This window comes from Aotus nancymaae, unplaced genomic scaffold (assembly GCF_030222135.1).
Source record: "Aotus nancymaae isolate 86718 unplaced genomic scaffold, 86718_ANA_hifiasm-v0.15.2.pri h1tg000041l, whole genome shotgun sequence".
Lineage (NCBI taxonomy): Eukaryota > Metazoa > Chordata > Mammalia > Primates > Aotidae > Aotus > Aotus nancymaae.
The window spans coordinates 22,506,071-22,578,159 of NW_026988455.1; the positions used below are offsets into that span (position 1 = coordinate 22,506,071).

Sequence of the window (72,089 nt, forward strand, 5' to 3'; positions counted from 1 at the left end):
GTTGCTAATTCTCTCTGCAGAAGCAGCTTAACTCTTTAGCTGCCATGGCTCTTCAAAATAGGAGGGCCCTGGATCTGCTTACAGCAGAGAAAGGAGGAACCTGTCTCTTTTTAGAAGAATGCTGCTACTTTGTAAACCAGTCAGGTACTGTCTTCAACAAAGTTAAAGAACTCAGGGACCAATCGAATGCACAGCTAGAAACCTTCAAGAAACAGGATCCCGGAGCTTGTTTAACAACTGGCCGTCCTGGCTCTACCCTCTTCTAGGCCCGTTTATAGCCATTCTATTATTGCTGGCCTTCAGGCCTCTCATCTTTAACCTTCTTGTCAAATTCGTTTCTTCTGGAATTAAGGCCATGAGGCTACAAACGGTCCTGCAAATGGGACCCCGAATGTCCCTGGCTCATGAGTTCTAACGTGGACCTCTGGATTGGCCTGCACCCCTGGAAGACTCCCCTATGGAGGAAACCTCAACTGCAGGGCCCCTTCCATGCCCCGATTCAGCAGGAAGTAGCTAAAGAGCAAACGATGCCCGTGTCCCAAGAGCAGCTGGACTTTCCTGTTCAGAGGGGGTACTGAGGGACTGTGTTATAGAAGCTTCTCTTCCTGGGTCCATGAAGAACATAGTTTCAAATGCAGGGATTTCCTTTGAGCACCTCCTCCACACCTCCATCTGGGAACCAGAGGGGTTTCAAATGTTGAAGTTCTTTGTCTGACTTTCACAGGCCTGACGGCCAGGTAGGGAAAGCCAGGTGAGATTCCTTTGTCCCAAAATCCCGTGTAAGCTCCCGGAGGAGGGGGCTCTGTAACTCAAGAGTTGTGGACCAAGTAGCCAATCTGATATCAGAGTCAAAGATCAATCACTCCAGAGAACGTCTGAAAGAACTCCCCTCATTGGAAGAGAACATGAATGGGGAGGGAATAACTCAAGGGTTAAAACTCCAGCTGCTTTTACCTATACTGATTTCCCACTGTGGGATCCCCTCCTACAGCAGCATGGGAGCTGTCTCTCTCCTCTCTCTCTCTTTCTGTCCAATAAATCACTCTTCCACGAAACTGTTTGGGTCCACAATATTTATTTGAATGGTAAGCTCACCGTGCCTCTGGGGCCCCTTTCCCTGTTCTTCGGGGTCTGTGAGGCCAAGAACCTCTTCAGAACCGGGAGCTGGATACGCTCCTCTGGTTACAATTTCATCTGCCCTCCCAGTTATCTTTCTTCAGAAAAGGGAATTTCAGACCCAGATTGGAAGGAACATGTCTCCACTGGGCATGTATTTCTGATGGGCCCCCAATCCATTCCGCTTGCCACTGGTGTGGTCCTGCCTATGGTTGTCTGGTAGAGTCTTCATCCACTGGCCTGCAGAGATGGACTCTGCTATCCATGGGGGTTGGGAAATGTCAGGCCCAGAGGACCTTCTTCTTTTAGAAGATGCTTATCCTGTTGGGCCAGTCCTGGAGCCACCAACCAGTCTCCTTTCCTGTTTCTCCCTTTCGGAGTCCTTTGCTTGCCTGGTGCCATTTCCAGGGTCTACAGTTGTGCATTGCAAGGAGCAGGAGGAAAAATCAGTCTATACCATCTTGTCTGGACCAGAAGTCTCTGATTTTTTAAAAAATATGTTGTCTGGATTACTAGTTGTTTTCAAAAAATCAGAGACAAATAAAACTAGAAAGTTAAACACAGAAGAAAACCTGAAAAATCCACAAGTATATAAAAATTAAAAAGCATGCTTTTGAACAACAAATGAGTCAAAGGAGAAATCATAAGAGAAATTAGAAAATATCTTGAGACAAATAAAAATGAAAAGACAGCATAACAAAACTCATGGAATATGGTAAAAGCAGTACTAAGGGGTAATTTATAACCATAAATACTTACATTTTAAAAATGGCATAAAATCAACATTATAATGTAAGGAATTAGAACAAGAAGGACTAATTAGGGGCTGACCAGTGGTGGCTCACACCTATAATCCTACCATTTTGGGAGTCCGAGGTGGGAGGATTGTAAGTTCTGTTCTCGCCAAGGATAAAAGGAAGAAACTGAGGCCAGCACAAGAAGATCTGACACGAAGGGTTTTATTTAGGCTCCCGGACGAGGTTCTGCGGTCTGACAGGAGGGGCCGGAGAAGTCGCACAGACTTCTCTTAGACGTGGGGTTTTACGGGGAGTGGAGGCGTTTGTGGGGCAAAATGGCGAGGAGTGGGGCACCGGATGGAATAAAATGGCAGGGAGTGGGGCCCAGATAGGACAAAATGGTAGGTAGGGAGTGGGGCCCAGATAGGACAAAATGGTAGGCAGGGAGTGGGGCCCAGATAGGACAAAATGGTAGGTAGGGAGTGGGGCCCAGATAGGACAAAATGGTAGGCAGGGAGTGGGGCCCAGATAGGACAAAATGGTAGGCAGGGAGTGGGGCCCAGATAGGACAAAATGGTAGGGAGTGGGGCCTGGATGGGACAAAAATGCTATCAGGTAGGTCCTGGCGCGGGTTTTTTTCCCGGGCTCCTGGGGAGGGAGGGGTGTGTCTGAGCTCTCGGCAAGGGAAGGAGGTGTGTCCGAGCTCTCCGCAAGGGAAGGGGGAGAGTTCGAGCTCTCCATGAGGGAAAGGGGTGTGTCTGAGCTCTCCGCGAGAGAGTGGGGAGAGTTCGAGCTCCCGGCGAGCGGGGTGGGCGGGGCAGTGTGCACGAGCTCCCAGCTGACGCAACCAGCCTTACAAGGATCACTTGAGGATGGGAATTCGAGACCAGCCCAGCCAATATGGTGAAACACCATCTCTACTAAAAATACAAAAAAAGTTAACTGGACATGGTGGCGCTTGCCTATTATCCCAGCTACTCATGGGGCTGAGGCAGGAGACTCACTTGAACAACAGGCAGAGGTTGCAGTGAGCTGATACCACTGCTACTGCACTCTAGCCACAGCGAGATTCCGTCTCAAAAAAGAAAAAAAAAATTGTAGCGTGAAGACAAGCAAAACAAAGAAGAGAAAAAAATAAAATCAATGAAACCAAGTTCGGCTCTTTGAAAAGAGCAACAAAATTGACAAGTTTTTAACTTAAGAAAAAGAAGAAAGAAGAGTAAATTATAAAAGGCAAGACTACTTTTTTTTTTTCCGACTTCTTCCTGGTTTAGGCTTGGGAGGATGCAAGTGTCTAAAAGGCAAGACTATTATGGCTTAAGATGCTCCACAGAATCACTGTTGATCCATCCCATGTTAACCTTTCCTGTATTCTCTCTCTTCTCTGCAGTCCCTGTTTATGCCTCCTTTTCTGCAGAGCCTCGCATCAGTCTGTCCCGCAGCTTACCGGAAGGCTTTCTCAGCACGAGCACTCTCAGTACCCAACTCTGCATCATTCAAACATACTTCAGGGAAAAAAATACATTGTATCTAAAACCACAGTCTGAAGCTATGAAGGCAAATGAAACCATGGAGGATCTTTAAAAGGATCTGGAAGTAGGAGCCTACGCCACAGTAAGAGTCGTTTTCTGCTGAGCTGCCTGAAGCCCAGGCCTCTGCAGAAAGATGCCTCCAAGGTTCTGCTGCTCCTTAGACTTGGTAAATTTCATCAGTATAAAACACTCTCGGAGAGAGAGATCCAAGATGGCTGATCACTAGCAGCTCGGGCTCCTAGCTCCCAGTGAAAGCGCAGAGAACGAGAGGACGCCACAACTTTCAGACGAATATTTGTTGCTCACGGACCAGGAGATTCCCAGCAGAGAAGACCCACGTGTCGCCGGGGCGACTCTTGTGGCCGGCGCAGCGGTTTTGCTGGTGCCTTAGCGTGCCAGTTTTTGGTGCAGAGTCCGGATATTCCCGGGCAGAAAAGCACCATCAACCTTAACACCGCGGTTTTGGCTGGGGCAGTGGACTGCTCAGATTTCGGCGCTGGGAATTAACAAGTTGGACGTCTGCTCAGAGACCTAGTTAGAAAGTCGGTAATTACAAAGACAACAGACGGATAAATATATAATGAAGGGAAGAAATCAGCGTAAAAAGGCAGAGAATACTCAAAATCAGAATGCCTCTCCTTCTACAGGGGATCGCAATTCCTCATCAGTAACGGAACAAGGCTTAATAGATTACGAGTGTGTTCCAATAACAGAAGCAGGCTTCAAAACGTGGGTGATAAGAAACTTCTGTGAATTAAAAGAAGTTGTTCTAACCCAATGCAAAGAAACTAAGAACCTTGAAAAAAGGTTTGACGAAATGTTAACGAGAATGGACAATTTAGAGAAGAATATAAGTGAATTGATGGAGCTGAAAAACACAACACGAGAACTTCGCGAAGCATGCACAAGTTTAAACAGTCGAATTGATCAAGTAGAAGAAAGGACATCAGAAGTCGAGAACCAGCTCAGTGAAATGAAACGAGAAGACAAGATTGGAGAAAAAAGGATGAAAAGGAATGAGCAAAGTCTCCAGGAAATATGGGACTATGTGAAAAGACCTAATTTACGTTTGATAGGTGTACCTGAATGTGATGAAGAGAATGAATCCAAGTTGGAAAATACTCTTCAGGATATCATTCAGGAAAATTTTCCCAACCTGGCAAGGCAGGGTAATATTCAACTCCAGGTAATACAGAGGACACCACAAAGATATTCTTCAAGAAGACCAACCCCAAGGCACATAATTGCCAGATTTATTAGGGTTGAAATGAAGGCGAAAATACTAAGGGCAGCCAGAGAGAAAGGTCAGGTTACCCATAAAGGGAAACCTATCAGACTTACAGCAGATCTCTCAGCAGAAACCCTACAAGCCAGAAAAGAGTGGGGACCAATATTTAACATCCTTAAAGAAAAGAACTTTCAACCCAGAATTTCCTATCCAGCCAAACTAAGCTTTATAATCGAAGGAAAAATTAAATCCTTTGCGAACAAACAAGTACTTAGAGAGTTCACCACCACCAGGCCTGCTTTACAAGAGCTTCTGAAAGAAGCACTATACATATAAAGGAACAACCAATATCAGCCTTTCCAAAAATATATCAAAAAGAAAAGAACATTAACACAATGAAAAATTTACACTAACTAATGGGCAAAACAGCCAGCTAGCATCAAATGCTAGTATTAAAGTTATATATATTCTAATTGGATAAAAAGCCAAAACCCATTGCTATGCTGCATCCAGACCCATCTCACATGCAACGATACACAAAGACTCAAAACAAAGAGAAGGAGGAAGATTTATCAACCAATCAGAGAGTAAAAATAAACAAATAAAAAGCAGGAGATGCAATTCTCTCCTCTGATAAAGTAGACTTTAAAGTAACAAAGAACAAAATTGGCAAAGAAGGACATTACATAATGGCAAAAGGATCAATGTAACAAGAAGAGCTAACGATTTTATAGATCAACGAGACAGAAAATTAACAAGGACATCCAGGACTTGAACTCAGACCCGGAACAAGTAAACTTAATAAACATTTATAGAACTCTCCACTTCAAATACATAAAACATACATTACCACCTCACACCTATTCCATAAGTGACTACATAATTGGAAGTAAATCACTACTCAGTAATCGCATAGCATTTCATAGGTTTAAATGAAATATTGTTTGGCTGCTCGTTTGTTATTTTCTTCCCTTATTCCTTCCTGTTTACATCAAGTATAATTATTGGTATAAAAGAGGTTTTTAATACCCATTACTAAACTGCATTCTAGCCTGGGCAAGAAAGCAATACTCCCATTCTCTCTCTCTCTTTCTCTTCCTTTTTCTTCCTCTTCTTTATTCTTTTTCTTTCTTTCTTTCTAAAAAAAAAAAAAAAAAGACTTGGTAAATTTCAGACAGCTGAGCGAAAACAACCGGAGACGCCCCAGGCCACATTTTACCTTTGTATTTTTATTTTTACTTGGGGGAAGGCTTGTTTTAAAAACACTGTTAAATTTCTTTAGTCCTTTCCCTGTAGTATTGACCTATTATTAAAATATCCCCAAATCTTGATAATTTTTTTTAAATGTAAGATGAAGAGCTTTTTTTTTTTTTTTTTTTAGATTTCACCAATAATGATTCTATAAAATTGAATGGCAATGCAAACTGATTTTGAACCTCCCACACTTGATGAACATGTTAATGTTTGGCTAACTCAGCATTTCCCGAGATCCCACCAGAATTGAGGAGCTGCTGCTGACCGACTTTGCTGCTGCTCACCACATCCCTGTGCTCCATTAACAATGGCCTGGGGGAGCCGGGGGGCTTCTGAAGCAAAGGGTTGCAATTGAGTCAGACCGGGGTCCTTCAGTTCATGCAATTGCTTTACCCTTTGGTGGTTGATTTTAAATTTTATACAAATAGTGAATAGTAGCCCTGAATTCCCTCAAATGGCATTTTTTGAGTACTATTCTAAGCACATCTCTTACATGTAAATAATGCTAAAGGTCTCAGCCTTTGATCCTATTAATAAGGGATATACTTGCGGACAATAATGAATGTGCAGTTTGTTTCAAGCAGGTGGAGGCAGTGAAAGGGAGGGTTTGAGCAGTTAAAAATGGCACGGAAGGCCAGATGTGGTGGCTCACACCTGCAATTACTGCACTTAGGGAGGCCAAGGTGAGTGGGTCATTTGAGGTCAGGAGTCCGAGACCAACCTGGCCAACATGGTGAAACCCCGTCTCTACTGAAGAGACAAAAATTAGCCAGGTGTGGTGGTGGGCGCCTGTAATCCCAGCTACTCAGGAGGCTGAGGCAGAAGAATCAGTCGAACTGGGGAGGCAGAGGTTAGGGTGAGCTGAGATGGTGCTATTGCACTCCAGCCTGGAAGACAGATTGAGAGCCTATCAAAAAAAAAAAAGCCAGGAAGTAAGTTTTTCGAAAAGTCCCTCACTTCCTTTCGAAACTTACTCTTGTAACTTTTGTAGAAAAAAGTTCCATCTCATATAAACTAGGTGTTTTTTTCTTTAAACCTACCATTAGTCCTCTTAACTTTTAATATTACAGCAGCTGGCAGAGCTCTAAAGTACTTTTCATTATTTAATGCAAATTTTTGCAAGGAACCCCAGGAGGCTCTCCATTTTAGTGGAACACAATTGTTTCAAATTACTGCTGAAGCTGCTCACATTTAAACTAAATGTGCATAAAATTTAAGCAAATGCCACATTAAAGAGTAACTGCACAATGCCCATCAGGGCAGGATAATCCACGCACTGCTTGAGGAAGGGTGATGGGGTGGGCCTTGGGGAGAGACTAGTCACAGGCCCTGGGAGGATTAATTGCTGAAAGTACTCAGCAGGTATGGGCTGGGAAGAAGTCCAGTTGTTGGAACTCAACATGAGCCCCAGACTGCATAGTAGGGGAGGAGTGTGTCCTCATTGGTCACAGGTCTCCTTTGGGGACCAAAACAGGCTGCACGTGCCCTACCCTTGTCCTCTGGGCATTCACTTCTCAGCACCTGGGGATCCTAGTGGCTTTGTTCTGCTGACTGATCCCCCTCCAACCCATCCACAGCAAGCCACAAATGCCCTCAAACGCTACAGAGCAGGAACCCAATCATGCTTGCTCCTGACTGGGATCAGGCTTACAGGTGCTCCACAGCCCCCAGAATCCTACAATGTAACTTGTTCATTAACACACCCTGTCTGGGCTTCCTCTCTCGGGCCTTTCTGGGATCATCTCTCGGGCCTTTCTGGGATCGTCTCTCAAATACGGTCATTAAAAATAATTATTCCCAATCCTTGTTAGAGATGGTAAGACAGACTTGATATGTAAGTGGGCCTCGGCCATAGGGAACACTGCAACAGGGTCGTGAAGTAGGGGAGAGATTGGACTCAACTCCATTTCCAACAAAGACAAGTGAGGGTTTTAGGCAAGCAGCAGGGTAGGGTCAGGGGGTGGGAATTGACATAGAGAAAACACCAAGAATAAGAAGTTTCTGGCTAAATTGACTCAATGGGATTCTTGCTGAAGGCAGGCCAGGGTGATTAGATACCAACAGTGGTGAGATACTAAGGGTGAGCTGTCTTCACTGAACTGACTTAGCACGATTCTTGGTCAAACTGTATTCAACAAGACAGAAAGGGACGCCCAAGGTCAGGCCTCTTGGAAAGAACTCATGTGGTTGACTCAAGTTCTGGTCAAAGGAGAGAGTCTTTGCCAGGTCACCTGTGCTTGCCATGAAAGTGCAAATCTGTGCCAGCGGGATTGATGTACAGTCATGCATCACTTGTCAATGCAGGCACGATCTGAAACATGTGTCGTTAGGTGATTTCATCATTATGCCACCATTGTAGGGTGCACGTACACAAACCTAGATGGTGTAGCCTCCTACACACGCAGGCTACATGGTACAGCCTATTGCTTCTAGGTTACAAACCTGCACAGCGTGTTGCCATACTAAATACTGTGGGCAACTGTAACTGTAATACAATCTAGAAAGCTGTTGGGGAGAAATAAGTAGAACTGAGCTAACCCTGGCTGGAAATAAGTATTTGTGTATTTTTTTTTTTTTTTTTTTTTTTTTTTAAATTGAGACGGAGTTTCGCTCTTGTTACCCAGGCTGGAGTGCAATGGTGCAATCTCGGCTCACTGCAACCTCGGCCTCCTGGGTTCAGGCAATTCTCCTGCCTCAGCCTTCCAAGTAGCTGTGATTATAGGCATATGCCACCACGCCCAGCTAATTTTTGTATTTTTAGTAGAGACAGGTTTTCATCATGTTGACCAGGATGGTCTCGATCTCCTGACTTCATGATCTGCCTACCTCAGCCTCCCAAATGTCTGAGATTACAGGAGTGAGCCACTGTGCCAGGCCCAAGTGCTTCATATTTATGCTCAGTCCTTAGGTAGTCAGTGTTAACCCCAGAAAAACAAGAGATTATACATGATTTGCTTTATACATGTTAATGCTTCTTTTATCATTTTAGTAAAGTTCATTTACAAGTTCTCATTTAAAAAGATAGGTTCAGTTCATTCATTCTCTTTCTTTTTGATGTTTTTTACAAAATAGTACTTTAAAATATTGTTAATGATTCCTGAGATTCTGGTGTTCAAAATGAGCATAATTTATGATTCTGCCTTAACATATTTATTTTAAGGGGACATCTCCTTGATAGATATATGCATATGTATATTTGTATATATATATGTGCATGTGTTTATTTGCTCATGTATCTACCCCACACACACATATGTATTTGGTTTTTAGGCATAAATTGTTGTATAAGAAGTCTGTTTTGTTTGTTTTGTTATTCTTATTTGGTTTTTTTGTTCTTAATGAGGGACTCTGAACACAACATGGTACAACAGAATGCCTTAGGGAATCTGAGTTCCATCAATGTGCATCAGACCTTGCCAGTCATTCCAAATAAATCATGAAGAGGAAACGGTGCAGCTGCTATGCAAATATGATGTCAAGAGAAGAATTCTCCTCGTTCCCACACCCAATCTGCTACCGCCCCAAGCCTTTGTTAGACAGAAATCCCTGAGCCATTGATTGCATCTGCAAACTATGTAATGATATTATTTCCAAATAACATTTGAAGAGTACTTTATATTTTACAAATTGTATTCATGCATCACCTTTCTGAATTTTTACAACAGTCTTGTGAATTAGATAATATTAATGCCAATTTACAATAGACTCCATCAGTGTGTTCGTGCTTTGATGAAAACGACACGTTTGCAGGCAGATGTCGTTTTCATCACCAATCCTACTTATTTTAGGATGAATTTAGAATTCAAAGATTTGAATAATGCTTGTCCGAGAAGGAGATCTTTCTCAAGATCCATTTGCTAAAGAGACATGAATGCTGGTTATTTTGAGGGTGGAAAACAGGGATGAACTATTACTTGTTGCACAGGCTTAGAAATTTTATGTTTATCAGAATCCTGTTAGCCTCTGATAATGGGGATGCTATTCATTTTTTCAATTTGCAAATGTATAGGAGTTTCCAGTCTATAAATGAAGTGAGAGTGGCTGTGCCACTCCTGGGCTCAGCTGTGTTGCTGCTGTCAGGTTGCAGCAGCTGCTAATGTTTAAATGTCTTCTCATAAAACCATTAGCAGCGTGAAGTTGGCCATAGTGGGAAAAATTATGTCATGAAAATTGGCAAATTCTCAAACTCAGTGCTTTTTATTTTTATTTATTGCAGAGAGCTGGCTTACCTGAGCACCAGTGGACCTGGGCACCTGAGACCAATTCTTGGGATCCCACCCTTTCAAGGTCTGTCCTCTGGCCTTCTGGTTCTGTGACTCCTCACAGTGCTGGGAGTTAGTGATGCCAACAAGACATACCCTCCCAGAGCCTACATCTCCCAGATCACCTTAAAAGGCACCCAGGACCCCAGAATTCTCATCCTTAAAGGCATGGAGCTCAGTTCTTGGCCCTCAAGAAATCTCTTCCCCATAGAGATTTTTTTTGAGAGCTTAGGATGCCCCTTGCATGGTTTTGGCTGCAGATTGTGGTGGTGGAGGGAATGGTAAAATGTAATCTATTACCATTAATCGGATGCCCTGTTAGCAGATTGGGGAGCGAAAATGCCATGAGACATGACATGGGAGCAGCGTGCTGCATCTGTGCTAGCTCAGGCAAGTCAGCACACAGCGCCTGCAGCCTCCTCCCACCTCTTCCCTGAGCAGCACCTTTCCACCTGAACATGCCCACCCCCTCGTACTTCACCTTGACAGTGACTTAGCATGCCCTGGGCAACTTCTTAAAATAAATGACTGTGATATTAACTATCAATCTAGATAAAGCCACTTGTTCTTTAGTCGTAATCCTTGTCTAACTGCAGAAGAAATTCACACCTTTGTAAAACAAATAAAAATGTGAAAAGTGAAAATTGTTTGTAACCATAGTATTCTGAAATAGAACATTTTTGTTAGATCATTTTCAAGAGGATTCTCCATACTTCCCTACAAAAATATCAATGTATATGCACTTGTATAAATTAATGGCTAAAATATTTATAGGGGATGTGTGTGTAAATATAGAATCGTATCCTATTGTACAGTTCTAGTAAGTAGCTTTTTTTTTCTTTTTTCTTTTAACTTAGAAAATATTTTTATACCAATACAAGTGCTTGACCTTAATGGCAGCACAGTGTGCCATCATATGGCTGTATAATAATCATTAAACCAATTATATGCCAACTTCCTTGGAGTCTTACCAGCACTGGGTGTTATTATCCAAATGGAATACAGTGTATTACACTGTTTTTATTTAGACGGATTTTTCTTACTATAACTAGAGCCTGCATTGCCCAAATTAATGGTGGGTGTGAGGTGGATCCTCTGGAGGCAGGTGCCATGCGCCAGTGAGAAGCCTCTGCTTAGCGAGGGACAAGGACCCTAGGAGAGGAGACCTCCCTGCTGCCTGGCTTCCAGCATATTGCTGTTGCTATTACCAGGATCTCGAGATTTCTGGATATTCCTACATTGCTATATCCACATCTTGTCAAATTTCAGTGACTTCTGTTCTTAACAAAGAGGGAGGCTTGCCAGTGGGTGGCTCTCTCCTGCTTTGCACACCTTTCAGAGAATGGACCAAAGTCTCGACACACCCACCCATAAAGCTTGCCACTCACAGCTGATATTCCTCACTTGGGATTTTACTTCCAGAAAGTTCTGCATGCCATTAAAATGTGGAATCTGTGAGTATGCCCATACTGTTTCTCAAAATACACAGCTTAGAGATGCCTCCTTACACAAGGCTCCTGAGAACTCCACGTGCCCTCTGATTTATCCATCACTTCATATTTTTCTTACATCGGGCAGCATTTGATTTTGGTTGGTGCTTTAGACAGACACCTACTCTCAAATCTCCTCTCCCTCTTCCTCCTTTTGAACACAGCAAACTTGTTACAGTTGTCTTTGTCATGTGGACCTGTGTTCTTCAGTACTTAAGTTAAAGCATTATTTCCATACAGTTACCAGCTACTCAAGGTTGTTGACATTCATGCAACATATTGTATATTCAAGTTCTTTATTTGCAAAGGACATATAAATTTTATTTCAAAAGCAATACAACAATGTGTGCCATTTGACAAAAACAGGTAACTAAACTTTTCCAGGATAAATGATTCATGCTTTTATTAATGTTTGCATTATAGCCCTTGACCACATGCTCCTTTGTAATATTTTTTATGTGATTGACGTGCACTTTTACTTGACTTATTTCCATTGCTTATCCAATCAGATTGTAAGTGTCATGAGGTCAAGAAACTTGTATTATCTTATTCTATTACCTATGAAGCTTAAAACTCTACTATGTGATAGTAGTTTTATTGGATAGGAAACACGTGAGGATAGGGAACAGAATAAGCACTTAAAATTTTCCAAATAAATAAATGATGAGCACTCTGTAAATGAACACCAGATATGAGCTGCCATCGCAGGCTGTCTCAAATCCGGAGGTTAGTTCAAAGCACAAATAGACCCAGTGCCTTTAGAGATCTCAGTATGACCGAGGGGTGTAAGAAAAAGGAATCTCTGTTTGGATAAGTGTTTTTGGATTGTTCTCATTTACCTGTTATTTTATTTTATTATTTTTTTAATCTTATTGAGATCAATGAGCAGAGACTATCATAGAGAGTTAGACCTGAAAGGGACTTCAGGGATCCCTCAACATTTCCCAATTTGGTGAATAGTAAAAATGTCCACCTTGAATTCTTCATCCCTTCCCTGGAGAGTCTGACGTAGTAAGTCCAGGGTGGGCCTGGGTCCATCTACTTAAATAAGGACTCTGAATGCTCTGTTTATGGGCATTTGAGGCATGTGAGGGAGCACGTCCCCAGGGGCACTGGTGGAGCAGGCAGAAGGCACGCAGGGTACCTCCCAGAGAGGCTGTGCACCTCCAAGCGCTCCTGCACCTCAGGACTCCGGGACGAAAAGGTTGTTCGCTCTGGCGTTTGCCAAGGTTTGTTGTGTCACTGTAATTACAGGTTGAGCACAGCTACTTTCCTCAGCACAATAAAGTTGTCAGAGCCCACTCCAAGGCAATTGTTTCCCATTAGGGAAATGTTGGGTTTCTTTTAATGATGAAAGACAGTAACACAACATGTATTTCCCGTAGCTGTGATATCATGTGTCCAAAACCAAAACACAACTCTCCCAGGAGCCACAGCTACAGAGTGCCCAGAAAAGGGAAGTGTTCTCTCAGATTGAGAGGTGACCTCTTTATCTTTTGCTGATGTAAACTGACTTCTCTACTCCCCAGAAGGCTGAAATGTGACAGAGTCTTTGCACCTCACCTTCTCCCTAACGGTAATTAAAGCAACACATACATGCTGAGATTCACAAGCTTCAGGCTTAGTTATGCCAAAAGAAAAAGATGTTTTTTCACTGAATTATTATTATTTTTTTTTGCTGAAATCTCTCTAAGTATTATAGATAACTCTAGTCCTGGAGGTTTTGTAGAAGTGATGTGAAATTTCTCCTTCTGAAGCTTTCGGTATTATAGATAATTATAGCTCTGCAGTGATGTGTACAGCTGATTGCTGACACACAGCATTTTCCCTGCCTGTCTCCTCTTTCCTGCCTACTCTTTCTTTGGGATTTTTAGCCTCACCCAAAAAGACACAGGCCTGTTATCTTCTCATAGACTCTTACAAAAAAATAATGACTCAACAAGTGGAGATAAATTAATAGTAAGCTAAGCCAGCTTAAATGTAGAGAGGTGCAAACTTTTATGACAGAATCCTGGTATATCTTTGTTTTATGGTTGTGGGCAAACACGTGGTAATAAGAGGGTAACAGGGGAAATTATTGAAGGGGGAAGGGAGAAGATAGTAGGTCTTCAAGCCTGTGTTAGTGCCACCTCTAGACAGCTGCACACACTGAAGATGTTTGCATGAACTGATTTCTGATCCACATGTGCCTCACAGGCTAGTTTTAGAAACCTATCTCTAACTGAAACCAGTTTCACAATTTCATATTGTGTTCATAGACAAGAGACAAAATGGGGGTTGTTTGCCTTGCCTTAGATTTATGGGGAAAATTGTTTTGGAAAGATCTTTGTTAACTATTTAAAAAATTGATTTCCAAGAAAATTATACTGTGATTTGACCTGGCAAGTGAGGGTCAGAAAGTGTCCTTTGGAGAGTCTATAAAAAAATCTTTGGCTTAAATTGCTTCCAGTTCAATCAATCCAACCCAAATGTGATTGAAAACAAAATATCTCTTTATGAAAACCTCCACAGAATACGTAGAGCAGAAGGCCACAGCAAGACTGGCGCCTGCAGCCTTGAAGGGTTGTACGTAGCAGCGGGGAAAAGGAGGCAGGGACTGTGCTGCCCACTTCAGCAAGCCACCCTCGCTGTGGGGTCTCTGTTAGTCACCAGCAGGTGGCCACAGGGACTCGTGACAGTACACAGGAAATGACCCTTGGACTCTGTAGCTAAATGGGCAATCACCACTTCAGACCAGCTGGGGGCAGAGCCAGGGAAAAACTGTGGACATCCAGGTCTGTTCTGAACGCCATATTGCTGTGTCATGCAAACTTAAAATTTTGAGAAAATTAGATTTTCTATTTTGCAATAAATACCAAAAATAATTTCTGCAGGAAATACAACTTTTTTTTCCCAAAATATTTACCAAGGGCTTTCTTACGTGTGTCTCATATGTTTTGAGCTTAAATAATAATTTTTTAAAAAGACCCTCTTTGTTAAATACTACCTTACCTAATTTTTATTCACTTCTATTTCAGAGTTCTCCTGAGATTATTTAATATGGCTTATCACTTTTGCAGAAATGTACACTCTGCTAGGACAATGTAATAACAGAACCTAAGAAATAGAAATAAAAAACAAAGCAAAGGCCAGGAGCAGTGGCTCACGCCTGTAATCCCAGTACTTTGGGAGGCTGAGGTGGGTGGATTGTGAGGTCAAGCGATTGAGACCATCCTAGCCAATATGGTAAAACCTGTCTCTACTAAAAATACAAAAATTAGCTTGGAATGGTGGCATGCGCCTGCAGTCCCAGCTATTCTGGAGGCTAAGGCAGGAGAATTGCTTGAACTCACAAGGTGGAGGTTGCAGTGAGCCGAGATGGCACTACCGCACTCCAGCCTGGCGACAGAGCAAGACTCCATTTCAAGAAAAAAAAGCAAAAACAACAACAACAATAACCCAATCCATCTTCTACTAGCAGCTGCTAAAATATACATGGCAGAGACTTGAGTATTATTTAGTAATGCTCATCAATTCTTTCTCCTAGATACACACCACAGTGCGCATGCACACACACACACACACACACACCATATCCCCCATACAACACACACAAACACCACATGCTCACGTGCACACACACACACACACACCATATCCTCCATACAACACACACTCCCACACACGAACACCACATGCACATCCCCCACACAACAGAATCTTACAGACAGACATTAATCAAATAATCCTAAATTGCATGGGAAACTTCCAGAGTGATCAGCGTTATATAAGGGAGGACATTGTGCCCTGAATACATGCAGTTGGGTCATCTAATTCCAAAAAATGCCTCAGGGAAGATTTTCCTGAGGTAATGAGGAGTAATCTGGAATTTAAAGGATGAGCCTGGATTTACTAGGAAAACAGAGGTGAACAGGGCCTCTGACCACAGGAAAAACAGCACCTGTGCAAGTTCAATGGCTGTGAAGGCTGAGCAGCCCACGGGGCTGGAAGGGTGTGGACGCATGGCTGGAGAAGAAGGCATGGGCTGGTGCTGCACCAGCGGGTCACGAGCCTCCACGGTAAGGACATTTTTCCCTAAGAGCAGCAGCAGCACAGAGCCATTGGGTGTTTTGATAGGCACGACAGGAAGACCGGGAAACTGATGGAATCAGGCTTGCGTTTCAGAGCATCAGTGCACAGGACACAGTAGAGCCACTAATGGGGTTAGGGAGGGAATGACGGTAGGTAAAGGTGAGGTGTCAGTGCCAAGTCCCTGTACCCGAAATTCCCAAACAGATCATCACATGACTGTCTCTTTCTCATCATTCAATCTTAGTAATGTATTCACCTTTGACCACTCTACATACTGTTTCTCCCTCTTCTTCTCATGGTGTTGCCAGACCTTTGGTCTTGAATTTCTTATTCATAGCACTTGACGTGATCTGATTCAGCAGGTCCTCAAACAACACGGTTTCATTATAACATTGATGAGAAAAACAAGAAATACAAGTGGCTCCTGATTTTCAAGAGCCACTTAATGTGTGGCATTTGCAAGTTCTCCTCACAGAGAAAGTGGTTTTTCTTGGAGCACTCTGGTTTCTCCCACATCCCAAAAGTACATCTGTTAGATGGATTGGCGTGTCCACACATCCCAGTGTGAGTGAACAGGTGTGGGTGGGTTCGAGTGTGCCCTATGATGAGATGGCATCCTGTCCAGGGCAGGCCCCGCCTTTCACCCTGCATTGCTGGGACAGGCAATGACCTCCCACTACCATAAATTAAAATAAGAGGGCTGGAGAAAAGGAATGAGTGGATGACTACAAATGACTGTAAAATAAAAATGTGCAAGATCTGTGATCATCAGGTAAGATATGCAGCAAGGACCAAGGCGGTACCATACCGCGACGGTACCGTACGGAGACGGTGCCGTACCGAGACGGTGCCGTACCGAGACGCTCAGCGGGCCTGCCAGACTGGTTCTTGCTTACTTTTGAACTGCGTGGTGGGAGGAGATGCTCCTGACAATTTTTGCTTTGCAAACTCTTATTGCTTGATTTAACCGACCACCACGGCCACTGTCATCCCTTGCTGATTCACCAAAGATGGAATAAAAAATTATCTTGTTTTTATTCATGTTTCTTAAATGCATGTATAGCTCACATGTATTTAAGTGTTTAATATTACAAGTGTTTGGGTCTTTATTTAGAAGTGTGATGATGTTTTTGTGACTAGAAATGTGGCATGGGAATTTAACTCTTGTTTACATAAATTAGCTTATGGCAAAATTGGTTTAGTTATGTCGTTTTGCTTAGTCACAGTTTTTAAGAACCAGCTGATGACATTAAGTGAGGACTTATTGTACGCAAGTGTTTGCTCCTGTCAGTTCATGTTTTTCTCCTCCCTAGAATGTAATCTCCAGGGAGCATGAGCCTATTCTTCTTCGTGTATACTGTGTACTCGCTGTCTGGTAAACCCCTGGGACATATACTCATTTACTTATATTTTATGAATAAACAGAGACAAGTAAGCATATTCTAGCGGTACTAGAGAGGCCATGCAGGCAGATGTCAGCAGTAGGTTGGCTGCAGTGAGGAAGGAAGGCATCAGGGGCTACTTTTAGGCTTGCATCGTGGGTAGAAAGAAAATGTTAAGACCATTTTGGGAGCTCGGGGGACAATGAGTATTTGGAATAAATAAGTAAATGAATAAATGAGTAAATAAGTCAATCAATATTTGTACTTTATGGCAGAGCAATGGCAGTTCAGCATTGATCAAACTAGGAGCTGTACTCTAGGCCAACAGTTTTGGGTTTTGGTAGACCTGACGTTCTACTTCCAATCAACCTGCCAAGCAAAACAAACAGGAGGGAGAGGTGAGGGCACTCGTATTTTTCTGCTTACTTGCTGCATTTCTATCTCTGGCCTTGCCAGGGCAGCCCGCTGGAAATGATCTAAGATAAGTCCTCTGTGTTCTCCAGGAGCTGAGGCCTCAGAAGCCACTGGATCCTGGAACACCTCACTCTTGCTGATTAAACTGTGCAGCCTGCAGAGAACCCCCTTGTCTCTGGCAAGCAACTTCCGAAAATAAAATAGAAAAGACCTCAAGCAGAGCTGTGGGGAGAAAATGTTCTGCCTTCCAGTGATGTGAGAAAAGGAAACAGAATCAAGCCCAGGATAAATGAGAAGATGGAGTTGTTTTGATTTTCCCACAGAAGATATTCACAAAATGAATTTGCCTATTTTCTCTCTCCTAAACAGCCAGGCTACCTTGAGAGAAGCAAGAGATCCTCTCCCTTTTGCCAAAACCTGCCTCTTCAGGAGACTGTGCTTTGCTCGAACACATCAAAGATTTGCTTTGGCATTTTTCTGGAGGTATTTTCTTGGTTGTCATTAGAAATTGTCCTTAAGTATTAAAAAATAAATGAACATTTAATAAAAGACTAAAATTTCACTAGTTTGAAAGCAAAGCCTGTAAAATTCTGTGTATTCAGTTATAGAAGAAAGATGAAAATGACCTGATTCATGGACAACACTAATCAATAATGAAGGAGGCCAGAAAAGTGGCCCCATCAGTGGGGCTGGCTGGAAGTCACGGGGGAGGCCTAAGGGAACTTTCAGGGGTGATGGCAACATTCTATATCTTGATGGGAATCTGGTTATACAGGTGTATACCAAATTTTTCAAAACTCATTGATAGATCCCCTTGAGATTTGTGCATTTCCCTCTCTGTAACTTTAACTAGAAAAAACACAGAATAGATACATGTTGAACTCAAGTCAATGATATGTACCCCAAAGTATTTAGGGTGAAGGGGACTGATGTCTGTAACTTACTTTAAAATGTATTAAAAAATGAAGTGGCCTGGTGGGTGGCTAGAGGGAAGGGGGGATGAGTCGGTAAGTCAAGGCAAGGGTGATAAAGTGAATGGTAGATTCTGAGTACTGGTCATGTATGCGTTCACTCTGCCGTAGCCATGGCTTTTCTGTGTCTGAACACTTGCAAAATGAAATGATGGGAAAAAATGAACTAGTTAGCATTGTGCCCAATGACCATTTCCCACTCTCTGAACTATCTCTTAGAAATGCTGGACTATAATCACAAGAGGTCTTTCTGCTTTAAAGTTCTGACTTAGATATTGAATTTGTATGTTACCCCAAATCTAATCAAATGCTAACAAAGGCAAGGTCCTTACTGCAGAGAGTCCAGATATTGCTGTGAAGGAAGATTATGGTAAACTAGTCTATAGCAGCAGGTTCAAACGACAGTGCTTTGGTGTTTATGGTTTTAATTCTGTTTTTTCCCTGACTTACATTTATCCTCACGGAAACAAGTTTTGCAGCATGAGTCTTCATGTTCAGATGCATTGTTTTGGGGAATGCATTAGATTTAAGGAAGATATGTTCCAAAGAGTCATGCAAATATCTAAACATATATTTGAAGAAATGCTTATTTTTATTGTCTTCAATTTATAGATTTGCTTATATTGGACAACAGTATCACATTTACCATTAAGCGGAATGAAATTTGTTAGCAGCAGAGCATATGTTAACAAAGATGCTTGCATAATTATCATGTAGACAGTAAAACGCACAAATATAATTCACCTTTATAATTTTATGTTTGTATCTCTCATTTTTTTTTTTTTAGTTTGAAACAGAAATTTATTCTCAGAATAATGCACAAAAGCACAGGTTGAGGCTACTGTTGGGAGGCTTCCCTCTCTTTCTTTTCCTCCTCCCCCTCCTCCCTGAATGCCAGGGAGAACACAGTTGAAGGAAACATGCAATCACAAACAATGATCAATTCTAAAGACAAAAAGGTTTGGTCCAAAAGAACTCAACATAATTAATCCAATGACTGTGAAGAGTTCACTGAGGAGGATTAAGATATTGCAGATGTAGTGTTTCCACAGGGTGGCTCTTCAGTGCACCAGCGGGGCCTGCTTGAGGGAGATGAGCACTGAGCGCATGCGGGAGACGTCTTTGGCCTGCTTGCTGGACTTGGGGTTAAAGTCACACAGCCGGGCCACCCGTTGCCACTCAGTGCCTGGGGACAACTCGTCAATGTCATTTACAAAGGCTTCTTCTGCTGCCCTGTTGTTTGCTTTTGTTTTCTGTAGCTGCTCGTCTTGTCTCGCATACCACTCTTCGAGCTCCTTTATTGCCTTCTCTTTCCACTCTGCTTCTTGCTTCCGAGAATTGGCATCAAGAGCGTCCAAGCGTTCTGTTTGCTCTTCTCTCCATTTACGGATACTTTCAGGCTCTGACTGCAGTCGATCCACTTGTGAAATAGCTGCATAACCGTGTGTTGGACCATTACTTTCCCGGTAGTATTCGCCATTCATTACTCCATCAACAGCATCCGGACCTCCTGGCGGTTCGCCGTGCGGCTGGGGCCCGGGGGCGCCGCCGTCCAGGACGGTGAAGGCCTCGTCGTTCTCGATGCCCGCAATCTCGCTCTCCTGCTGCACCAAGAAGGCCGCGGCCGGGTCCTCCTCGCCGGCGCCGGCCACTCCGTTCCCCAGCGCGGGACCGCCAGGGGCGCCGGCAGGGGCGCCGAATGGATCCAGCTCAGCCATGGCGGGCAATTCAACGGCACGGACACCAACGGTGAGAGACAAACCAACCAACCCACCGACACCACGCCCGGCACCCACCGCTGTGGTGGCGACTGGCTGAGGAGGACTAGCGGGAGGAGGGAGAAGGGGGAAGCGGAACTGTAGTAGCCCTGAAGTGGACTGTTTTGCTCATCTGTATGACTGCAATGGCTATTTCTTGGTTTAAATTTATTGTTAGAAATCCAGGTTCCCAGTATAGGTGGTTTCAGGCACAATGCGTGCAAAGTGGCTACAAAGGAACAGCAGTTAGACTGAGCACTGATGGTAAGCACGTCTTAGCCAATGTTTGAACCAAGGTGTCTGGAATGAGAAAACTAGTAATGATCCTACAAGTGTGAGAAAGCCTAGAACTCCATGAAGATAGTGTGGCAAAGTTCAAAGTCACCTTTATATAAGCCCTTTTTCATGCAAGGCCATAGTGGTTGAAGAAACAGTGAGCTGCGCAGGAATCCACATAGCATCTCAGATGGATGTCCAAATAGTCCACTGCACAGTGGCAACTCTAAAACGCTACGCTCAGTGGTGGCAGAGACAGCTCCATGGGCTTACAGATTGTGCAAGCATCATAGGCTTACAACAGGGTCCTGCTCTCGGGAGGGTCCCCGTGTTGCCTTAATGATTCGCTGGGATTCTTTGGAACTAACTAAAGCTTCTACCATTGAACTCATGTTTTTTAAGTGAAGCATGGACATTAGAGAATACACGTGAGTGAAAAGCTCTGCTTGGGGAAAATGCCTCCACACACAGGCTCAGACGTAGGAACATGGCGACCGCGTGTGCACCAAGCAGTTGCCTGGGCACATCTGCCCCAGGGGAATGGTGGGGCCTCAAAGGCACAGGCCGGGTTGGGATCTGGGTCCACGCTGTTGGTGGGTACAGTGGCAGTAGGCAAAGGGAGAATTATTCATGGGCAGTAGCGGACTTAGAGCAGGAATCTTCAGGGTTCACTCTATCAATCTGATCGGCAATTTATTACCAAAAAGTCCACACATGGGTATTGCAAGAATGCATGTCGGAGAGTTATGAGGTTCCTTGTAAGAATTTAGAACCTGTAGTTTTAAAAATTGCTGCAACATTGCAAAGCAAATACTCATAGTATTAGAAGTAAAAATTGCATTTAAAGTTTGTCACATTGAACAGAATAAGCCACGTTTCCATAAGGGGCTTCCGATAAAACATGATGAAGAGGACAATGTTAGGATTAATTTTTCCCTGTAATTGAAGATGCAAGCATAAGTTGCAAAACAGGCCTTCGAGTTATACACAGACCACAGAGCCACTTAGGGCTTCTTGCATGCCCTACAGGAGCTACAGGGAATGTTGCCATTGCATTTACATTTGAAGTTAAATTCAGAATTGCATGAAACCTGTTTGTGTCAAGAGTTAAAACATTTTAGACAAGTTGTTCTGTAGGAATCATCAACCCTAGATGTCCTAAAATTTATGTATTGCAATCACATCAGAAATTTATCCCAACATTTTATAGAAATTTCCACAGTTCCTATAAAATACACTTAACAGCCTCACTGACATTTTCATTAGCATAAAGGTCCTTCTCACTTTAAGCCATGATTAGAAATTATTTGCATCCTTGTATTTGGCAACAGTGGCTGACATTGCTTTCAGTTATATCAATCGTAAACAAGTTGTAAGAGTAAAAATTTGAAGAGATAATAAATGAATTTCAGAATAACAAGCCAGGAAAATCTTATGATCAATCACAATCTCACATTAATATTATTTATTATATTATATTGAATTATGACATCCTTATGGTTTAGAATAAATTACTGAAACTTCTTATTATCTTCATTTATCTTTTCATTTAAGCATAGTGGGATCATGCCAGAAATGATACATTTATAGCAAATAATGATTTCTATAAAATCAGTGATTCTTTAGATCCCATTTCAGAACTTTTTATTCTGTTAAATTTAAGTAGAATTAAATGTCATATTTAATGCTCATATTTAATATGCATGAAATGTATAATAAATATATTATATTTTAAATGATGCCCATTTTTATATCTGTTGTCATGTGTACATATAGAAAGAGAATTTTATAATGGTCACCTAATGTTAATGATGATTATGTCTGGAATTTGGGATGTTTCTATTTCCTTTGTACTTTCATTCATTTAAGGGATTGCCTATTAGGAATACTTGCCACTGCTACCAAGAAAAAATCTATTTTTTAAATTAAACACTATCTTTAGAGCAGTTTTAGATCCACAGCAAAAATGAGAGGCAGGGGCAGAGGCTTCCCATGTATCCACTGACCCCACACATGCACAGCCTTCCCCATTATCAACATGTCCCACCAGACTGCTACATTTTGTTACAATTGATGAACCTACTGTGACACATTATAATCACCCAAAGCCCATAGTTTACATTGAGCTTCCCTCTTGGTGTTGTATATTGTATGGCGTTTAACAAATGTATAATGATGTGTGTCCACCCTTGTAATATCATACAGAGTACTTTCACAGCCCTAAAAAAACTTCTGTGCTCCTTCTATTCATCCTGCCCTCCCCACCAACCCATGGTAGCCACTGATCATTTTACTGTCCAGATAGCTTTGCTCTTTCCAGAATATCACCTGTTGAAATTATATAGTATGTAGCCTTTTCAGAGGGCTTCTTTCACTTAGTAATATGCATTTAGGTTTCATCCATTTCTTTTCATAACTTGCTAGTAGTGCATTTCATTTTAGTGTGGAATAATATTCTGCTACACTGATGTACCACAGGTTATATATCCATTCACTTACCAAATGACATCTTTTCTGTGTCCAAGTTTTGGCGATAAATTTAGTAAATAAAGCTGGTGTAAACATTTGTGTGCAGGTTTTTGTGTGAACATAAGGTTTCAATGGGAAACAATGTGCCCACCTTGATGTCACTGCAGTACAACAACAGAATAAAACACCCTGAAATTAGAGAGCATTCATAGATGCAGCATGTGGGATCTCTACTTGACAGAGTCCAGCCAGTATTATATTGGTATTTGGGTAAATACCAAGAAGCACAATTACTGGATTATGTAGTAAGAGGATGTTTAGTCTGGTAAGAAATTGCCAAACTGTCATCCACGGTGGCTGTAGCATCTTGCATTCACAGCAGTAATGAATGAGAATTTCTATCGCTCCACATCCTCACTAGTGTTCAGTGCAGTCAGTGTTCTGGATTTTTGTCATCCCTGATAGCTCACTGTCTTCATTTGCATTTCCCTGATGACACATGATGTGAAGCATCTTTTCATATACTTATTTGCCATCTGTATATCTTCTTTGGTGAGCTGTCTCTTAAGGTGTTTGGTCCATTTTTTGATCAGATTGTTTATCTTATTTTTGAATTATAAGAGCTCTTTGTGTATTGTGGATAACAGTCCTTTAACAGATGTGTTTTTTCCAACACGTTCTCCCAGTTCTTAATTCTTTTGACATTGTCTTTCAACAGTAGCTATTTTTATAACTATGCTTTTGGTCCAAAGAAAAGCAAACTGGTCAATAGAAAAAGATTAGAATTCAAAATAGGTACAATATATGATGAAGCACTACAATCAATGTATGAGAAAACTGGCACTTCCATTTAGTGGGAAAAGGATTGTTTATTAAAATTGGTATAATCATGTGTATCCATCTGGAAGAAAACCAAGTTAGTTACGTATGTCATGCTACATACAAAGTTAAAATAAATCCCACAGGAAAAATCTAAGTATAAAAAAAGTTATAGAATATAAATATTAGAATAAAATATAAGAGACTGAGAGGGCAAGACATTTTAAAAATGTTTTATTTTTATAGGCAAGGTTAAGTTTAAGTGCTGAAGTTTATTTTATTTTAAATTTTTTCAGCTTTATTGAAACATAGTAGACAGATAAAAGTTGTATATGTTTATGGAATACAATGTGATGTTTTGATATATACACATTGTAAAGTGATTACCATAATCAAACTACTTAACATATCCATTACCTCAAATAGTTATGTGTGTGTGTGTGTGTGTGTGTGTGTGTGTGTTTTGAGAACACTTAAGATCTATTCTCTTAGCAATTTTCATATAGGCATTTTTAAAAAGAAATATGAAAAACAGAGAGATTGTAAATATAGTTAATTGTATAAAACCCAAGGCTTGTATATGTCATACAATAGCATAACAAAGCCAAAATAAAAAAAGGGAAATGCAGAATGCATCTACAAGCATGATAAGAGATTGTACCTTTCACATGAAGAAGCTCCCATAAATGGATAAGGAATCAATTAGCCACCAAGTAGGAAAATGAGCATAGGATATAAACAAGAAATTTATAAGAGGACTGAAAATGTTCAAAAATGCATGAAAAGATACTCAGTCTCCCTACGGGATGAGAAATGCAAACAGAAGATGGAGATGAGATGTTCCCATTCATCCATCATATCACAAAAACTCTCAGTTCTTGAAATGTGTGAAGAGGTGAGACTTCTCATAGGGAAAGTGCAAATTGTTACAGCTTGCTTACAAACAAAAAATTACATTTAAAAATTTAAAAGGTGCATAAAATTTGGCTCAGCAATACCATTTTTAAGATAGTATACTATAAAAATAACAGCAAAAGCCCATAAGAATATACCACAAAGACAAAGGACCAACAGCCAAATATAACAGTTCCAGAAACTATTATACTCTTTTGGGTCCCATTCTGGAACTCTGTGGCTCAGAGAGGCTCACCCTTCCCTGTCCCCACCCAAGTCCTTTTCTTCCATCGTCCAGGCATATGCTGCTCTAGGGGACCTCTCACAGCTACAGACAGAGGTCCACAAATAGCTGCCCTTTGGCCACTGCCTGTCCAAATGGTCCACACAATGGCCAGCAAGCTTGCTCCCCAGTTCTGGGCGGGCACACTCCCTTTCCCCCTGGACTCCTCACTTCATGGGGAGGGCCAGCGCATGGCCCTCTAAAGGAGCAGAGACCAGATAGCCACTGATGAAATGTCCTACAGGTGAGACTTATGCTCAAAATCTAAAGCTGGAGGACTCTACTTCTTGATATCTCTTCTAATTTTGATTTTTTTAAAAAAATTCCATTATTTTCAAACATTGCCTAAAATGTGAACTAAAGCAGAAATGGATATATAAAAGTAGAATTAGTTAAATTCTAAACTTGGAGTTCATATTAATCTTATATTACAACATTACATATCATAAACACGTGATTCAAGAGCCTGGTTTTTATAAGCATATCTAAATTAACTACCACCCTGTCTGAATTATATTATGGTATTAATTCTAACGTTAACAACTGTTGTAAAATATCTAAAATACATGTTAATGCTGATAGTCTCAAAACGGAAAAATTCTTACATCATCACAGATGGATACCCATTTACCTGAGGCATTTCTGGTTTACACCTGCTGTCCTGGAATAGGGATTAATGCTGATCTCTTTCAGTCTCAGAAAGGTCCTGGTTTGGGTGACAAATTCAATGATCACTCTTCTCATGGATGAGAGCGGATATGTCCCTAGATCTTTTCTCACTGGTATGAAGGCCTGTGTAAACCAAAAACATCACATACAGTTAAAGAACTGTCTTTTAATGGACGTAATTCAGAGATCATTCAGTTGGATCTGCTGTTTTCCATCTAGACAGCAGCTCTATCCTCCTGCTTTTCAGTGTGTGGTAATTGAGGTGGCAACTGTGTGATACAATATCTCTCCCGTTTCCTTCTTTCTTTCCTCTTTCGTTCTTAACTATGCCACTGATTTTAGGTCTGTGTTCAGCTTCTCTTTTGTTTCCATATCTGCTAATTTTCATGGTGATTCCAACAAATCATGGTTTCTCAGTAGCTTCTCCTTTTACCTTTGGACAGTGAGTGTTCTGGAATGTCTTTGCCTTTAAATCATATTTATCCTTCTGTTACCCTAACTCTTTTAGTACATTTCCGCATTTTCTCTATGTGCTTTGCCCGTTCTGTACATTTCTTTGATTTCTTCTCCTTTTTATTTTTATTTTTGGTTGTTGTTTTAAAATAGTAATGTTTAAACTAGTCCAGAAAAAATATGAACTCATAGCGAAGATATTGGGCATCCTTGCCTCACAGAAATTCTGCTGGTAGTGGTTATTTGTCTCTTATCCTAAATGTGGGATTTTGTTCAGTGTCTTTTAAGCATCTGAAATCATTATATTATTTTTCTTCTTTGATCTGTTAAATGTGATTAAGTGTTATATGCATAAGTGAAACTGATCTGTAATTTGCATGTATATATTTTATTTTATTTTATTTTTATGAAGCCACTGAAAATTGTTTATTTAGAATTGTTGAAACATCAAGTATTTATGATATAATACTAAATAAGGCAGAGCACAGAGCTAAAATCAGTAAGTATTCAATGTTTTTAAAAAATTGAAAAAAGACTGAAAGGAAATAAGCTAGACTAATAATAGTTCCCTTCTTCTAATAATTTTCTGTACATTCCACATTCCACCCTTTCTACAATGAGCTTTTCTTAGTGCAAAAAAAAAAGACTTTTTATGTTGACTAAATACAACAGATACTTTCAAGACCCTTTTACAGTTAGTCAATTCCTGAAAAGCCAGGAAAATCAAAATTGTGAATTTTAAAGCTAATATTTGGCCAGGCGCGGTGGCTCACACCTATAATCCTAGCACTTTGAAAGGCTGAGGTGGGTGGATCACCTGAGATCAGGAGTTCAAGACCAGCTTGGCCATGATGGTGAAACCCCATCTTTTAAAAAAAAAAACCAGAAAAAAAAAAGTAAATATTTAATTTCAGATTACATTTCCACTGACCCTAGAATATATATTTTTTAAGTTTAAAAAAAAAACCCTCAAATGATAATTATTATAAATACATAGAAAAAAGGCTAGAAAAATGACTAGAAATATGACAACAGGGATTAATTTTGGTTGGTGGAATTATATGGCTTTTAAGTCTTAACAGCTTTTATTACATTTTCTACAATAAATATCTGTCACTTTTGTAATTTAAAAAAAGTATTTGCTATCTTTCTAAGAGACAACTACCAAGCAAATTACAGCACATTTATAGGATGGAATATTAACACACATTTTTTAAAAGTTGTAGAATATTTAATAATATGAAAAAAGGTCTGATATATTATTGGCTGACCATACTATAAAACAGTATGTTCAGAATGATCCCATCATCTTGTTTAAGAACAAACAAAATATCCATGTATACACAGAAAACACCTGGGCAGGAAGGAGACCAAAATATTAATAGTGTTTCACTCTAGGTGGTAGGATTAGAGATTATTTTAATTTTCTTATTTTTGCTTCTGTTTTGGTCAATTTTTCTCTACCGAATAAAAGTTTTCCAATATGCAAAAAAAAAAAAAAAGTTTTAAAAATAATCTAGGTTAAACAAAAAGTTACCTTGTTAAAAAAGAGACAAAGACAAGCAGGGGCATCTTACTGAAAGACCCTCCTTTACAGAGTTTCCAGCCCCACTCCAGCTCTAATGTTTAAATCCATAAAGTACTTGTCTTCCAACGTCACCAGGTCAGTCAGCATCGACCCTTCCTGCTGTGTCAGACTTAGGAATGCTGGAGGAGGACATCAAATCCAGCAGCAGAGGCCACCCCTCCTGATGAGGTAAACATGTGTCATCTGGAACCTTTAAACAAGACCCTGGTGGAGAAGGGGGTCTAGGGGAAAAAAAAAATCTAACCACTGTCTGGAGCTATGGATCTGATTACAAGTAAATATAGTTTACAATCATTTGATTAAGAAAACGCACTATTTATATTGCAAATAACACACTACCTACAGAATTATACTCTCAAACTTGGCAGAGATCCCTGAGATCATCTGAAGACAATTTCCAAGACACTGTCTTTAGGATGCTTTGTAAATATTGACTGGAAACAATAACAGATGTCATGCCAGAGAATCTTAACTAAACAGTTCAAAAGCCTGGCTTCCTGTTTATCCAATTTCAAGTCACCTTACTGCTAGCCACAAGATTATTCAGCATTCTGATTTAATCTAAGAATTTCTTGGTTTTACACAAAATAAAAGGGACTACAAAGAACAGCTGAAAAGCCAGAAGACAAAGGAGGAACAAAAATAAACAATGACATGTATATTCCAACCCAAACAATGAGAAATCTATGGAACCAGACTATCAGTTCAATCTATTTCCAGATCGCTATCCTCACTGTGACAGGTGGCAGAGTTACGCACAGATGTCAGCACCAAGACTTTCTTTTCTGGGAGTAATCCAAATTCCTGGAGAAAAGCTTCAAGGTCCACAGCAAAGAAATCTTCCCCTAGCTGGTCAGTAACACGAACAAAATTGCCGATCAATTCACCTCCCCTTATAGATAAGCAGGGCAGGAAGGGCGTTCCTGGTGAAGCGACTGCTGGCGCCAATAACTGAGCTCTTCACCCTGCAGAACTTGACAGCTGGGTACTCTGCGGCAAGGCAGATCATGCAACCATTCATGGTTTCGGTCCCCGGAATGCCATCCTCATAAATATGAACCATGATGACAGTGCTTTTCTGTTCTTTATCAATCATGTCTAAAAACCCTTCTCCACTGGGGATCTCGAAAACCTGCTTGAATTGGGGCCCCTTGTGAAGCTGCTGCCGCATCTCATCCATTCTCTGCTTCCAGTGCTGCTGCAGAAACTCTTCATCATCTTGGTCCTCATTCATCATGGCAAACTCCTTCAGAGTCATCTGCAGGCGGACCAGCAAGTGAGCATAAATATGAAAACTGAACACTCGTGATAACAGTTAATATGGGCTGGGCGCAGTGGCTCACACCTGTAATCCTAGCACTTTGGGAGGCCGAGAAGGGGAGATCACTTGAGGTCAGGAATTCAAGACCAGCCTGGCCAACATGGCAAAACCCTGTCTCTCCTTCCCACTGATCTTCTCCTGGAGGTCCTTCTGTTTCTGTTGCTCCTCTTCTTCATCCAGATGGGACCTGCAAGTCATTGATAGCTTCTTGATCAGCCTTTCCATCTCCCGGCACTGCTCCTCCCTCTGTTCTGTCTCCAACCACTTGAAGCGGCGCCAGTCATTAATCACACCTTTTGGGCCTGTGTTAACTGAGATGCCTTCACCTGCCAGCTCAGCCTCTGCAGGCACAGAACTGCTGGCCGGGGCGCCTCTGCCTCGGTCCTTGTCCTCATGGTCACTGTCCTCATCCTCACTGCTGCTGCAGTAGTACTGCAGTTTCTCCCCCAGCAACTTATCATCAAGCGTGGTCATGGTGCCGAAGCTCGCCAATCCCACTCCCACCCGTAGTACTCAGCCGCTGCGGCTTTCCGGCGGACCTCAAAGAAGTTACCCGGCCTAACTCCGTCCCGATGCCTGTAGGCCGGCAGCTCCGGGCGCCGGAAGGAATCGAGCACTCACTTAGAGGAAGAAAAGTGGGTCAGCGCCCTGAGTGCTAAAAAGAAAGGCCCTTTTCTTTTTATTCTATCCGTGTCATGGGTAATATTTTGATTTTATTTTAAAAATTGTGTATTCTTTCATTTTACGAAAAAATAAATGCTATCAGAATTAACCATTTCCTTAAAGTTTGAAATAATTTTTCTGTGAAGAATTTTCTTGTGAAGTTTGAACTTGTAGATGTTGAAGAAGGAGGTAGATTTTGACCTTCATCTATTGTTCTCCTTGGAAACTGGTAAGATTAGCTTCAATCTCTCATCTTTGGTCAATTTTGATTTAAAAATATTTTACCAGACCCAGCACTTTGGGAGGCTGAGGTGGGTGGATCACAAGGTCAGGAGTTTGAGACCAGCCTGACCAACATGGTGAAACCTCGTCTCTACTAAAAATACAAAAATTAGTTGGGCGCGGTGGCACACACCTTTAATCCCAGCTACTCAGGAGGCTGAGGCAGGAGAATTGTCTGAACCTGGGAGGTGGAGGTTGCAGTGAGCCAAGATCGTGCCACTGCACTCCAGCCTGGGCAACAGAGTAAGACTTCATCTCAAAAACAAAAAAAAAACAAAAAACAAAAAAACCCAGAAAATATATTTTTCAGATTTACTGCGCATGCTCTGCAGAGCGGCGAGTCCACAGATGAGGGGAGTCGAGACTCCCGCGCCCCACTGCCCCCGGCGGAGCTGCTGCTGAGCTGCTCAATCTGAGCCCTGGCTACGAATAAAGTTCATTAAAAAATCAAAATCATTCTTTTTTTTTTTTTTTTTTTTTTTGAGACGGAGTTTCACTCTCGTTACCCAGGCTGGAGTGCAATGGCGTGATCTCAGCTCACCGCAACCTCCACCTCCTGGGTTCAAGCAATTCTCCTGCCTCAGCCTCCTGAGTAGCTGGGATTACAGGCGCGTGCCACCATGCCCGGCTAATTTCTTTTTTTGTATTTTTAGTAGAGACGGAGTTTCACCATTTTGACCAGGATGGTCTTCATCTCTTGACCTTGTGATCCACTCGCCTCGGCCTCCCAAAGTGCTGGGATTACAGTCGTGAGCCACCGCGCCCGGCCCATAATCGTTCTTTTTTTTTTTTTTTTTGAGACGGAGTTTCGCTCTTCTTACCCAGGCTGGAGTACAATGGCGCGATCTCGGCTCACTGCAACCTCCGCTTCCTGAGTTCAGTCAATTCTCCTGCCTCAGCCTGCTGAGTAGCTGGGATTACAGGCACGCGCCACCATGCCCAGCTAATTTTTTGTATTAGTAGAGACGGGGTTTCACCATGTTGACCAGGATGGTCTCGCTCTGTTGACCTCGTGATCCACCCGCCTCGGCCTCCCAAAGTGCTGGGATTACAGGCGTGAGCCACCGCGCCTGGCCCATAATCATTCTTAAGAGAGCGAAAGGCTGTGCGAGCCAGTCGCGCGGTACCGCCTGGAGAGCTGGCGCGTCCGTTTGCCTCGCGACCAGAAGGAGCCAGAGGAGCCGGAGGAGCCAGAGGAGCCGGTGACACCGGAGGAGCCGGAGGCGCCGGCCGGCAGGTCCGCGGCTGCCGTGGGACGATTTGTGCGGGAAGATCTGATCACCTGGAATTATGGTTGGTACAGAAACAAAATTTTGCAAAAATCTGCCTGCTTGGGCATATCTCCTTCTGAGAAGATGGGATAGACATGGATCAATCAATGTAATCTACTGTATTAAAACATTAACAAGAAAAATCACTTGATTGTGATTTTTCACTGGATAAATTTCGTGGGAAAAACTTTCAGAAAAACAGGAATAGGAGAAAACTTCCTCAGGTTGATAAAGAACACCTACAAAATACCTGCAGCTCATATTATACTTCAGGAATAAGATAAGGATGTCTACTCTCCCACTGTTTTTCAACAATTGTTAGTTCTGGAAGTTCTAGGCTGTGCACTAAGGATAGAAAAGGAAATAAAAAGCATAGAGAGCAGAAAGGAAAAAATAAAACTTTCTTTGCCTATAGATGACATAATTTTCTATTTATAAAATCCGAGAACCTACCAAAAAATGACTAGAAATAGTAAGTAAATTCAGTAAGGTCACAGGATACAAGAGATAAACACACAATAGTTGTATTTGCCTATACTAATAATGAAGAGTACCATTAATTGTTTAAGAAAAAAACTAAACTAAACTAAACTAAATGCTGTTGGACTTTTTCCTTAGGGTACTTGTCACATAAGCAGGAAAGATTAGAGTTGCAGACACTTTGAAGGATGAGAAAAATGGGATTTATTGGGCAAAAAGGAAAGAAAAGGAAATGAACTCTCAGCAAAGTGAGAATCCTTCTAGTCATTTCCCACCTCGCAGATTGAATCCCAGGTACCACCCTGGAACAGGAGAGGCCAGCCTCCTCCCTGCTGCAAAAGGTGCCAACTTCCCGTGACTCCACCCCATTCTCCCAGTCTGCAGGCAGGTCAAATGTTCTCCAGGGACCCTTTGATACTTGCTGTTTCAATACCAAAGTATAACTCTAGCAAAACTTGTATAGAACTTTTATATGAAACTAGCCAACACTGAAGAAAGAAAAACAACATCTAAATAAACAAAGAGGCATACTGTGTTCATGGATTGGAAGACTCAACATGGTAAAGATATCAATTCTCCCCAAAATTATTTATAGGTTTAATGCGATTTCTACCAAAATTCCAACTGCATTCATTATATAGACAGGATTACTTTAAATTTTAAGTGAAAAATACAAAGAAACACAGATGACTAAAACAATTTTGAAAAAGAAGACTAACATGATATGGGTCACTTTATAGCCACACTAATCAAGGCTATATAGTTTTGGCAGAGTGATCAGCACACGTAGATCATTGTGCTAGAATACCTCATCCACAAATAAAACCATGCAAATATGTCTGACTAGTTTTTTACACACAAGTGTCAAAATAACTCAAAATAATAAAGAGAGCATTTTCAACAAAAGGTCCTGTAAGTATCAGACATACATAGGCCAGAAAAGAACCTTGAACTAAATCTCATACGTAACATAAAATTAACTTAAAATGAATCTAAGACTTAAATTATAAAATGTAAAACTATGAAATCATTCCAAAAATAGTAGGAGAAAATCTTTAAGATCTGTGGCTGGGCAAGGAGTTCCTAAAGTTAAAACCGAAAGAATGATCCATAAAAGAAAAAAATTGATAAATTGGAGTTTGTCAAAATTAAAAACTGTACTCTGCCATAGATCTTGTTATAGAGGATGAAAAGCAAGCTACAAGTAGGAGGAAATATTTAAAAGCCACATATTCAACCAAAGATTAGTATTTTGAATGCGTAAAAACTCTCAAAACTCAAAGGTAAAAAATGCAAACATTTCATTTTAGGCAAATGATAAACAGACATTTTACTGAGGAGCATACACAGATGACAAATAAGCCTGCTAAAAAAATAGCATCATCACCTATTAAGGAAATTAAAACCACAAAGAAGTGTTATTACGTACCTATCAGAATGGCTAAAATAAGATGTAGTGGCAACACCAAATGCTGACAAAGGTGTAGAGAAACTGGATCTTTCACACGTTGCTGGTAGGAATGTAAACAAGTCTAGCCACACTGAAAACTAATTTGACATTTTCTTTTAAAACTAAGAATACATTACCATGTGACCCAGAAACTTTACGCCCGGGCGTCTGTCCCAGAGAAATAAAACTTACTTCCACACAAAAACCTGCATATGAATGTACAAAGCAATTTTATGTCTTATAGCTCAAAACTGGAAAGAACCCAGATGTCCTTCAATAGGTGAATGATTTAAAAACTGTGAGATATCCATACCATGGAATATTACTCAGCAATAAAAAGAACTATTGATACACATAGCAACCTAAATGAATCTCCAGATAATTATGCTGAGTGAGAAAAACCAATCTCAAAATGTTATACATTGTATGATTCCATTTATATATCATCCTAGTAATGACAAACTTATAGAAATGGAGTACATAGTACTGGTTGCCAGGTGTCAAGGACTGGGGACAGGAAGAAAGGTGTGGCTGTAAAAGTTTAACATGGTCCAGGCTCTGTGGCTCATGTTTGTAGTCCTTGCACTTTGGGAGGCCAAAGTGGATGGATTACCTGAGGTCAGGAGTTCAAGATCAGCCCGGCCAACATGGCAAAACCCTGTCTCTTCTAAAAATACAAAAAAGTAGACAGGTGTGGTGGTGGGCACCTATAATCCCAGCTACTGGGGAGGCTGAGGCAGAAGAATCACTTGAACCCAGGAGTGGAGGATGCAGTGAGCAGAGATTGCACCACTTCACTCCAGCCTGGGTGAAAGAGCAAAACTCTGTCTAAAGAAAAAAAAAAGAAAGAAAGAAAGAAAAGAAAAAGAAAAAGGAAACAAAGAGGTTAACATGAAGGACCCTGTGGTGATGCAAATATTCTGTATTTGACTGTTTCCATGTCAGTATCCTAATTGTGATATTGTACTATTGATTGGCAAGATGTCAGCATTAAAGAAAATTGGTTAAAGAGTACGCAGGATCTCTCTGTAATATTTCTTACAACTGTGCAAAAATATACAATTATTTTTAAATATAAAGTTCAATTTGAAAATTCTGTTCCATGAATTTTTATATTGTTATTTGTACACAGGATGATGTTTCTTTCTTTTCTCTTTAATTCCAAATTTGGAGTTTTTCATGCTATTGCATTTTTCTCTTAAGTATGTTAGTGGCTTAGCAGTTTTTCCCTGTATGATTGAGTCTTAAAACTAGTTCTTCCAGTTTCTATCTTTATTTATTTTTTCGTGTTTCCCTCTTGGAAAGATTTTTTTTCTCCTTTTCTAACTTTTTAAATTCGGAGGTTTATTTATTTTGTTTTTTAAGTTTTAGCTCAGAATTTTCATATGCAGAATTTTTACCACCATTGTCTTCTAAATATTCTGCAATTTAATATTTTGTTTCTTCTTTGGCACAAAAATTATTTGGCAGTTTTTTAACGTGCATGGAATTATCGTTATTTTGCTTTTTTTATTATCAATTCTGGATTACTAAATTGTGTACAGGGATTATTGTTTTATGTTTTTAATGTATTTTGGAATTTAATTTTTTGGTTTTTGTCCCAATAGAGGGTACATTTTATAAAAGGTGAAGGAACACTTGAAAATAAAGTGTATTCTCTTTTATCAAGTATGGATTTTATGTGTTTATTATTTTATCCATCTTATTAATTGTGTTATTTGGGTCACTATTACTTTATTTATTTGAGCAAGTCAGTAGTCAACTGACAATGACTACTTGATCTCTTGTTAATATTGTTATTTTTTTCTACTATTTTTGCCTTATTGATTTTAATGCCATATTGTTTGGTGTATAATGATTTATAGGACCAGGCATACAAATGTTTGTTGTTCCTAAATCCTGCTTTTTGTTTCTTTAACAGTTTTTGAGTTGAATTCAAACTTGTAAAATAAGATTATCAAGATTTCAGGTTATCATCATCTGCACTTCTCTTCTTCCTCCATCTCTATTTTTTCTTCTTCAATTTTATTTTTTTTTAGAATTTGTCTGGAATGTTGTTTTACACACTTAGATTCTTCCCACCAGACGAGAAAGAACATCTGGGCTGAAAGGCTCTATTAGAAGATCAATGTGGGATGGTGCTGTGCTGACAGCTGGTGATCCCTGCCCTACATCTTTGAAGAGGACTGGAGCCCAGAGTGGGCCATGGTCAACTTATGTATTGAAGACCTCCTTCTATGTGTGCACGTGCTTATTACAGATATGCCACGATGCTAAGTACCCTAGGACTATGGGAAATTTAAGAATAGATGCTGTACCCATGAGGAGGAGGCACACAGCAGCCAGAGTGCCAGCTGTGGAATCACACAGCCTGGGTTCAAAGCCTGGCTGGGTCATGATCACCCGAATGACCTGAGGAAAGCTCTCAGGCAAATTTGTAAGAAGATGTGGAGACCCTGCCCACCGGGAAGGGAAGTGGTAAGGGGCGGCAACCAGTCAGGCCGGGGCACGCATCCTCTCCTGAAATCTGCCCGGCGAGGCCAGGACCGCAATGGAGAAGGCGGGCCTGGCTCCAGGAGGCAGAGAGGCGCTGAGGAGGCCCTAGGGGAACCTGGCAGGATCTGGCTAGTCCTGAGCTCTGCTTCCAGCAGGGTCTGGCCCTGTAACCCAGGGGACAAGGCCAGCCAAGACATGGCCACTGGGTGCCAGCCTGGCACCTGGGCCAGACACCAGGTGGGAAGGGCTCTGGCAGATCAGCCCCACATGCCCCACAGCCCCACACTGGGGCCCATCCAGGGCCACACACCTGCCCCCAGGAGCAGGACATCCCTGGGGCTAGAGTCCAGCTGGACGGGTGGGGAGCCTCACCCTGTGCCCTTTGACTCCACTTGTAGGTGCCCTTGCTGGGCTCCTGTGCACTGCCCCAAACCCTGCTCTGTCACTAACCCCATTGTGATGTCATAGGAGCCCAGCTGCCCAGTGCCCGCACAGACTAGTGCGGGCACTAGTCTGAGCCACCACAGACTAGTCAGTGACTCTATATTTGTTGGCGCACAACTTGTGGCTACGGGAAATGTCCTGAGTAAATTGTGTTCCTCGTTTCTCCGCAGGACCCAGCAGCAGTGGCAACCGCAATGGTCTCCTCTTGTCCATGCAGACTTTTCAGCTGGCCGGGTTCACCCCACAGCTCCTGCGTGTGTGCCTGCCCCAGGAGCCCTATACCCTTGTCGATTCCTGTACCCTCAGTGAGGTATTGGGCCTTGGTTTCCAGTCAGCTGGAATATCCCGAACTCGAGTGCCCAACTGCGGGACCTGCCTCCTCCAGTCTGCAAGCCCGCCTCAAGAAAGAAACCCGTGCTGTCTGTACGCAACTCCATGATGTTCACATGCAGAAGCCCCGTAAGGATCCCTCGTCTAAGACTCAAATTTCCCCTCCAAATTCCTTCCCTACAGGTGCCGGGCCCAACCTTGAAGACAGTGGTGCGGGCAGAAGAAAAGGCACAACCAATGGAGGTGGACGATCAGGTAGAAACCCAGCGGCAGACCATGATGTTCGCACGCAGAAGCCCCGTGAGGATCCCTCGTCTAAGACTCAAATTTTTCCTTCAAATTCCTTCCCTGCAGGTGCCCGGCCCGACCCCAAAGCTGGTGGTGAGGGCAGAAGAAAAGCCTGCACAACCAATGGAGGTGGACAATCAGGCAGAAACCCAGCGGCAGAAGGAGAAAGGGGTGCCCAGCGCACACAGCACTGCAGGAGGCGTCCTTCCCTTTGGGAAGCCTGATCCAGCTCCAGCAGTGCTCCCTGGCCCAGTTCCCGGCTGCTCCTATTGGCCAGACAAGGCAGCCTCTCAGGTGCTGAGGAAAGGCCACGTCCGCAGCTCTTCAGGGTCGCCGATGGAGTGGGAGGCGACCCACTGCAAGGATCCTGCAGCTCTTGGAGTAAGCAGCTCTTTCCCACCTGGAGCTGCCAGCCACCATTCCCAACAACAAAAACGGTCAAGGCAACCCCAGCAGCTGCCACTGGTCCCTCCCCAGCAACCGGCATGGGGGAGAGATAACGGTCCCCCAACCACTAAAGGTCCCCGCCTATCCCTGCAAGGATTCACGGACAACACGGGCGGGTTAAGTGGACCACCATCCAAGAGACTGAAAAAGTGACGTGGCTGCAGTGCCAGCCAGCCACGTTTAATTTTTTTCATTAAATATTATATATTTTAATTATATGTAACCTTAAAACTAGATATAAAGAATGTATGCATGTTGATATCTTGCAACAGTAAAACGTGAAGAAAGTTGCAGATTAACAAATGTAAGGACCTCATAAAATTCAAATGAGGATTTTAATATAATGGAACAAAGGCAGAACAATCACTCCCCTCCCTCCACCGTGAGAAAGTGGCGCTCCCTGCCCACGTGCAGATTCTCCTGAGATCCGTGGCGGCATGCTTTGCAGTAACTGGATGCTTCCACCACTCACCCCTAAAGTTACACAGAGGCTCTTTCTACATCCTTTGGCCTTCACCTGGTGAGAACAGCATATTTCATATTAACTCCTTATGCATTTAAAAAAAAAATATTTTCCTATAACAAAGAAAATGTCACTTCCTGGCCCCCAAAAATCTTAAATAGCTAAAATGCAGGTCTTGAGAGCATAGGGAAGCTCTCTGTTAAGTTCATCATCCAAATGAACCAAAATATGTTGATCTTGATCAGTTACTCACATCCACAGCAATATGACCCTGTAGGCACCTGATCTCCTCCAATAACATTTTATTTACAAAACCAGGCTGCAGGCCAAAGCTGGCTATGGTTTGCTGAGCCCTGTTCTAGTAGAGGAGTCTGAAAAAATTGTATGCTTCCTCCTGGAAGTGATTTATCGGGTTGACGTGTACTCACTTCATGTCCCTGGAACATTAAAGAACAAAACTAGCAGCAGGGCCTTCAGAAGCAGAGAGACCTGAGTTCAAATCTCGACTCTACAACTTCCAGCCTATGTGACCCTTGGCACATAACTTAACCTCCTCTTAATCGGTGTCTTCATCTACGAAATGGAGACAATAATAGTACCCACTTCACAGGCTATGTTGAAGAAAAATTTGATCACTTGCAAAGGTCCTGGAGCTTTCATAAATGTTTATTTAGCATCTCTTATAAGCAAAGGTCTGTGATAAGTATTCTAAGTGCCATTGAGAAGAGGGAAGGGCCTCGTCTTGAGTAAAAGATGCTGTAGAAGTTGTATTTATATGGGAAAAAAAAAAGAAACTGAAATTTAGGGAGCTCTAAATAAATATTCACTGATGTCAAGGATCTTACACAAGTTATCTCCTGACTCAAAATGGCTTACAACAAAGAGAAGAAAGAGACAGAGAAACAGAGAAAGGATGTGTTGGCCTCTACAACTGGGACACCAAGGTGGGGATGGAGCTTTGATCAAGCTAGGAAACCTGCAGGTTAAATAATGTGTGAATGGTTTTCTGTCCTTCACCTGCTCCAGTTCCCAGCTACACTCTTCTCTGTCTGTCCCTTCTCTTTCACAGGCTGTCTCTATAAGGCAAGAAATAGGCCTCCACAAGCCCCAAGGCCATGTCCTTACAGTGTACTGCCCAACAGGAAGAGACCTTTCTATTCCTGTGATTCCTGTGTCAAATCTCAAGGATGCATCTAGGTGGCCCCAAATGAGCCATATGCCCACCGTTTTCCCAGTCACTGAGCTCAAGGGCATAGGATGTCTGATGGCCAAACTTGACTCACATGCCCACCATCTGCACCAGTCATAGACTTATAATGGGTTCATAAAAATTTACAGAAAGGGGTAGCCACACCTAGGACCAGCGCACAACCACATAGACATACAACACACACAGCCACATAGGGACCCACAGTTAGGTTAATACTCTGCTGTTGTCTTCTTGAAATTCTTAATAATTACATTTTTGAACTTGTGTTTGGTAAGTAGAATCCAATGGGATAACTCAGCACTTGCATGAGCAGAGGAGGTATACACAACAGGCATGTCCACCTCTGTGCTTTGCTACCCATTAGCCCACTCCACTCATAATGTCCATGAGCACAGAATGCCTGTGGACCCAGGATATATGGAGTTTGGTGAGACTTGAAACAAGTATAAAGGAATCATGTTACACCTATGACTGGATAAAAGGAATATGGACAGCCACGGGAGGCCATACGCGCTTTTATAACCAGTACTTGCTTCAAATGCAGAAAGAAGGCAACGGTATTATAAGAAAAATGAACAACCAGAGCACCCTATCACATCCTTCCTTACCTGGGCTACTTCCCTGTAATTAGTCAACCACTTACTCTGAAAGTAATGGCATAGACAGAAAGGGAAGGATAGAGCAATCTAGAGCTCCTGTCCTCTAGTGCTTTCTCACGCATTGGTCAGCCACAGGTAGGGAGGGTGCTGGTGCTCGTGCACATAGCAGGAAGTGGAATAGAAATGATTGAGTTACTTTTGTGCAGCATCACCACTGTTCTGGTAAAGAATGAAATACACAGGCATATAAGAGCTACAGAGTACAAACTGTATAGTTTTGGTGATTCTGCATACAAGCCCAATGTTTTTATATTTACATATAAAACCGGCGTAGTAAATTCTATATAAAGATAAATGATAAAGTCCATGCTAATAATTTATAATCTCTATTTTTATTTACATAGAATGACATTAAATAGCAAATTTTAAAAAACACGATGACAACCTTAAAGAGACAACAGAAGAAAAAAATGTTTTCTATTTTAATGCTTTTAATGGCCATTCTATCTTGCTTTTTGAGCAAGGGCCCATTTTTTTACTTTGAACTGGGCCCTACGGATTGTGAAGCTGGCCCTAGGCACAACCTCATATCACTACCTGTTCTGGTTATTTATTACTAGGTAAGCTATGTAACACATTGCCCCAAAACCTGGTGCCTTGAAACAACAATCATTCTTAACTATCTCATGGTTTGTCACTCAGAAGTTCAGGCAGAGCTCAGCTAAATGATTCTTCTGCTTCACATGGTATTAACTAGGTGCACTCTGTGGAAATCAGGTGGCTTCCGGGCTGTTAACACATCTGGTCTTGGCAAGGATTGGGGAAGACTGGCCTCAGCTTGGCACCCCCAACTCTGCCCCACTCTCCGGCAGTCTTTGGAGTTCTTACATGGCAGTTCAGGGCTCCAAGAGACCAAGACCTAAGCTGTCCATCCTCTAAAAGCCTAGGCTTAGAATTAAAATGCTATCACTTCTGCCACACTTTCTTGGTCAAAACAGTAATAGGGCAGCCCAGATGCAAGAGGGAGAGTCTATTACACATCAGGAAACCAAAGCCCGGAGAGGCTCAGTAACTTGGACAAGGTCACATAGCTAGTAGGTCATAAACTTGGCAGTTGAACCCAATCTGGCTCCAGGGTCAATGCTGTAGGCCACTTTGCCATGCTGGTAATAGTAGTCTCTGAACAACTAAACTGTGTGACAATAAAGGACAAAGTCTTAACTTCAGAAGGCAGCTTTAACACACACACACACACACACACACAGATGTCTTAGTAAGTAAAATTTGTGCTTTGGGAGGCCAAGGAGGGCGGATCAAGAGGTCAGGAGATCGAGACCATCCTGGCCATGGTGAAACCACATCTCTATACTAAAATACAAAAGATTATCTGGGTGTGGTGGCATGTGCCTGTAGTCCCAGCTACTCAGGAGGCTGAGGCAGGGGAATTGCTTGAACCCAGGAGACGGAGGTTGCCATGAACTGAGATCATGCCACTGTGCTCCAGCCTGGTGACAGTGCAACAATCCTTCTCAAAAAAAAAAAAGTGAAAGAACTTTATAAATATTAGAATTCTCCAAAACTGTAACTTAGAGATTCTAAAACCTCTCTATCCCAGAGACAGGCCCCAGATGCAAAACTGCTGGATGTACCTCTGACCCCATGGATGGAGCAAACTGGCCCCAGAGCAGAGCTGACACCTCAAGGGGACCTATGCACCCGTGATGACGTGCACACTGAGGTACTGAGTGCCGTCCATCCCACTCTCAAAATAGAAACGTGAATCCCTCAACATGGTGCCAAGTAATGATTGGTGGGTTTGAGTTATCCCTAAAACTGAATCAGAGAATCTGTCATCTATGAATCCATACACATCTGTATTTTCCATGTGTACCGATAATAAAAGTTAAGATCTCATCTTGTGAGGGGAGAAGCTTTTGCCCTCAGAGTTTTTCAAATCCTGGAAAAAGAATTATAATGAATCAGAATTACAAAGCTGTAGTAATTAAAGCAGCAACACCTATCGGATATTAGATAGATCAAAGAAAAACAAAAGAAACACCAGAACTAAACCCAAGTGTATAAGCGATTTGGCATTTGATAAAGTTTAATTGCCAATCAGTGAGGAGAAGATGAACTGTTGGATAAACTGACTAATCACTAGGGAAGAAGAAATAAAATGTCCATCTTGCCCCTTGTGACCAAACAAAATCCCAAATGGATTATAAATAATTAAATGTAAAAAGGTAGCCGGGCATGGGGGCTCATGCCTGTCTGTAATCCCAGTACATTGGAAGGCCAAGGTGGGTGGAACATGAAGTCAAGTGTTCAAGACCAGCCTGGCCAACATAGTGAAACCACATCTCTACACACTCTATCTGGGTGTGGTGGCAGGTGCCTGTAATCCCAGCTAGTTAGGAAGCTGAGGCAGGAGAATCGCTTGAGCCTGGGAGGCGGAGGGATTGCAGTGAGCCGAGATCTCACCATTGCACTGCAGCTGAGGCAACAGAGCGAGACTCTGTCTAAAAAAATAAAAAGGTGTAAGCATTTTTATATATTTGTGGATAACTAAGGCATCAAAGCTAGAAATCAGAGGTGATTTTTTTCCATATAAAACATTTAAATCATATTGTTGACACAAATAAATGAGTAAGAGAAAACTAAAATGTGAACTCAAGAAAATGTTAATAACATAATTGATGAACATAGAAGCTGTTAAGACTTTGTAAATCAATAAAGATTCGTATATCATAAAAAATATTGAGAAATTTGATGAATAAGGATTTCACAAAAGAAATAAATATGAATAGTCAACAAACATGTAAAATAGTATTCAACCTCTACAGTTAAAATGATACAAATTAGAAACAAAAATGAGATCGCCTTTACATTTTACCCTGCCCAGGATGAAAACATTGATAATGCCTGGAACTAATTGCCCTGGGTAGCAGAATGCCTGCCCTCACAGCCTGGCACCAGGAGCTTGCCTGCCCCTGTAGAACCTGTGTGTGATGAAGGGACAGGCGCCCTTTCCTTGGGGCAGATGCAGCTCCCTGCTTGTCAAGCAGAGTGTGGCTTAGGGTTCAGCCCCACCAGGCTCAGAGAGCATCCCTGCGCCAAGCACGACCCATACCAGCTGGAAGTAGAAACCAGAGTTGAATCTTTCCCGAGTGCAATTTAGCAACAAGTGTCACAAATAAAACAGCATCTCCTCTGACTCTCAACGTTTCTCCTAGGAATGTATCTCATAGAGAGATTCATCAAGGATCAAAGATGTATAAACGGGGGTGTTTCCTGGCTCTGGAACTCCATTCCCAGCAAGCCACAGTGTTGTCAAAGGAGCCTGTCACAAGCTTCTGTTCATCAAACTTCACCGCTGCACAAGTGTGGGTCTGGATGTCATAAACGCACTGCCCTGTGCTCACATCTCACAGCTTTGCAGACAAGTCATCTGACCCTGTACAGAGAAGTCCATCTTTGTAGTAAAGTGCATACACTCTGGCACTGTGTCCAATTAATGATGAGGTCTCAAAGGCTTCATGGTCCTCCAGTTGCTTCATTCTCAAAATAGCCTTCAAATAAACCTTCTTCCAGTGCAAAGCGTCCTGAACACAATCATCTATCTGCCAGCCCAAAGTTTTACATGCAGTCTGCCACACCTCTGTACAGGCACTTATCACCTTATTCCACTGTTTAGAGACGAGGCAGCACGTGAGTAAAGTCTGAGGATCGAGCCATTCTAACAAATAGAAACTGAGCTCCAGGGGAAGGAGTTTGAGGAAGTCCCGCTTGAGGAGAGTCTCTCGGTTACTGGAGAGATGCCTGAGCTGGGCTGCCCCACTCAGACTAATAAGGTGATACAGAGTTTCATTTTTCTGCAAGTTCGTCAGAGAAAGAAATGTAACAGTAATGTTACCAAGCCATGTCTCAAAGTCCTTTCTCTCCATAAGGTTATGGAAAAGTTTACCTGAGCGAGCGCCCCAGGGCCCGGGACCTCGCGCAGGGTTCACAGCTACTAAGTGCTCTCGGGCCGCCAGAGCCTCGCAGCGGCCGGGTCCGCTCCGCAGCCAAGGCGCCTGGACCTGCGGCCGCCGCTCCCGGTCCGCAGCCTCACTGGGGAGCGGCTTTTTTTTTTTTTTTTTTGATAGAAACTTGATTTATTATTGATTGTTTAACATATTTTGAAGTAACATAGAATGAAAATTAGTTACCTAATTAAGTAACAACAGAAGAGTAAACTAAGGATGAAGACAAATATAGCAGTACCAAAAACCGCAATATATATGTTGAGAGGCAGATTCTGGAATCCAATATTAGGCATCCTGAAGTTGTAATGTGGGAAATCTGAGCTCATGGATCAATCCCCCAAGACCCGGAACAAGGCAGGATATCCGCTCTCATCACTCTTTTTTTTTTTTTTTAGTGGATTTTAGGTTTTGGGGTACATGTGAAGAACATGCAAGATTGTTTCATAGGTGCATACGTGGCAGTGTGATTTGCTGCCTTCCTCCCCTTCACCTATATCTGACATTTCTCCCCGTTATCCCTCCCCAACCTCCCACCCCCCGCTGTCCCTCCCCTATTTCCCCCCAACAGACCCTAGTGTGTGATGCTCCCCTCCCTGTCTCCATGTGTTCTCATTGTTCATCACCCGCCTATGAGTGAGAACATGCGGTGTTTGATTTTGTGTTCCTGTGTCAGTTTGCTGAGAATGATGGCTTCCAGGTTCATCTATGTCCCTACAAAGGACGTGAGCTCACCGTTTTTGATGGCTGCATAATGTTCCATGGTGTATATGTGCCACATTTTCCCTGTCCAGTCTATCATCGATGGGCATTTGGGTTGGTTCCAGGTCTTTGCTATTGTAAACAGTGCTGCAATGAACATTCGTGTGCATGTGTCCTTATAGTAGAACGATTTATAATCCTTTGGATATATACCCAGTAATGGGATTGCTGGGGCAAATGGAATTTCTATTTCTAGGTCCTTGAGGAATTGCCGCACTGTCTTCCACAATGGTTGAACTAATTTACACTCTCACCAACAGTGTAAAAGTGTTCCTATTTCTCCACATCCTCTCCAGCATCTGTTGTCATCACTCTTATTCAACATAGTGCTGGAAGTTTCGGGCGCGCCGGCGACAGCGCCAGACGTGCGGAACCGTCAGCGTCCTGAAGCGGGCTCGGGCTGCAGGCGGCGAGTGTCTGTCCGGACTGAGCGCAGCTGAGGTGGCGACGGCTGACTGCGCTCAGCGGCTCCTCGCGAGGGGCGGGTTTTTTTTTAACCCAATGACAGACTAGTTTACTGCTTACAGTGGACACTCCAGCTCAGTCATCAAGCAGGTTAGGAAACAAACAAAAACACCTGAATTAAATTTAAAACATATTGTATGCCAGATAATGTTCTGCTATATTTATATTAATACATGTATGTGAAATCATATTTGTATGATTAAAAAAACTAATGCAAAGAAAAAAAAAAAAAAACACCTGATACAACATTCACAAGTAACACAGGCCACGTGCTTTCTTCAGGAACCCCACATAGATGTGTGGAGAAAAAGAAAGGGCCCTCCCTCTTCCTTCTTTTTTTTTTTTTTTTGAGACGGAGTTTCACTCTTGTTACCCAGGCTGGAGTGCAATGGCGCAATCTCGGCTCACCGCAACCTCCGCCTCCGGGGTTCAGGCAATTCTCCTGCCTCAGCCTCCTGAGTAGCTGGGATTACAGGCACGCGCCACCATGCCCAGCTAATTTTTTGTATTTTTAGTAGTGACGGGGTTTCACCCGTCACTACTAAAGGAAGAGGATGGTCCCCTCTTCCTTCTTATATCAGCAAGACGAGCCTACACAGGGCAAACGTCCGGCTCCCCGCTCAGTATACAGAGTCCACACTCTTTCCCAAACCTCCAACCCCTATCCTCTGAGTGGGCCCAACCCTATCCCACCAAGCAGCTCCTTTTCACTCCTTGGCCCCCGCAACTAGCGGACATGGCTATTCTTGTCGTCCCCTCTGGCCTCCTCCAGTGCTGAGGGCTGATCCAGGGAAGCAGCCAGTGGTTCCTCTTTTGCCTTGCTGAGTAAGGGCCCGGTCCCTGGCCTGACCACTTCAGGCAGCCGGGAGAGACCTGACAAAGGCCGCCTACCCAGAGCCTGAGTGCAGGGAGCTGGAAATAGATCAGGAAAGTAGGCATCACCTCCTGGGGGGTGCCCCAGAGCTTGCAGGCAGAACGGACCGAGGAAGGGCAGTTCTGGCAAACAGGGGTCACTCCAGGAGGCTGCACCCATATTCCCAGCAGGCGGCTGCATCAGGATCTGCCCCAAGGAGGCGCCTGGGCAATAGCCCTGTGATGTGCCCCCGCTGGAGCCACAGGGAAATGTAAACAGAGAGTCTTCAGGCGGTGGAAGCGTCAGTGAACTGGGCATGGAGAAGGGGAAACTGGGGAGGTAGGGAAACTGGGGCTGAGGGGGTTGGAAAAGCGGGGTCTGTGGAGCCTGGGAGAACTGGAAGGGCCCCGGCTGGTTGTTCTCTTGGTAATCCTGGGGCTCCAGCTCTTCCAAATATGAACAGGGGGGTGGCAGAGCAATGCTTGTCCCTCAGGACCCACAGGGGCCATTCTTGTGGCTGCTGTCACTGCCGGCAACGTCCATCAGCAGCGGCATCAGTTGGGGGGTGTGGACAGGGCCAAGGGGGAAAGGAAGGTTGGCCCTTCGCACAGGTGGGGGGCTTTACAGAGGGGGTGTTGCCACCCTCTGAGCACCCTCACTGGGTTGGGTGGGGGCCAAAGTCTGGTCAGAAGTCAGCAGCATGGGGGGCTCTGGAAAGGTATCCAGAGGGGACTCCTGAGGGAAAGGGTCAGGCTTTGGCTCCACAGGCACAGGAGGCAGGAGCTCAGCTGTAGAGCTGCACTGACTGCAGGCAGGGCCAGGGGCTGCAGGATTGTCCTTGCTTTCTTTCCCATTCAGTTTCTCTGTTTCTCGCCACTTGGCCCAGCGATTCTGGAACCTCACCATGATGCACTAAGGGGTCACCCCCACCTTCTGGGCAATCTCCCGGAGTTTATCACTGTCAGGATAGTGGTCTTCCTGGAATATCCTCTCTAGCTCCTCTGGCTGATCTGAGCGGTATAGGGTTCGTGTCTTTTTCCTAAGTTGGCAGGTCACTTCCGGGGGCCCCTGCTTCTGTTCTGTGTTTTGATTGCTCTGGGCCAATGTGCTGAGGAGGTTGGCCAGGTGACAGGGGCCCCGGCCTGACCCACAAGGCACTGGGTTGTGTGCAGCACGGGCTGAGCTAGGGACACCAGGAGATGATATTGGGGCCAGACCCATGGCATTAGGCTTTTTCTGTTTCCCCGGGAACTTTCCAGTCTTCAGGACCCCTTTCCTGTCTTCACCTCTTCCACTGGGAGGGAACGATCTTCCCCCTGAGGCTGGGGTCTGGAGCGGGCTAGAGTTCTGTCTTTGTGGGGAGCCCGGGAGCTGGGGTGTGGGCACAGTCTCGCAGCATCAGCCCCAGCGGATTCTCCAGAGACTGCTGGCAGCTTCTTCTCTCCTGAGATGGTGCAGGAGGGTGGCAGTTCCTCCCTCTGAGTATCCTGAGCATGAGGGGCTGAGTCTTGTAGCGGTTCCTCCTCCTCGTGTCCTGAGGCCAGGGGCTTGCCTCCAGCTTCCTGGCCCTGCGGTCCCTGACAGGGATCCTTCATGGGTTCCACGGCCTGGACTCCCACCTCCTGCGGAGAGGGCCCGGCTGCCCTCGACCATTCCCCAACCCGGGACTCTGGCTTCAGCAGGGGCTGAAGACCCCCAGGGCAGGCCCTCCCCGGGTGTCCAAGGGGCTGAGGGTCCTGGGCACTCGGGGGACCCCATGCAAGTCCAAGGCTCCTGGGCCTTCCGTTGCTAGGGGACCTGACAGCCTCGTGCGGTTTGGGAGCAGGGTCAGAGGTCTCATGCCCCAAGCTTCATCAGGCCCTGGAGAGACAGGCTCTCCATTGCTTTAGGACTTTCCAGGGGAAGAACCCCTAGCTCAGGCAGGAGAGTGAGGGGGATCTGGGTGGGTTCCCATCCCACTGTTTCACTCACAGCTGGAGGAGCCTCAGTTTCCCTGTCTGAGCTGAGAGGGTGGCTGGGCGACTGCTGGAGGAGACCTCAGCTCACACTGGTGTTGGCTGCTGGGGGCCCCACTGAAGCCACCCTCGTGAAGGAGGGGGTCCCAGGCTTCCTCCGGCCCCCAGGTTCTATTGGGACTTCACCATGCTGCTGTTCATGGTGGGGAACCTCATCATCATCCCAGTGGGCATCACCTTCTTCAAGGATGAGACCACCACCCCGTGGATTGTGTTCAACGTGGTCTCGGACACCTTCTTCATGGACCTGGTGCTGAACTTCCGCATGGGCATCGTTATCGAAGACAACATGGAGATCATCCTGGACCCTGAGAAGATCAAGAAGAAATACCTGCGCACGTGGTTCGTGGTGGACTTCGTGTCCTCCATCCCTGTGGACTACATCTTCCTCATCGTGAAGAAGGGCATCGACTCCGAGGTCTACATTACGGCGCGCACCCTGCGCATCTCGCTTCACCAAGATCCTCAGCCTCCTGCGGCTGCTGCGCCTGTCGTGCCTGATCTGCTACATCCACCAGTGGGAAGAGATCTTCCACATGACCTATGGCCTGGCCAGCGCGGTCATGCGTATCTGCAACCTCATCAGCATGATGCTGCTCTTCTGCCACTGGGACGGCTGCCTGCAGTTCCTGGTGCCCATGCTGCAGGACTTCCTACGCAACTGCTGGGTATCCATCAATGGCATGGTGAACCACTCGTGGAGTGAGCTGTACTCCTTTGCACTCTTCAAGGCCATGAGCCACATGCTGTGCATCGGATATGGCTGGCAGGCACCCGAGAGCATGACGGACATCTGGCTCACCATGCTCAGCATGATCGTGGGCGCCACCTGCTACGCCGTGTTCATCGCCCACGCCACCGCCTTCATCCAGTCGCTGGACTCTTCACGGCACCAGTACCAGGAGAAGTACAAGCAGGTGGAGCAGTACGGGTCCTTCCACAAGTTGCCGGCCGACTTCTGCCAGAAGATCCACGATTACTACGAGCACCACTACCAGGGCAAGATGTTCGACGAGGACAGCATCCTGGGCGAGCTCAATGGGCCCCTGCGGGAGGAGATTGTCAACTTCAACTGCCGGAAGCTGGTGGCCTCCATGCCACTGTTCGCCAACGCCAACCCCAACTTTGTCACGGCCATGCTGACCAAACTCAAGTTTGAGGTCTTCTAGCCGGGTGACTACATCATCCGCGAGGGCATCAGCGGGAAGAAGATGTACTTCATCCAGCACGGCGTTGTCAGCGTGCTCACCAAGGGCAACAAGGAGATGAAGCTCTCCGACGGCTCCTACTTCTGGGAGATCTGCCTGCTCATGTGGGGCCGGCATCTACTGCCGCCTCTATTTTTTGAGCATGGACAACTTCAACGAGGTGCTGGAGGAGTACCCCATGATGCGGCGTGCCTTCGAGACAGTGGCCATCGACCGCTGGGACCGCATCGGCAAGAACTCCATCCTCCTGCACAAGGTGCAGCATGACCTCAACTCGGGCGTGTTCAACAACCAGGAGAACACCATCATCCAGGAGATTGTCAAGTACAACCGGGAGATGGTGCAGCAGGCCGAGCTGGGCCAGCATGTGGACCTCTTCCCACTGCCGCCTCTGCCACAGGTCACCTCTGCCATCGCCACGCTGCAGCAGGCCATGGCCATGAGCTTCTGCCCGCATGAAGCTTCATGGGGCATGGCTGGGCTGTTGGTGGGGCCGCTAGCGATCGGCTCTCCGCGCCTGGTGCGCAGTCCGCCCCCGGGGCCTGCACCTGCCGCCTCCTCGCCGGGGCCCCCGCCCCTCGTCAGCTCCCCAGGCGCGCCTGCCAGCCCCCGGGCACCGCGGACCTCGCCCTACGGCTGTTCACCCGCCGCCCCCCTCGCCGGGCCCGCCCTGCATGCGAGCGGTCTGAGCCGCGCGTTGCGCCCACTGTCGGCCTCGCAGCCCTCGCTGCCCCACGGAGCGCCCGGCCCTGCGGCCCTCTGCGCGCCCGGCCAGCAGCTCCACGCCGCGCCTGGGGCCCACGCCCGCCGCCAGGACCGCTGCACCCAGCCCGGACAGCAGGGACTCGGCCTCGCCCTGCCCCGGAGGTGGCCTGGACCCCCAGGACTCCGCGTGTTCGCGCCTCTAGTCCAACTTGTGACCCTTGCCCACCGCCCCGCGCGCCCAGGCGGGCTGGGGGCGGGGCCGTCATCCAGACCAAAGCCATGCCATTGCACTGTCCCGGCCGCCAGCCTGCGCAGAAGCCATAGACAGACGTAGGTAGCCCTAGTCTGAATTGTTTGCTGCCTTGAATTTCACACACAAAAAAATAAGGAATCAGGTACACTGAGGAAACTTGACTTGCTCAGAGCTGCACAACTACAAAAGTTGCAGAGCTGAGGCTGCTGTAGCCCGTGCTTCCTGACCTGTAGGCAGCGCACCCACCACTGGGTTTAAACACAGTGATCACACTTCAGACACTATCCCTGGTCTTTAAGTAACTTCTCTCTTTGGTTTGTTCGAAAGAGTACTGACAAAAGAAAAATGAGGAAGTTTATCATTTGTAGGTGAAAAGTCACTTTTACATCTGGTTGAATTGGCTAGGGAATACCAGCAGAAGGAAGTTGTTCCTCTGGCTACATCCTGTGTCATTTTGGCAGCTGGATGGATGTGATCAGAGGTGAAAATCACTGAGATAAGCCACTCACCTCCATCATGCCGGTCTATCAAAATTAACTTCCCTTCATAGGACACGATAGATAGGGTTGTTACCTACATATTAAAATAATGAATTTTACCTCAATTTAATGTAATATGTATAAAAGTACACCTGATGCTGTTGGAGGGAGGAGCCCAGTGTGTGCCACACGACTCCAGCTAAGCCCACTCCCACCCTTCCCATGCTCAAAGCCTGTAGAAAATCAAGGTCAAATGGAGTATTAAGCCATCAAATGTGATCCACAAAAGGGGTAAGAAAGGGTCTGACATGAGGATTAAGGAGCTGCCACACACAAAGGGGCAGAGCAAAGTGAAAGTCTGAAGAAAGCTGCCAAGTGTGGACAAGATAAAATGAATGAACTAGCAGCTAGGCAAACCTTAAAAAAAAAGAGCATGCCAAAGTTAAAAATGAAATCCAGTCTGAAAGAATTTTAAGTGCACAGGCTACAAAATTTGATACAAGCATGAATTCACTTTTTTAAAAAACTCAAGAAACAATTGAATAACCAAGAGAAAATAACTAAAAAGAGAGCAATAGAGGGAACCAGAGATAGGGAAATAATTTGAGGACCAATAATTCTACCTGCAGGTAAGTTAGAAATAACAAGAAATGAAGCAGACCGAGCTGAACATGTAATTACTGAAAAAAAAAAAAGAGAAAGGGAGAGAGAGAAAATCACTGTGAATCAGGGAAAAAAAATAGATTACTACAATCAGAGAAAAGATAATAAACAAAGATGACAAAAAATTAATATATTTGAAGAGAAGAACCTAACAAATTAAAAGGTATTTATAATCATGCAATAAAATAATATTTGAATGAAGATCTAAATCTACTAATAAAGAGTGCATTATGCTAAGAAATGAAAGATGGCTGGGTGTAATGGCTCCCCTGTAAACCCATCACTTTGGGAGGCCAAGGTGGGAGGATGACCTGAGGTCAGGAGTTCGAGACTACCCTGGCCAACGTGGTGAAACCCTGTCTCTACTAAAAATACAAAAAAAATTAGCTGGGCATGGTGGTGGGCATCTGTAATCCCAGCTACTCAAGAGGCTGAGGCAGGAGAATCGCTTGAACCCAAGAGGCAGAGGTTGCAATGAGGAAGATCACAGCATTGCACTCTAGCTGCCTGGGCAACAAGAGCTAAACTCCATCTCAAAAAAAGAAGGAAAAGATGCTGGTTGATCTGTACCAGTATATACTTTTGTCAAGTTTCCTAATATCTCAGGTAAAGAAAGACTCCTTCAGCCACCTGGAAAGAAGAGCAAGTCATCCAAAAGAGGGCAAAGGACCAGCTCTTCTCACACTCCTCCAAAACAGCATTCAATGCCAAAAGGTCAGGGGACAAACATCTACTGAGTCTAGGACAAAGAGAAGTAGGATGGAGAAACAATGTGCCCACCTTGATGTCATTGCAATACAACAGCAACAGAACAACATCCTGAAACTGGAGAGCATTGATAGGCTCAGTAAGTGAGATCACTTCTCAACAGTCCATCCAACTAATCAATAGAGAAATTAGGAATGAGATGTGGTGGTAGAAAGGTCTGGAGGTGAATGTGGCATCCTTTACATGTAGAACTAAGAAGAAACCACTGAGGATTTATGGTTGCAATAAATCATGCAAAAATTTTAATTTAACCATGTAAAACTCATATAGCTAGCAAAACTTGAGAGGTGAGCTGAGTGAGAGAGGTAATTGGCTCACGTATCATAGCAGAGTTACTAATACTGTGTGTTAAAGATTATATGTAATTGTTTTTTTATGTATATACATATACATACACACGTGTATGTATGGATTTACAAGTGAATTTTGTTGTTACTCAGGTATAACCATTACCCCTTGTGAGGGTTAATTTTATGTGACAACCCAACTTTGCTGCAAGATGACAAGATATTTGGTGAAACATTATTTCTGGGTCTGTCTATGAGGGTTTCTGGATAAGATCAGCATTAGAATTAGCTGATGACCCTTTCAAGTGGGGGTGAGCATCATCCAAACTTTTGAAGGCCTGAATAGAACACAAAGGTGGAGTGACAGAATTTGCTTTCTTTGCCTGTCTTTGGGCTGGGACATTGGTCTTCTCGTGTCCTCAGACTCAAATATGGACTGGAACTTACATCCTCAGCTCTCTGTAGATCTTGCAACTTCCTAGCCTCCATAATTATGTGAACCAATTCCTTATTGTATATCTCTCCCCTCCCTCTTACTATTTATTCATATTACTTTGTTCTCACACTGCTGTAAAGAACTATCTGACACTGGGTAATTTATAAAGGAAAGAGGTTTAATTGACTCACAGGGATGGGGAGACCTCAGGAAACTTATAATCATGGCAAAAGGGAAAGCACACACATCTTTCTTCGTGTGGTGGCAGGAAGGAGAAGTGTGAAGCAATGGGGGGAAAGCCCCTTATAAAACCATCACTTCTCCTCACTACCATGAGGACAGCATGGGGTTAACTGCACCCATGATTCAATTACCTACCCCTAGTCCCTCTCATGACACATGGGGATTATGGGAACTGCAATTCAAGATGAGATTTTGGTGGGGACACAGCCAAATCATATCAATCTATCTTCTGTATCTGTCTAGCTATTTATCATCTATAATCAACCTAGTAACTTATTGGTTCTACTTCTCTGTAGTACCTTGACTAATCACCCTTCAAGATTTGTAGGTAATAAAATAGTTTTAAAAGAAAATGCTTTACATTTTAATACGTTTAATTATACCTTTTTCTACTTTGTGAATGAGGAGCCCCACATGTTCTTGCTTGGAGTCCCCAGTCATATTTCAGGCCCGGGGTGGAGATTTGAGAATGGCTTTTTAACACTAGCCCATATTCTGCTTGTTCCATTGCCTGCCTGAGTGGGCTGGGATGGAAGGCAGGGCACTTCATATTCTAAGGCTATTGGAATGAAGAAAGAGGTTCTTGGTTTTGTTTGGCATCTAAAGCAGGTTCTTGAAAAGATTTCACAGGACTAGGATTAAATTCTTTTTTTTTTTTTCTGAGACAGATTCTTACTCTGTCATCCAGGCTGGAGTACAGTGGTGTAATCTCAGCTCACTGCAACCTCCACCTCCCAGGTTCAAGCGATTGTCCTGTCTCAGCCTCCTGAGTAGCTGGGATTACAGGTAGGCGTCCCCAGGCCTGGCTAATTTTTGTATTTTTAATAGAGATGGGGTTTCACCATGTTGGTCAGGCTGGTCTCGAACTTCTGACCTTGTGATCCACCCGCCTCAGCCTCCCAAAATGCTGGGATTACAGGCATGAGCCACTGTGCCCAGCTGGGTTAAATTCTTAAAGATTCTGTGTCTATTCTGATAAAAGTATCTGTCTCCTTCTCTGCCTTGAGTTGCATCGTAGAAGGGCCCTCTCTCCCATCTTCTGTTTCCACCAAATATATCTCATTTCATGATGACTGTCTCCCCGGATCTTCTTCTGGGTCTGAATAGATCTAAGTGAGGCATACAAACTCCTAGAATGATTTTCCTACAATCTCTGTGCTAAGCTGGAAGACTTTTTTTCTAGTTGTGTACAGTAATCATTGCAGTAAATACATTGTGTTGCTTTCAAGTCAAGCTTTGCTGATGAATGACAATGAGGGTTATTTTTTGAATTTTCTGGTCTGAATCAACTTGGCATGGGTGGATTTTGTGAGAAACACTTTTCACCAAATACAGAAGGTGCAGGGGGTCAAGTTTGTTTTCTTTTATATCTAGCTTCTATCTATCACTTTGTGCCTGAAGAACTACATCCCATTTATCTTTAAAATCAGTCCCTTCTGTTTTCTAAATTCATTAGCACTGTGGAGTGGTATTCCTCAGGCAGCATCCACTATTTACAGAGCTATTTTGCAGGTGCTGCAGTAAGCTCCGTAGCATTCCCTTATTATCAGTGTTTTCTGTGGGCAGAAGCTTAATGACTGGGGAGGTAGTTTGGCTCCACTCTCTTCAAGAGCTGTCTGCCCATCCCACATCCAGTCCATGGCAGCAGCAATGGACTCAGTGTGATGGATCCAAAGCTAGCATCTGAATAGCCTCTGGGGAGGGCACACACTCTGGAATTGCCCTGGGTCAAGGTGGCCCCTCTCATTGCTCAGCAATATCCCTTCAGAGGGTCATGCATAGGGAGCTTGCCATCTTGCATACTTTTCTCTTATCTGAGTCATTTTCAATTCTAACATAACTACTTTATGAGAGAGAAGGATTGGGCCTCTCTGTGAGACAGACCCCCAAGAGCCATGGGCTTTTGCTCTTATGCATTCTTATGACACACGTCAATAATTCTCCAATATGGTCCCTAGACCAGCGACATCCACATCACCTGGAGCTAGTTAGGAAAGCAATCCCTTGGGCCCTCCTCAGGCCTTCTGAGTCAGAAACTCTGCAGGTGGGCCTCAGCAAGTATGTTTTCACAAGGCTTCTAGATGGCTCTATCACACAGTGAGGTATGAGAACCACTGAACAAGTCAATGCACTCATACCTTCCATCTATCACTTTGTACCTGAAGAACTAGAGTCATGTGTCAGCTCTGTAGCTGTCAAAACAATTTCCCATGATGCCAGCTCCCTGGCTTCCTCTGACCTTTCCCCAGATGAAGTCAGGGCTAGGGTGATGAGCTCCCCTCAAGAACCCACTTCCTCTGAGGCCAAACCTCAGACCCCTGGAGGGTTGCTCTATCAACCAACAAGGTGCCCTTCAAAATATCAGTAGCAGGTTTTCCTGTCTGCTATGTTTACTCTGCAAAATGATGGCATGAGAGATTCCTATCCAAAAGTCTAGGATAGACCAAGGACCCAGGACACTGGTGTGCTATGTGCCGTTGGCTTACAGTCTGACATTCCACACTCATCACACTTGCTAATGTTTTTTGCCACAGGCCCCTCGCTGAGATGTGGTTGGAGTTTTTTGATGTGATTGTTTGATGTGTCTGTTTCAGGCAGCAGACTTCCTAGGAGGCTCCTTGAAGCACTGCTCATAAAGGAAGAGTCCTCGGGCCATCGTGTGCAGTTCCCTTTTCATCTCTGCTTTCATTTCTCAGGCTTCAGGGAGCGTGAAACTTCTGGTGACTTCTCCTTCCAGAAACCCTCTGCTGCAGAGTCATGAACAGCCCATGTGGTGATTAGGCCTCCCTCTGAAGGGTGAACTCACATGGATGCCTGTGTCACTAGGAAAGGGCCCATGTTACCCCCAGAAACCCCAAGAGGGGGATTCCCAAAAAGTCTTTCCTCCAGTCGGGCAACAAGGTCCAGAAACACCACCAGAGCAAGCAGAGACTCAAGGCTCCCTGACATGGTAATTCTGTACCGAAGCCACACCGAGACCCCTTGTGAGTTTGCGGAGGATGAGGATCACAAGTTGACAATGGACTGACTTAAAATTGGCAGTGATATGAGATTCCAATTTTTAGCATCCCGGGGGGAGGCTCCTCCTTCACCTTAACTGGCGTGTGTCCCTGGGGCCTCACCAATCCCTGTGTTGAGAGAGCTGGGAACTACTCATGGACATGGTTAAGCCCAGGTCAATTGTGGGGTGGGGCATGAGCTCTCCTGTTCGAAGCCCCAAACCCTTTCCCTGGCAGGTCCCAGCACATCTGAATTTTCATCCAGGCGGAATTATCCTGCTGAGGACAGAAGTGTGAGTCACTAGAGAGCACCTAGCTCATCCCCTGGAGAGGGTGAGGACTTGTGGAACTTTAGTGTCCCTTGTCTGGGAGCATGCTCCTGCTTCTCACCATGGCCCTCTGGTGACCCTGCACTGCCCACTACTGTGGCAGTGCACCCCAGCTGCACAGGACATATGTACAATGTTAGCAACACTGGTTTTCTCCTCTTTGGCTCAGTTAGCCACAAAGGCCGGAAAAATTCCAATGGTTCTAAAGGAAGTAGATGCAGACTGATGCTGGCCAAAAAAGCTAGGTAGGAAATGTCCCCTGGGTAACATGAGCTGGGGACATAATCAGGGATTGTGAGTGGTGTTCTCCACTGCCTTGACCTGTAGCTACATGGTGGCCAAGGATACAGCAAACACTTTTTGGACGTCCTGTGCTCTCAGCAAGTCTTACTCTAGAAATGAGAACCATCATACATCACACAGGTGCTCCTTCCTGACTCTCAGCCTACGTCCCATGCAGCTCTGAAGCCTTCTGCCTTGCTCTGCAGCCTCTGAGCTTCCTCCTCCATTCTGGGCTCAACTCCTAACTTCTCCTCTTCCCTATACACCCCAGTGGAACCCACATAACCATCACAGGCCTTTGGTACTTGACAGCACTCAGCAAAGGCTGCCTCCAGACTTATTGCCAAACCAGGTCCTCAGGTTATGGTTTTTGAGAAGCCACCATTGTATCTAATATCTGCCTGACTCCTTCTGCCAGTTCTTCCAGTGTATGGCTCACCATGGACCTTCTCTTTCAACACCACATTCTCTAAATCATTTTCATAGGTCACTGTGGGATTATAAGCTGCTCCCCTCCCCTCCTACTTGCTCATGGGATCTCATATGGAAATTGACCCAATAAAATAAAAACACCTTCTCTAATATCCATGGTATCCAGTGGTTCTCGCATGGAGTACGCATCTCTTCTAGATCCTCTTCACAACCCTCAGTGTAGCACTAAGGGAAAAATCTAAACCTCATTATTTCTCTTGTAGGGACACTGTTATTTCTCTTCTTAACTGTGTAGACATCCTGCTTCTAAACATTCCTTGGCTCATTGCTGTAAACCCTTCTTTGGTCCTCTAGCAGGTAGTCTTGAAATCAGTAGTGCTATCCTAGATGAAACCCCCATGTCTCCCCTCAACGTAACCCAGCACAGAGCTCAGGATCTTCAGGGGAGGCAAGACCCCTGTGCACTGGCTTCAGAGTGGATTATTTCAGACATAACCAACCTTTCTACACTTTTCCAAATTAAACAGTTTAGTCGCTTTTGTTAATTTTTGTTCAAAAGAATGTATCTCCTTCCCTGCCTCAAGTTTTATTGCTAAAGAACCCTTCTGTCACCTGCCTTTGCTGTGTACAAGGCTGTGGGGTGGGAGGGGAGCTTTCTATCTCACAGACAATGGACATGTGTTTAACAAAAAAGAGACAGATGCTCAATCAGAAAGCCATGAAGATAATTATGTCCTCCAGGCCAGGGACACAGAGCAGCTGCTATGATTCACAGGTCACTTGGGAATGTTCTCAATAAAAGCTTGATGCATTTCTGACCTGAGAAAGCCACACAGCCTGTGCCCCGTTGGCATTTAGATGATTTAGGGCAAGAAAGGAGATTCAAATACCATCACCAGTGCAGCTCAACTCTAGTCAAATTAATTAACGCGACTGCAAGAACGTGAGTGACATGAAACTTATTTGTAGGAGAGCCACTTTTCAGTGATAATTGAGAGGAGTTTAACACATTACACATCAGAGATGAAAAATGCCAGAGCATAGCTTGCTGATTCCTGGTGAGAACACATTTGCAGACACCTGGTGAAAGGCCTGATGATCCTGTACAGAGCAGGAGAACCAGAGTGAGATGTTCTTACAACGTGGACATTATTACCATGACATGAGTTTCTGTGTCACTACTTTACTCATTACATGTGGCCTGTCAGTGTTTCTCGGTGGGTTATATTGCTTGGTGCTTATAACATTTAAAGCAAATGAATGCTCTTCCCTTTAGATGAATTCTTATATGGTGCAGTCTTTCTATATAAAGACACAAAACAGAGTTGTTGCTGGAAGGAAAGCCGGTTAGGAGAACAGCCCAATTTGCCCTGGACCCATAGAGTAGCCCCTAAGATAAAGGAGGTGGGGGCCAGGCACGATGGCTCATGCCTATAATCCCTGTACTTTGGGAGACTGAGGCAGGCAGGCCACCTGAGGTCAGTAGTCGAGACCAGCCTGGCCAACATGGCAAAACCCTGTCTCTTCTAAAAAGACAAAAATTAGCTGAGCATGGTGGCACATGCCTGTGATCCCAGCTACTCAGGAGGCTGAGACAGGAAAACTGCTTGAACCCAGGAGTGGGAGGTTTCCATGAGCCAAGATTGCACCATTGCACTCCAGCCTGGGCAACAAGAGCAAAATTCCATCTCAAAAAAACAAAACAAAACAACAACAAAAAAAAACTGGGTGGGATGTGTGTGTGCATGCTCAGGTAGGGATGTGAGCACGAACATATGTGTGTGTGTAAATTCCAAAACAGAATTGCATTAGCTGCAAAGCTTCATAAAAATTTCTACCTGGAGTGGGGTCATATCTTCCCAGAGCTCTGCTTTAGAGCCTGCACAAGGGAAAAGGTATAGAATTTAAGTGACAAGGAGGGTGATTTCCCACCATTGGGAAAAAGGCGGATCATAGGTTGAGATAAGGTCTCTCCGATAAGAAGAACGGATAGCAGAGTGATGATCTTCTCTTTGCATTTCTAAAGCAGATAAGGTGTCATTCTTCCACATGTCAATGAAAATTATGTCCGACAAACTTCTCTTCAGGCTCTCCAGCATCAAAGAATCTGGTTCAGGGCTGTGCCTTCTCCATAAGTAGTGATGTTTGGGGCCATTAATACAAAACATAAACCTTGCCAAGGGGTCCAATGCAGCAGGGGGCTTTGTAGCTTCCTTGAAAAATAGGCCACTGACTTTCATGACACTGATGCACATACAGCACTGCCCTGTAGACCCAACTTTCACAAAGTTCTCCAAACTCCTTAACACAACCAAGCAAGCACCCTCATCTTACTAATTCTGACACCCACCTCGCAATTCTCCTCTCTATCTGGGGAAGTGCCTGGGCTCATGTGTGCCCCACCTGTACACAGATTTTACCTGCATGGAACTCTAGAGTAGCATGGTCCACCTGCTTGCCATCACTAAATTTCACTAACACTGCTTGGACCAGCTAAAGCCCCTGGGCTGCCCTCAGGTTGTAAAGTGGAGGTTACCATATTCTCCGTCTCAATTGAGCAAATATCCTGGGGTCACACATGGAAGCTGGACCAAGAAGAAACAGGTGTTTTCCAACAACAAAAGCTGATTTGTCTGCCATATGCATGTCCAAACATATGCTGATAAATTGGAGACATCAAATTGGCTGTAGATATCCATTCTGGTTTCTCCCAATATTAGCACTATGTTTCCAGAGGTGCCAGGCTTTGTCACTTCTTGCCTTAAGAACTTTGGCCTGGAAGACAGCATGACAGCCTTTGGAAACCTACATTGGCCATAAGGTTCAGCTCCAGAGGAGATGATACATGCAAGGACTTCTAGATGGGAAAGTCAGAGCTCTGGAGCTAGGACACAAGGAGCAAAGAGGGGCCTGGGGAACTCCAGCATCAATAGCACCTGCAATTCCTTCTGCTTCTCTTGGTACAGATTAGATCTCAGAGAAGATGCCACTGTGATGGTTTTACAGGGGTCAGAGCACTAAGAATGGGAATCCCCGGCTCATCAAAGATTATAGAAATAAAACAAAATATACTTCTGGCCAGGTGGGGAGTAGAGGAATGGTGTGCTGTCCTTGAATGGAGCAGGCATGTAGAGTGGTCTCTGCAGGTCATGGGTGATGTTGGGGTGGCCCATAGCATCGGTATACTGTTGGTGCCCAAATATCACCACAAAATAAAAAAATGCTTCTGGGATTTAACTGGCCACACAAGGTTTTTGCAGTGCTGATGCCAATAGAAACCAGGATAGACTAGAGGATGGAAGCCTTCTCTCTTCATCTGCAGGGACCAAGGACGCCTCCAGCATCTCATGTGTCTCCCTGGGAGAGGTGGTGGATACAGATCCCAATTGTTATGGGTGTAGAATCTTCTCATGAGGCTGCTGGGACTAGGTATCAGAATGTAAGTGATTGAAAGAAGAGGATATTTCTTGTCTACTGAGTTAAGAGTTAAATTGTGCCTGGCTCATCATCTTTTTTAAGAGCTGATCTTTTTAAAGTCAGATAGCTAACTATAATCTTGTCATTTCCAAAAGTTCTCTTCATAGGCTTAGCACCAGGAATGGCTTTGGTAGATGTTGTCAGGTATTTTCTAAGTTTAATTGGTTCTCTTTCTAAATCAGGGTGGTGTTAAATTGCTCTCAGATTAGAAACAAAACCGAAGAGTTAAGACCCAGACAGGAACACACTTAAAATAACCAAAAGCCTGTTTGATGCTACAGCAACACAGTTTGCTTCAGGCACTGAGGGCGTGTAGCTTGGACTTTTGATTTTCAAGAGGAGAATTTGATTCGAAAAGGGTCTTAGTTTAATCTCGAATTCTTTTGATAAACACCTACGTTTTGGGAAAATGTTAAATGACGGGGGTGGACAGGGCTTCCTATTTTCTCACAGGGCAGGAGGAAGAGAAATGAACATAAGGAAGGATATGGAAAATCTATTCCCTAGACATGAGGCTGGGAAGCAAAACTCCACTCTAATAAAAGAAAGGGGAGAACAGTCCACAGTATCCTTATGTCCTCATTTGGAGCAAACAACACGCCACTGCATTTTGCTAAAGAAAAACCAGAGCTAGACAGTAAAGTGGTGAAAAAAAATTATTCAGGAACTATTGCAGTAGGGGAAAAGACACCTCAGTACAGAACTGGGCTTAATTCCAAACACAAGAGAAAGTAAGAATTTATAGCTAAGAAGCAGGATGGAGGGGTCGGGGGATGAAAAATCACTAAGAGGAAACAGCAGGGGTAGGGAGAATTCTATTTTCTGAAAAGACCTAACAGGAATCTTGCCGAGGACAGGCTGGGGTCACCAGACATCACCCGGGGGAGGGGGTGGGGGAGGAAGCCAATGAGATATGGGGAGGGTGGGTTCTCACCGCACTGACTTGGCAAGTTTCCTGTTGTAACTGAGTGACTCAGGCCTGACAAAGACACACACCAGGGTAGAAGCTGGCAGAGCTCAGAGGGTGCTGGCTAAAGTTAAGTTAAGCAGGGGCAGGGTCTTGTTGATTAATTCTTTGTAGAGTGCAGTCATCTACTCTGGGTAATTACTACAAAATAAGTATGTGTCAAAAATATTAGAGATATCTCACAAAATGAGCCACAATTTGGAAATCCACTCTGGCAGGACACAAGGCAGTGCCAGGGCTGTGAGTGGCAGATGCCAACACTTGGCTGTCTCCTCATGGCACATTCAACAATTATATGAGCATTACCTCTTATCCTTGTGTCAATCCATTCAGAATCTGAGGGCCTCACCCAGCCTTTTGCTAAAGGAGAGGATGGCATCTTGATTACGGCCCCACCAGACAGTGCACACTGGGAAGAGGTGATCCCCCAGGTTTTTTGAAATGTTATACAACACTGGTCCTGGAAATGGACAAAGGGGTGTTATAAATAAAAATAAATAAAATAAAATGAAGTCTCTGAACGAAGCCTTTAATTCATGACTTCTCTGTAGAATAGTCTAATCTAGGGGCGAGGCAAGGATTCAGATTCCTGAACCCTCAAGAAAACTATTTACAATGTGGATGATAGAATCAGCTACAGCTAACATTACCTATGATATGCAAAGAGAGGACAGTGCTAAGAGAAGGAGGCATCCATCACTAATTTGGAAAAACCCTCAGCCATCATAAATTTCATATTAATGGTGGTAAACATTAGACATGTAATTATCTGTGGACATCTACATGAAAGTTAAAAGTGAGTGATTACATGTCCAATAAGACTGTGATGTGACAAGGTAAATTTAATATGGCCATTAAAAAATTATGGAAAATGGAGATATCTATTAAAAACCAATGGATTCCAGTGAGTATAATCAGTAGTGGTAGAATTAGCAGTGTTATTTTGAGTTTATTATATATGTCATGTAGAATTTAAAATAGTAATTATGAGATATTTTAATTCTGTTATCCCCTGTGTCTTTGAACACCAAGATTTTCAGTGTGGAAGAAAAGAAGTGTTAATATAATATTAAAAAGGTCAAATAAAACCCTGTAGTCCTGAATTTGAATTGCGAATGTTAGTATGAATTCACAAGTTGTTTCAGCTTTATATATGACAATAGATTAAACAGTCAAAAATTTAAATCCACAAATTCATAATGATATTGCAAAATATAATTGGTGATTTCCTGAAGATAGTAAAGAATCAATTCACTAGGTTGAAAATGGGGAAATGAAAGAATCTGCCTTCATCCTCCCTTTCCTAATGAGCTGTGCTATTGATTAAGCAAAGTATAGAAGGGGAAAGTGAGCCCTAATATATGCCTCCTTCATAAGGCTTCTGATGAAATGAAACACCACCAGCCCTGATACTCTGATCATCATCTTCCCAAAGGGGTTAATCCTGAGTCTATTTGAGCCTCCAGATCTAGAGGCCAATGTGCAAGAAATACAGAGGGCAAAGGAAATGCTGAACTGCCGTTTGAGTTTGAATTAACAAAAGCTGGACTGCGGGAGAGTACAGGTTATGTAACCCGGGTTTTCCAACAGATAAATTGTAAGAATAATAGTAGATTGAAAGACTCAAGAAAAAAAAAAAGGACATTTTAAAAATCAACTAAGCCATAGAGTATAGAGATGCACACCAAAGTGAAAAAACTGGGAATGGACACACTAACTGTGAAATTCTTATTTTTGAAGTTCACATGAGCTCTACCTTAGCCAGTGGAAGTATCTGCCAGCTGGTTCCCAAGACCTCTGACATGACCTTTTGACCACTTTCTTGCATTCTGATATGACAAGATGCTCCAGGCTCAACTTGCAGAGTTCCTGCTGTAGACCTAGAATCAGAGCCATGTCTCCAACTGGGTTGACAATGCTTGTTTAAAATCACATTCCAGGGTGCTAGTTCTAGTCTTTTCTGTGAAGAGGGCTAGCGCTTTTTAGAGAGAAAGTACATCATGAGTTTATACTAGTACTTTCAATTCAAATTCAGGGCTGTATGTTTTTTATATAACCTCTTCTGTCTTACATTTTCATCTACTTTTCTCCCTGGCTGAGCACCTTATCAAGACCTGTTTAGATGCTAATGAGCCTTGTCTAGTAGAGACAGGAGCAACAGTGTGGAGGTTAAATTCACAGTCCTTGGATTCAGAACAAACTGCATTCAAATGCTCCACTTAATTTGGGCAAGTTACCGAAGTATTTTAAAGGATTCAGTGTTGTGATCCAAAAATAATAATACCTCTATCATAGTGTTATGAAGATTATAGTTAACCTGAAGAAAAATACTTCCTTTAAGGGCATCTTGAAAGATCAGGCATCTGAATCTAAAGATTGCATTCAAATTGTTGCTTGGACTGTATGGCTCTTCCCATTTTAAAATGATCATAGGAGGTTACCAGTGATTTTCTAGCAAGCAATCTTGGGTTAAGTTTGAACTTCTGATGTCAGAGAACATAATTCCGATTAGCTAACTCCTAATTTTTCTATTCCACTAACTTCAAAATCCCAGATAAATTGTAACAAAATAAAATTGCACACTTAAAATTTGTTAAAATGTTACATTTTATATTATGTATATTTACCACAATAAAAATATGTATAATAAATCTTTTAGTGATTGGAAAATAAATATCTTTTAAAAATGAAATAAATTATAAAATTATCTTTTTAAAAAATTTAATTATTGGATACAAAAGTTAGGGAATGGAGCTGCATTAAATATTATAAATACCTGGTCAACAAGGTGAAACCCTGTCTCTACTACAAAATACAAAAATTAGCTGGGTATGGTGGCACATACCTGTAGTCCCAGCTACTCGGGAGGCTGAGGCAGGAGAATTGCTTGAACCCAGGAGGCGGAGGTTGCAGTGAGCCGAGATCGCGCCATTGCACTACAGCCTGGGTAACGAGCGAAACTCCGTCTCAAAAAAAAAAAAAAAAAAAAAAAAAAAAAATTATAAATACAGCAACTGTTAAGATAAATAATCATATTTAGGGTAGTAATGTTTGGGTTATACATTAGAATTGCAATTATTCATCCTACAAGAAAGAAAATAGTGCAAATAAATTAAATTTTTAGCAGGCAAAGTATCGTCATTGGACGTCAGTCAACTTCTGCCTCCATCTTTCCCTTGCATGAAACATAGCTGATAGTGTTGGGTTTCTTTTTGTTGTTTTTTGTTTTGTGTTTGTTTGTTTTCTGGTGGCCGTTCTCTAGGTGGGAGATGTTAGTGGGAAAGTCTGTTAAGGAAAAGCCAGCATGTAGTTTACGTGCCTGCAGATAGGAAGAACTGCTGCCCTATGAGCCCCGCATTCCCAGGAGAGCCATTGAGTATTTTCCTCTGCCCCACGGTCTCCACAGGGACTCGTACACTCCCGGGAGGAGAGTGGCTTCACATTAACCCCAAGAAACTCTTCTGTGAAAACGAAGCATATCTTCTTGATTTCCAGAAGGCAAGCCCAAGCTTAGCCTTGGGAAAGAGTTCTGCAAGACGCTCCCTTTCTGAGGACTGGGAAATTCATGTGTGGGAGTAGGGGCGAGCAGGACACTGGATGCTGCTTGATCAAAATGGCGGTAAACGGATCATCAGAAGTCACATTTTCTTTTTCCATTTTAAGGAGTTTCGTGTATGTTATCCTTCAACAGCTCTCAATCCCAGGACACTCTGCTGCTCAGGGAGCATATAAGATTTTTGATGATCCAGTGACTGGAAAGAAATTCCTGGCATTTACTGAGCAGGATGCTTGCTAACAAGACTTCAGCAAGGAAAAATAGTCCTGCAAGGGAAAGACTGCCGCTGCCCAAAATGTTTCCACTGACAAAGTCTGATAGATGAACAAAATTTAATTTCTTTTAGTTGCTTGGCATAAACCCTGATCTTTTAGTGGTCTTTCCACTGTCAATTTTTTTTAAATAACAGAGGACTGAGAGTATTTATAGAAATATTTAGTTTTATGCAGGTCAGAAGGACTGTGCTATGCCAGGATCAGTGAAAAGAGAGAGAAGTACAAAGCCTGGTGCTTCTGCTGTGAACACAGGTCCTCGGCTGATGCATGAAATTATCAAAATTGGTTTCTCCCTCTTTCATCTTCATGTTGTTACGTCTTCAGTGGGTAGAGACAAGTTTTAGAAATTTTCTTATACCAAAAATTTATGTTAGAATCATGCAAATAGATAATATCCACAGTAACCACGCATATGGCAAATTGATAACTGTTTTCTCATTAAAACCAACTGTGATGAAGGGACTGATTACCATTAAGTATTCAATTGCTTTTAGTATTTGAGATATCAGAGGTTAGAACTAAGCTTAGAAATCTAGTTTTGTGAAGGTGAATCATTTTATGTTTATTCTTTCACTTGCTGTTTTCCTTGTATATAACAATTGCTTTTCTTATTCTTCTTAATGTTCTTGTATGTCTATGATCTCTTGTTAGTGTGTTGTAAATTTTTAAGAATATAAAGAATATAATCTCATATTCTAAGGAAATGAGAAATTGTATAAAATTGGATTTAAAAACTCATTGGCCTTTGGAATTCTTTTTGAGCTCAGAAGTAGAATTGGCTATAAACGTACTCTCATTTTGGTCCATTACTGAACCACAGTGATAGAATTTCAGTGTAATTCTATTTGTGTAATAGAATTTTAGTTCCGGGGTGACCATTCGAAATGATTTTACCTATCTCCCTCATTGCATGTGTGATATCATTAGTTCTACATGGAAAATCATGTCTAACCAAACTATTGCATTTCTAATTTCCTAATTGATAACTCCAGGGAGGAGATTTATTTTTATCATAAGATTGACTTCCTTAACTTATTTTTCTTCACGTCAGTTTAATACAGGATGCTCTCACATACCACCCTCCCCACAATGTTGAAGCCTTGCAGAAGTGAAGAAGAAGAAATGAAGGTGCCAGGCAGAGAGGACTCCATTCCCAGCTATAAATGTTGACTTTGCCCACACTCTGCTCCTGCCCACCAGGAAGTCAAGAAACATTCAAGACAATGCAGGGAAGAGAGCAAGAAGAATTGGGATGGGAGAATATGTCTAGCTGAAAGGGCTGAAGAAGGCTATGTGACAGCATTCTTAACAGCTGGTGAGAGATTAAGTTTGCTGAGTAGCCAGCACAGCCATTCTGGAAAGAAAGAATCAAGTGGATGTTTGGAGGCCTCTGATGGATCACCTTCTAGTATTTTCATCCTTGTGGAGGTCCTTCCTCTTGAATCTGATCTCGCCTTTTGACCTGCTTCAACCAAGAGAGGTGGCAGAAATGACACTATGTCAACATAGGTCTAAGTCCTATGCTAATGTGTTGGGCCCTTGTGGAAGCCATTCACTGTGTAAGAAACCCAGCTTCCCTGAGACCACCATGCTGTGAGGAAGCCCAAGCAAGCCACGTGGAGAGGTTCCCAATGAGGATCTAGGAGTCAAGCTCACTGGGAGCAGGAGGCCCAGCTGTGTGATACCAGGTGAGCAGCATCCCTCTCTCTCCAGCCTTTCCAGCTGCCTCTACTGATTCCACAGGAACTAGAGGACCACTCCCTTGTGCGGTGTTTTGATTCCCAATCCACAAGATTGAAAACAGATCAAATGGTCATTGTTTTATGGTTTTAAATTTAGGGGTGGTTCATTATGCAGCAGGAGATAGACAAACACACAGGACGGGTGGCTGCTTGAGTCTGGCTAGAAAGCTCTCCTGGTGGCCAAGGGAGGCTTGAGGTAGCTGAGAGGGGCTAAGACTGTGGACCTTAGCCTGCACATGGCAGAGGCATGTGGGCTGATCCTGGATGTTTCTAGAGATCATTAGGATCAATAGTCCCCAACCTTTTTGTCACTAGGGACCCGTTTTGTGGAAGACAATTTTTTCCACAGAGAGCAGTGGAGGCAAGTATCGGGGGATGGTTTCGGGATGAAACTCTTCCACCTCATATCATCGAGCATTAGTTAGACGATTCTTTTTTTTTTTTTTTTGAGACGGAGCCTTGCTCTGTCGCCAGGCTCTGTTGCAATGATGTGATTTCGGCTCACTGCAACCTCTGCCTCCCAGGTTCAAGTGATTCTTCTGCCTCAGAGTAGCTGGGACTACAGGTGCCAGCCACCACATCTGGCTAATTTTTATTTTTAGTAGAGACGGGGTTTCACCATGTTGGCCAGGTTGGTCTTGATTTCCTGACCTGGTGATCTTCCCATCTCAGCCTCCCCAAGTGCTGGGATTACAGGCATAAGCCACTGCACCTGGCCTGTTACATGATTCTTATAAGGGGCTCACAACCTAGATCCTTCACATGTGCAGTTCATAATAGGGTTCGGCTTCTAAGAGAATGGAACGCCTCTGCTGATCTGACAAGAGGTGGAACTTGGGCAGTAATGCTGGCCCCAGCTGGCTGCTCACCTCCTACACGTGTCACTTCAAAAGGCCTCCAGGTGACAAGCAGTTACCATACATGCTAAAGCACAAACCTGAGTCCCAGGAGGAAGAAGAAAGGCCCTTGGGTTTTTTGGTTTGTTTTTGCTTTTGTTTTTTGCTAAAGAGCATGTGATATGTGAATTGGCAGTAAGAGAGATGGAGGATTTCTTCTGAGAGTTCCACACTGAATATGATGCTTTCAAATGATGACTTAGGCTGTTGCTGTGAGAGACTGAATTTAATCACAGCCTCTATTATCCTACTCCACCTTCAGGATGAGGCCAGGTCCTTATGAGCACATGCAGCACCGCGCACATGAGTGCTTATGTGTGTCTCAGTCATACATACCCAAGTCAAGGGATAACGTTACCCCTAATCTCCATGTACACCCTCACCTGCCTCCTGCCCAGTGCGGTCAGTTTTGCTAGTCTAGCCACAAAGAAAGCTGGTTCAGGAAAAAGAACATCTGTTCAAGGCAAATCCTTCTCCACCCCCATATCAACCCACTCAGCTTCTCCACTTTATGGATAAAAACTTAAAATGGAGACTTTCTGTTAACTGTTTTCAGTCCTAAGGCAGAAACAACTGCATTTCACACACTTGGAACATGGCACTGGCATCAGAACTGGGTCGGGGAATTTAGGCCTACAGCAAGGACGCAGCTCAGAAGCTTAATTTCAATAAATCCAGATTGTGGGAATAAATATCCATGTGTATTCACTCAAAGCTAGGTGTTTCTTTATAATTAAAAAAGTCAACTTGTCACCATATACAGTGTTGTTTGATTTGCTATAGGTGTGTTTGTATTTAGGAAAATTATAGAATCATGGACAAAAAGAATCCTAATCAATCTGTGATATTTATTACATCTCAGGGGAATAGGGAGTATTAACCTAGTTTTTAATTTTGAGAGGATTTTTCAAACCCTGTTACTGATGTATCAGATTTTTATCTAATGCAGGCATTACATGACCTTATTACATTGCTACTGGTATTACATTAATTTGGGAAAGAGAAAGTAGACATCAGATTTTTGTCTATCACCTATAAGAAACTTTAGGCTGGGCGTGGTGACTCACGCCAGTAATCCCAACACTTTGGGAGACCGAGCCGGGCAGATCACAAGGTCAAGAGATCTAGACCATCCTGGCTAACATGGTGAAACCGTGTCTCTACTAAAAATACAAAAAATTATTTGAGGGTGGTGACACGCACCTGTAGTCCCAGCTACTCAATAGAAGAATCGCTTGAACCTGGGAGCTGGAGGTTGCAGTGAACCATGATCACACTCCAGCCTGGACAACAGAGCAAGGCTCTCAAAAAAAAAAAAAAAAGAAACTTGAATACCATGAGTACACTGTATATCTGCTTATATAGTTTACATGTCTGTGCTTCGTACAAAAACAAAGACTAAGTACAAACCTTACTCATTATGACTAATTAAAATGCTTAAGTTAAAACTTAAAATAAAAATGAAAAGCTATAACATTTAACTTTACCTTTTTAGCTTAATAACTATTAATGTAATTTATTGCTTTATACAAATTGCAATAGATCACATTACTTATAAATCTATAATAATAGCAATGTAATACGCATTTAAAACATCATTCATAACTGCTTTTTCCTATCAAAGGTGAATAATTGAAAAATTAATTTCTTCAAAAATTTAGTGAAGTTAACTTTTGCTTGATATGAAAAGGTAATTTTTAACTGTAATTCATTACTGCTATTTTTTTCTTCCTAGCACTTGACATAGTCAACTATGAATTGAATAACATTTTTAGAATTAAACGATAAAATATGAACAAATACATTTAATTCCCAAAGCCAAGTCACATGTAAAATCGCTGAGATCGTATGAGAAGCAATGCTTACAAGGTGACTGGGGCAGCCGACAACACAGACCGGTTCTCTCCACGTGACTTTGAAATGGAACGAGGGATAGAGAAAAAGCCCCTACTCATGGCCACTTGCCATAGTTTTGTAGCACGACCTTGATACATTTTGGGTCTCTGCCAGGAGCTCAATGTCCATGCTGCTTTTGTGATAAGAAAACTCAATAGGAGAAAATAAATACTAGAGAATAAAATTAATTCTCCTGCCTCAGCCTCCTAAGTAGCTGGGATTACAGGTGCCCACCACCACGCCCAGCTAATTTTTGTACTTTTAGTAGAGTATGGGTTTAACTATGTTGACCAGTCTGGACTCCAGCTCCTGATCTCAAGTGATCCACCTGCCTCGGCTTCCCAAAGTGCTAGGGTTACAGGCATGAGCCACCGCACCTGGCCAGAGAGAATAAGGTTTCGTTGGGTAAAGTTGAGCTTTGGAGAGCCACAAATAAATATAATATCTAATAATGTTTTTGCTTCAGGAATTTTTACCTCCTAGGGATGATATTGCCTCTATTGAAAATGCATGCTGTAGTTATATTTATATTATAAAACTGGAGTATTTTGAGCTCCTTCTTATATTTCTCACATAATTCTTAGATGAAAAGGAATTACTTGAATCTTTTATACTTTTCTATCTCAAAAAATGAAGCAAATAAACAAATTAGATCTGTTTACTTAAAAAAATACTGTTTGGGACCTTGAATTCTGCCTTTTTCTGAATTATCGTCTGTTGGTTTGAAGCATGAAGCTTCACCTCTACTTTGGAGTTGCCAACTACTCCCTAAGAATTCTGGAGCATCTCATCAAACCATTCTGTTTTCTGAACTATTAAACTCCAGTGCCTCTCCTAGTATATAGACCCTCAGTTTTCCAACCTTAAGCTCGCTTATTCTCCATGTCCTTTTGTGCGGAAGGCCTTGGGAAGTCACATTTCCTTTCTGGCCTGATCCCTTTAGTTTAACATGGGACCTGACTGTGCCCCAGAATCTTTAATTCCCTCAGCAGCTTATTTCTGTACCATGCTCAATTCCACAAATCCTGATTTCATACCAATACTATCATCTGTTGCTTCATGGCAGTTAATCCCCGGAGAAAATTCTACAACTCTACTAATCAGTGCTACTATAAATTTACATTTCTAGACTTGGTTGGAGCCTCAGACTATTATTCCATTTCTTTGCTTGTCCATGATTCTAAAGCTTTTTTACTCTAAAACCATACTATCATAAATGGACACATGTATAAATTTATTAGATCCTCACTACAATCATTGAAACAGATGCTATTTTAATTGCATTTTGCAGTTTTTATGTGGAAGCTGGAGCACAGAGAAGTTGTGATTTACCCAAGGTCACACAGCAAGTGACTGCCTGAGTGAGACTAGAATCCAGGCAATCTAATCCCAGAGTCTATGCACTTAACTACATTGCCTGTCTAGCTAATGTTTGCCTGACTTTTACGTAAATAGATCAACACATGCGACAATTTATTCCTTACAGGATTTGTAGCTCTCCGCTGCTTGAAAGTTTCGGCAGTGGAAAACTTACGAGGGGAACTCGGACTTTTGAGTTATTCTGGGTTTGATTCTTACCTTTTTCAGGTCTCTTTCTTAAAAAGCTATTCTTGGCTTTTAAAATCTTGTATTTTCATGGAATCTAGATTCTGTACAGGAATTTTGGAAAATAAAAGCAACAAAAGTTTTCGAATGGAAATTTAGCTTAGGCATTGCATCTGGGTGAGGTGACATATATTCTCTGACATATTCATTTCCATTTATGAGATAAAAATGGGGAAAAGAGGGATCTGGTCAGGCAATGACATCCGTATTGGAATAGAGGGAGACCCTTTCTTCACCTGTTTCCTTAGGAATCATTGATTTCTGATATTGAGAGGCTTGCATTTGCACTGGCGTAAAGCATGGTTGAAGTTTTGTTTTTCAGATAATGAATTGCAGCCTTCTAAGTCTTCCAAGAGACTTGCTATTACCTTGACAAATTGCCCCACATGCTGCATAACTTAAAGAATGTTGGGCTGAACTGTGAATAGATTTTTTTCACCATTATTCAGAAAGAGCATATTGAGCAGAGAGAAGTGGTAGAGCAAAGTCTCCTTGATGGTCCACTGATACCACATGGGAAGCCTAGGGTCTGTACAGCATATGATCAAAGGACAGCATCACACAGGGACACTGTCACAGGACAGGAAGTTGGATCTGTCATCCAACTGTCTTCAAATGATACAACAAAAATACTCCCAGGTATGAAGCAGGCATTAGGGACTGCACAGGTGGGAGACATCTGCAAAATTTGGAGAGTTTGATTGAAACGGTCAGTGATTCAAAGAAATCCTTATGCAACTGGAGGGTAGATTTTCTTCTACTTTACAACCTCTATTCCTTTCTCCAGAGAAGTCCCTAAGTCCACCGCATGCACATCTTATTCATATGTACATTAAACTATTTAGTATATGTGCAAGTAGATGCATATACACACATGATGTAAACATGCAAACATTGTCTCAGTTGGATTGAAAGGCAAGCAAGGGAGAGATCATTATAATAAAACAGGCCAAGGGTAAAAATTGAATGCAATTCTTTTATACCTGTGAAAACAAAGTATTGCAGAATTCTATTTTTTAATAGTCTTAGTTCTCTTCTGAGAAGCAGCCAGGCTGGCTTCCCCAC

The 72,089-nt window shown here is 43.2% G+C and overlaps 2 protein-coding genes and 3 pseudogenes across 3 annotated transcripts; 1 reads left to right on the forward strand and 4 right to left on the reverse strand.

The window, feature by feature from the left end:
• Positions 1–19,486: 19,486 nt before the first annotated feature.
• LOC105730771 (clathrin light chain A-like) lies at positions 19,487–20,175 on the reverse strand. 2 transcript variants are annotated; one of them, XM_064361285.1, is made up of 2 exons: positions 19,961–20,175; positions 19,487–19,804 (listed from the first exon to the last, which is right to left on the reverse strand). In XM_064361285.1, exons 1-2 carry the CDS (start codon positions 20,173–20,175, stop codon positions 19,519–19,521), a joined length of 501 nt encoding a protein of 166 aa, XP_064217355.1. In that variant the 3' UTR covers positions 19,487–19,518. The 2 variants fall into 2 exon arrangements, with proteins under 2 accessions (XP_064217355.1, XP_012327607.3); XM_012472184.3 differs by having other exon boundaries at positions 19,487–20,175.
• An 8,154-nt stretch (positions 20,176–28,329) lies between these two features.
• Positions 28,330–29,460, reverse strand: LOC135268633 (phosducin-like protein). Its single transcript, XM_064361286.1, is given in 3 exon segments — positions 28,330–28,556; positions 28,558–28,925; positions 29,109–29,460. Coding segments are annotated over 3 exon segments (906 nt in total). The 3' UTR covers positions 28,330–28,370.
• A 13,206-nt stretch (positions 29,461–42,666) lies between these two features.
• Positions 42,667–43,353, reverse strand: LOC105725106 (F-box/WD repeat-containing protein 2-like; annotated as a pseudogene).
• Positions 43,354–45,385: 2,032 nt separating this feature from the next.
• On the reverse strand, positions 45,386–47,106 carry LOC105707324 (homeobox protein NOBOX-like; annotated as a pseudogene).
• LOC110567280 (potassium/sodium hyperpolarization-activated cyclic nucleotide-gated channel 2-like) lies at positions 47,105–49,654 on the forward strand (annotated as a pseudogene).
• The last annotated feature ends 22,435 nt before the right edge of the window (positions 49,655–72,089 follow it).

Coding starts and splice junctions, on each gene's coding strand:
- LOC105730771 (XM_012472184.3), bottom strand. CDS start 20,175: ATGGCTGAGCTGGATCCATTCGGCGCCCCTGCCGGCGCCCCTGGCGGT.